Below are 72,089 nucleotides of genomic sequence, written 5' to 3'. Positions count from 1 at the left end.
AGGACAACATTATTTGGGATGCCCAAGCCATACATAAGCCATTCTATCCTACAGTACTTACCATTGATCCAGATGATGAGAACCTTCTTCTATATGATATTGAGGAGCCTCAAGAAGTAGAATCCCCAGCCTCTAGACTACTGACCCAGAAGCAGCCTTCTGAGAGTAGCCAAATCATGCCAAAATGTGGCATCAGGAGCCTGGATGAGGCTGAGCAAACTCCAGTCCAGCTGAAAGCCAAGGACCCTTGGAACCTGTCCAATGATGAGTTTTACTTCCCCTGCCAGCATGGCCTCCAGGTGTCCTTCAGGGATCCCATTATCCAGCACTCAGCTCCAGCAATGGATCTGCACTGCAGCCTCTTTCCTACCCACTTGGGACCTGAGCAGCTCCGGCTGTTTCATCGACCACCAGTCAGATGGCTGGGGAAAGGGCCCCAGCCTGTCCACAGCTTGACTTATCGCATCCAAAAGAAAGCCCAAGAATGGCAGAAAGAGCTGCAGGCTTCAGGGGGAGGTCACATGTTTTTTATGAAGACAATCCAAGACCTGAGTGGGCAAGATGGCGATCTCATTCTGGTGGAATGGAGTGAGGAGAATCCACCCTTGTTGAACCAGGTGGGAATGGCTTCAATAATCCAGAACTATTACAAAAGGGAAAATGGAAAGGACCCTGGCCCTTCTGCCTGCAAATATGGGAACCTTGTGTTCTGTTCATCCTCACCCTTCCTGGGGCAACTCCATGCTGGTCAGCTCCTCCAGGCTTTGGAGAACAAACTTTTTCGAGCTCCCATCTACCCACATCAGATGGCAGACACAGACTTCCTAGTTGTTGTGACAAAAGCAGGCTACTTTCTGAGGGAAGTGAAAGATATATTTACTGTTGGACAGCAGTGCCCACTATATGAAGTTCCTGCCCCCAACTCAAAAATGGCAGTGAATTACATCCATGAGTTCCTTCAGGTGTTTATATACAGGCAGTTTTGGAAGAGCCCTTATAGACCTCGCAGGATTCACATGGAAGATATTCACAGGGCCTTCCCCGGAATTTCTGAGAATAGTATTCGGAGGAGGCTCACTAGGTGTTCTGATTTCCATCGGACAGGGATGTATTTTAATTGGTGGGTGCTGAAGGATAATTTCTGCCTGCCAAGTGAAGAAGAATTGAGGGACATGTTGACCCCAGAGAAGTGTTGTGCTTTGTACAGCATGCTGGCCTCCCAGCAGCGCCTCAGGGATGCTGGTTATGAGGAGGTAGCCCTCCTGAACAAAGAAAAGACCAGTGATGAAATCATGGGTCTTGAAGATGAGATCCAGGCTGCTCCATGGAACACAACTCAGGCCTTCCTAGCAGCCACCAAAGGACAGTGTCTGCTGGAGGTGACAGGAGTGGCTGACCCCACAGGCTGTGGGGAGGGCATCTCCTATGTTAAAGTGGCTTGTAAATCCAAGCAAGAAAACAAAACCAGTTTGGAGGCAAGAAAAGTGATGGGTACTGATGCAGACCTTCGACGCCTCACCCTGAAGGAAGCACAGAAGTTGTTGAGGATGTTTGGTATGTCAGAAGAGGAGATCAAAAAACTGTCCCGCTGGGAGGTGATTGGAGTTATCAGAGACCTGTCTACAAAGGAGCTACACTCAGAGACCAAGACCAAAGCCCTCACCAAATTTGCAAGAGGGCCCCATCCCTCAGGAGCAGAGCAGCAGAGACACTACCAGCAAAATGTCCAGAGAATTTTTGACCTCCAGAACAAGGTGCTGGCTTCTAATGAAGTGCTATCCACAGATACAGAAAGTAGCAGTTCAGATGAAGAAAGTGATCATCTGACAGATTTGATGTGCCAAAAAATTGAGGACCTCCTGGAGGGTAAGACCAACCCTCAGAGGCTACAGAAAAAGAAGGAAAATTCCAAGTGCCAGGAAAAGCAACACCTGATGCTCAGAGATGAGGTTGCTCACCTCCTAGACAAAAGCCAGAAAGAGAAGCAGAATGAAGGCTCAACTTCCTCAGTTCCTGTATCTCTGGTTATCCACAGGACTTATATTGATGAGTCTGGCAGGGAATATGTGCAGAGTGAGAGAATCTGGGATCCAGCAGTAATCAAAGCCTACGTCCATGTGAGGAACACCAAAGATGAGCAGAAGCAGCAGGAATATGGGAAACAGAAGAAAAGATTCCAAAATAGATCTCACCAAAAGAAAAAGAAGAAAGACCCTTCTCATCAGAAGCTCCCTAAACCAGAGATCCCTGCATCGAATCTAATATGTGGTAATTGTGGCTCCCTTGGACACATTAAGATAAATAAGATGTGTCCTAACAGGTGCAAACCCAAGAATCTGAACTCCAAGCCCAACATCATGACCTGGGAGCAAGAGGAGAAGGATCCGGCTGAACAACTCCCTATGAAGTCCTTTATCAAATCCCAAGGAACCAAAATTTCCTTGAAGGAAAAGCAATTGGAAATGATAGCTGAGTTCCAAAAGGAGACTTCGAAGTTGAGATCTGAGAAACGGCCCCTGGACCAGAAGACTCAGTCTGGCCCTCCCCAGAAGAGACGATTTGTGCAAATGGACCCTGATGAAAGTTTGAGTTGTATCCAGCATCCATGGCAACCTGCTCCTCCTCATCCTCCATCCAGGAGACAGTCAAAATCTCATCTGGTACTGTCTCCTCATGTCCCTTTGGAAAAGTCTGGGAGCATTCCTCCTGGGAAGCATATAGACAAGCCCCTTCAAAATACTGGACTATCTCAACCTACATTGTCTCCCCAAGTCTCTTTGGAAAAGTCTGGGAGCTCTCCTTCTGTGAAGCATATAGACAAACCCCTTCAGAAGACTGAGAAGTGGACCCTAACCCAGAAGAGTCAATCTGGCCCTGCCCAGAAGAGACAATTTATGCAAGTGGAACCTGATAAAATTATAAGCTGTATCAGGCATCCATGCCGACCCGCTCCTCCTCGCCCTTCACCCAGGAGACATACAAAACCTCCCCATAAAGTACTATCTTCCCATGTTCCCTTGGAAAGTCCTACAAGGAGTCTGATGAAGAATCAGGACAATCCCATTCATAAGACTCAGTCACCTCACCCTGTACTATCCCCCCAGGACATTTGGAAAAGGCCTGAGACCACTCCTTCTGTGAATCATATGGAAAAGCCCCTTAAGAACATTGGAAAATGGCCCTCAACACAGAAGAGCCATTCTGCCCCTCCTCAGAAGAGACGATTTGTGCCAATGGACCCTGATGAAAGTGTGGGTTGCATCCGGCACCCATGCCAACCTGCTCCTCCTCGCCCTCCATCCAGGAGACATTCAAAATCTCATTTGATACTGTCTCCTCAGGTCCCTTTGGAAAAGCTTGGGGACTTTCCTTCACTGAAGCATACAGACAAGCCCCTTCAGAAGACTGGACTATCTCAACCTGTAATGTCTCCTCAGACCTCTTTGGAAAATTCTGGGAGCACTCCTGTGGAGCAAAAAGCTAAGCCCCTTCTGAAGATCGAGAAACAGCCGTTACACCAGAAGAGTCAATCTGATCCTCCCCAGAAGAGACGATTTGTGCAAATGGACCCTGATGATAGTATGAGCTGCATTCGACATCCTTGTCATCCTGCTCCTCTTTGCCCTCCATCCAGGAGACATACAAAATCTCCTCCTCCAGTACTGTGTCCCCATGTTCCTTTGGAAAAACCTGCAAGCATTTTTTCTAGGAAACATAAGAAGTCCCTTTATAAGACTCAGCCACCTCTCACAGTATTGTCTCTGCAGCACCCTTTGAAAAGACCCAAGAGGACTGTGGTAAAGCATAAGGACAAGCCTCTTCACAGGTCTCAGCCTCCTCATCCAGCGCTGTGTTCCCAGGACTTTTTGGAAAGCCCTAAGAGTCTGAAGAAGCATAAGGACAAGCCCCTTGGCAAGACTTGGCCACCTCATCTATTAATGTCCTCTCAGGACCATTTGGAAAAGTCTGAGAGGAATTCCATGAAGTGTAAGGACAAGCCCCTTCACAAGACTTGGCCTCCCCATTCAATAATATCCCCTAAGGATGTTTTGGAAAGACCGGAGAGGACTCTGATGAAACACAAGGACCAGCCTCTGCTTAAGACTCAGCCACCTCATCCAATATTGTCTTCCCAGGAAGCTGTGGAAAAGCCTGGGAACATTTCTTCTGTGAAATATATAGACAAATCCCTTCAGAAGACTGAAGCACCTCATCCAATACTGTCTCCCAAGGAACCTTCAGAAAGGCCTCAGAGCATTCCTGTTTTGAAGCATATAGACAAATCCCTTCAGAACACATTACTACCACCAATCCAGTCAGCTCAAAGTGAACCTGAACCTCCTTCACAACCCCTGCGCAAAGATTGGAGTCTTCAAAATTGGCTTCAAAATAAATATAAAAGTTTAACACAGCCTCGTGAAGAACTACACTACATGGACCATACTCAGAATCCAGAACTTCCTCTACCTAAGTCTAAGAATCCCTTAACCTGTTCAAAACAGTGGATGCATGATTCATCTGGGCAGCCATGCAAAAACCCCAGAATTTCTCAATGCCAACCTGATCAGAAATTGGAACAAGAATCTAGGATTGTTTCAAAACAAGTTCTTCAAGATATACTGGGCAAATCTCTTGAAAGACCACTATTGAACAAGGACACACAGTACTCCTAGAGAAGTCAGGTATAGGAGTACCCCAGATTTCTTCTCAGGACAAAATTCAGAAAGGGCTGGCCTTGAAACATCTGGACTAGCAAGTTTTATATAAGGTCCTACAGCTTTCTGACACAGATGAAAAAGAATACAATAATGAGAAGAAGGAGGAAATTTAGGATAAATGATGAATCACCAATTATCATAAGATTTTTCCCTCTTAGAACATGGTGTTGGGGGGGCTTTTGCAGGTGTAAAGGAAACAAAATAAAGTTTAGAGAACCCTAGTGAAAAAATCATTTTATTTGGAATCACAGTACCTGAATTTACATTCTGAACCTTTCACATATTTGGCTTTAGATCATTCATTAATTCTGATCTTCAGCTTCTTTGTCCATCTCTAAGAGCAGAACATTGGGCAAGATAATCTCTAAATTTCCAGTTTTACCTTGATGATCTTTGAATCAGATGAGTGGGGAAAGATAGGGAGACAAAAAAAGAGTCCATTTATGCCCTTCCTATAGGAAGGAGAGTTTAGGTTCATTTTTATGTCTTATTGCATCTTCTCACAGACTGCATAGAGTTTAGTATTCTCTGGCTACATCCCTCCCTTTGCCATAGACCAGCATCAGCAATACTAGGAATGGAGCCACCAAGAAGAAGATCATCAAAGTCAAGACTATTTCCCGGGAAGTCCATGGAGAGAACCACAGAGGAGAATACATTCTTGACTACCTCCTTTACATTGCCTGACCTCTAAACCCCATTCTCAGAATTATTGTTGGTTTTATAGATGTGAGGGAATGGTAGTGAGACGTCTCTTATGCATCCTGGATTGAATCTGCTCTATTTAGCTGAATATCTTCTTCCAGTGGGGGAAAAAAACTGGTACTGTCTGAATACAGACTGAAACTTAATATTTTTTCACTTTCTTTAATTTTTAAAAAATTTGAGTCTTCAAGATGAAACTACAGCAATAGCAGTCTCAATATTGGATGGTCTTCTAGAATATTCCAGGGAATAGGGAGGTTATACCATTAAAAAGTTACTTGATATTTCATGGCTCTGAGTGTATGGTCCCTTCATTGCTGTCATATGTTTTAAAGTGTGAATAAAACTTTACTATTTTGAACAAAAATAAAGAAGTTTTCAAATATTGATTATTAGTATGGACCAGTACCAAAATAAGCATAACAGAAGTTTGATTATTGTTCTATGACTGTCATTGCTTTTAATTTCTCTTTCTTGTTACATTATTTAAAAAAATCACTATATTGTCATTATCATGTCTGTTTTAAGCTGTAACCTCTTGGAAGACAGAGAATTTGAGTTGTCAGTTTGGATAGCCAAGAGTCTTGACCAGCACAATGTGATGAAGAGGATTTCAAAACAGCACATTATATTGTAAATTATGTTTTCTATGTTCTCAACTAGATTTCCCTAATACACAATCATCCCATGGGCACAGAGGAACAGAGACAAATAGACCCATTCAGTCCTCTCTTCACCTCTAAGAGGAGTGGTCAGCTTAACATATGAGTACTGATGCTGCAAAGAAACAAATCCAATTCCAAGGAACCAAATAACAATTATGAATCCATCAAGGAAATAGAGAAATAAGACACAGAATTAGCATCATTAAAATCCTCTTTCCTTTTGTCCCTTTTTTATACTCATATAACTGACTCAGTCTCTTCAGTTGGAAGGTAAAATAGTGCTGTGGTGAAATTTATGGAATGTTAGTTTTTTTTTTTTGAGGGACTGGTAAAGATATTTAATGTGTTTAAGGTTCTATAGTTATGTAAATTTAAGATAGAGAATTTTATACCAATTTATGTTCATTTAGAGTTGTCTGCTTATAACCATATGAATTTAAGCCCAGATTTCAGTCAATGAGTTTTATATTAAGTTAAATTTGAGATTTTCTTAATAAATTATAGAGGGTCTCCCATAGAGGGCCTTACCAAAAGTGCTATTAACAAGAATTGTTATCCTTTGGCCAGGGAGGTAAGTATGGGGACAGGCAGGGGATTCTCTTAGACAAGTCTGTAGGGAGTCAGAACCTATTTGGGGGACCTTGAAAACAAACAGGATCTATAACAACCAATAAAGTTGCATCAGACACCCTGGACCCTTGTGCTTCACAGTCCTTAGTATGCCTTTTAAAGATGCCCTCAAGGGCCTTAATGGTCCATTGTGCTAAGCTGCAAAGACTGAAGTGGTTGGACAGAGGTGCTAACTCATAAAGTGAAGGTGAGCAAAGAAACTCAGTTAAACAAGTTGAAAACCAGTAGTGTCTATTACCCCTATCAAAATGTGCATCAGGGACAAAACCTGTCTCTGCCACAAAGTTCAAGTTTGGGAACTAAGGCTTTAGTGAGTTTTAGTAAACTAAAGAAACTTACTACTATAAAGAATTCCTGTAAATACAGAGATATCAAAACATCCAACCTAGAAGAAAGTAACTATAAACTATTAAACAAGAGTCTGGGGGGTAGTAGATTTCCCACAAAAACTAATTGAATACCCAGAATAAATGAAGCAAAAGATAAGAAATGAAATAAAAGATCTGACTAAAAAGAGAATAAATTACTCTGAACAAAATTTGGTAAAGGAGTCCACTAACACTGTGGATTAACTGAAAACTGGCATAGATAAAACAAAAATCATTTACATAAGAAATATATAAAAAACTTAAGAAATAGAAGAAAACATAAGCTATCTGATATTTGAAACTACTGATGTGGGAAAACTGGACAAGGTGATACAATTCAAGAATTGTCTTCCTTGGGGCAGCTAGGTGGTGGACCAACCCTAGAGTCAGGAGGACCTGAGTTCAAATGCGACTAAAGACACTTGATAATTGCCTAGCTGTGTGACCTTGGGTAAATCACTTAACCCCATTGCCTTAAATATATTAAAAAATATAAAAACAAGACTGGTCTTTCTCTGAAATTATGATTAAAATACATGGACACTGTATTTCAAAGAATCATAAAAGGAAACTGCCTACATCTATTAAAACAAGAGGACAAAGTAGAATGAGTATGCTAAAAATCCTCTTGAAAAAAATCTCAAAAAGGCAAAATCCAAGTCTTCCAAGGCAAAGGAGTAATGCTTCGCACATCCAGAAAGAAACAGTTTAAATACAAGAGAATCACAGTCAGGCTCCAGCAGGATCTGGCGGCTTTTAATAAACTAAGGAAGAAATATTAGCTCACATTAGATTACATAATGACAATATCTATTGTCTTAAAAACAAAAATAATTTACTCTGAAGAGGTCACAATAAAGGGTGTTTTATTATGTTTAATTTCTTTTTAAAATATTTTTTATTTTCAAAAATATTTTTATTCATTAATATATTAAATATTATACATGCCTCTTTTTTAAAAAGGTTTTTTAATTGTTCTTTTCATTGAACAGAAATTTTGTTTATTTCTTCCCTTGTCACTTAACTGAAAACAGAGAGAAATTGAGAGTGGGGGGAAGGAGAAGATAGAATAAAGACAAATTTCTTATGTTAAATACTATGTGCTTGGTCAAACAAAATAAATTCCTTCTTTAACTGTATGCATAAGTGTTTCAATCAGTATCCTACATCTATCTACTCTTTCATAAGAGATGATAAATCCAAAAATCTCAGCACAATGGGTGAGAGAATTCTACTTAAAAATAACTACAAAATGTTGGTTGGTTGTTGACCTTTTTTGGAGAGGACCAAAATAGCATTGCTATGTTGTCTCCAGGTACAATGTACCTGAGTATGGGCTAGGAAGGCTCCACCACAGGTGGGGCACAAATAGGCCCATGAACATTTGGGGTGGGTTTCTCTAAATGTGCACATCTTGCATTTCATTTCAGCTACTTTCAAGTTCTGCTTTGTAGATAGTACCTTCTTTGCTGGGGGTATATGATATGGAGTGGTCTTTTGCCAAGGTCTCCCATTTCATTCAATTGATAACAAATTTCTTCAGAAAGACCTTGAGAATGTTTTTGTATCACTTCTTATGCCTACCATGTGAGTTCCTTCCTTGCATGTAATTTCCATAAAATAATCTTTTAAGCAAGCTTTGGCAGTCCACATACCTTTAGCATTCAAACAATGTGGCCATCTCATTGGAGTTGTGTTCTCTACATTAGAGTTTGAGTGTTTGGCAACACTTAACATACCAAGAAAGGGCCTTAGTTACTAGTATTCTATTCTGCCGGTTGATCTTCTGAATCTTCCCAAGACAATTAAACTGGAAGTGATTCTGTTTCCTAGCATGGTGCTGGTAGACTGTCCAGGTCCCACTAGGCTACAGCAGTGAAGACACCAAGGTCGTCTACGACATCTCTAGGTATCTTTACTCATCTTGATTTTGTCTGTGGACAATGATGATTCTGGAACAGAGAAATTGACAACATGTAACTCAGTCTCACTACATACTATTCTACCTCCCACAAAACAAGATTATATAAGTACAATTCTAATCCCGTTATAGAAATAAAGACAGACAAAATAATGGAAAACATATTATCTCCCCATGATATAGGTAGCTCAAAGTCAGCATAAGAAAAACGACAATACCATCTTCTGTATTTATTCAATATCATACCAATCAAACTGTAAAAAATTACTTTGTGGGAAAACAGTAAAAATAATGTAGAGATAGAAAAGGTCAAAATTTCATGGGAAATCATGAAAAAAGGTAAATAAAGCTGATCTAGACATGTTAAAACTCAGCTGTACTAAAAAGTAGTAATTCTTTAAAAAAATTTGGAATTGTTTTAAAAATTAAAAGATGAATCAATGGGATAAATTAGAGTCAAAACATACAAAATCAACCAAACTCAATAGCCTAGTATTCAGCAAACATAAACATCCCAGCTAGTAGGAAAAGGATTTACTATCTGACAAAAACTACTGAGAAAATTGAACAGTAGGTCAAAAGAAATTAGAATTAGAGTAACACTTCACATATTATATACCAAGGTGAGATTCAAAAAGATATCTCATCTAGGGGGCCAGAGCCAAGATGGCAACAAGAAGGGATCCAGTCTTAGGTGCTCTCTAATAAAACTTGAAACTAAGGACTCTAACTAAACTTTCAAGAGACAGAATCCACAAAGGGACCCAGTGAGACAGTTCTACTCAAGGTAACGGGGAAAAGAGCAGAAAGACTCTGCTCCCCAAGGCTGGAGGGGGCGGCCCGCCAGAGGGGTGGCCTGCCAGAGCGAAAGAACATCAGCCTCCCGGAGGCAGCCCCAGGGCGCTGGGAGCCACAGCTCACAGCAGCTGGGGAGTCTCCTGAGCTGCACCTTGGGGAGCACTGGGCACAAAGTGGGCTAACAGTGGGGGACCTCGGCCAGAGCAAGCATGTGGGGCTCAGCCCTCAGGGCACACAGCCAGCAGCTTGGTCTTTCCACAGCCCAGATCCTGAAACAGAAGCAGGGGGAGCCCATAAGCAGGAGCCCCCAGGGCATGAGCCCATTGAGCTGAGGGAGGGGAGTGAAGAGAGAGAGTCTGCAAAGCTCTCCCCTCTGCCCTTGGAACAGTACTCTGGGGTTTCTGACCACATTCAGATCCTGATCACAGTCTAGGCCCCCCCCCCCATAGAACAGCAGCCCCCCCAACCTCAGCCCCGTGGCAGAGGTGTGCGCTTATGGTCATTCACAGACCAGGAGGGAGGACAGAGCCTCACACACTGAGACCCTTGTGGGCTGTCCCAAAAGCTCAGGAAGCACCCCAAAACCAGGCCCAGGCTGGGAAAATGAGCAAGCAGAAAAATAAGAGGAAGACCATTGAGAAATATTTTGCATATGAGCCCAAGAAGGATCAAAATACTCAGTCTGAAGATGAGGAAGCACAAGCTCCTGCATCTAAAGACTCCAAGAAAAAACAGAAATTGGGCTCCGGCTATGACAGAGCTCAAAAAAGACTTTGAAAATCAAATGAGGGAGTTGGAAGAAAAACTGGGAAAAGAAAGGAGAGAGATGCAGGAAAACCATGAAAATGAAGTCAGCAGCTTAGTCAAAGAAATCCAAAAAAAAAAAATGCTGAAGAAAACAGCATGCTAAAAACCAGCTTAGGTCAAATGGATAAAACAGTTCAAAAAGTTATTGAGGAGAAGAATGCCTTAAAAAGCAAAATTGGCCAGATGGAAAAAGAGATAAGAAAACTCTCTGAGGAGAAGAAATCCTTCAGACAAAGAATAGAATTCAGGGAGATTGATGAATTTACCAGAAATCAGGAATCAATACTTCAAAACCAAAAAAATGAAAAATTAGAAGAAAATGTGAAATATCTCATTGAAAAAACAACTAATATGGAAAACAGACTTAGGAAAGATAATTTAAAAATTATTGGAATACCTGAAAGTCATGATCAGGAAAAGAGCCTTAGCATCATTTTCAAAGAACTACTACAGGAAAATTGCCCTGAAATTCTAGAAGTACAGGGCAAAATAGAAATGGAGAGAATTCACCAATCCCCCTGAGAAAGAGATCCCAAAAAACCAACCCCCTAGGAATATTATAGCCAAGTTCAAGAACTCCCAAGTCAAAGAGAAAATATTACAAGCAGCCAGAAGGACACAGTTCAAATATCATGGAGCTGCAGTCAGGATCACACAGGACTTAGCAGCAACTACATTGGAAGCTCGTAGGGCTTGGAATATAATATACTGGAAGGCAAAAGCGCTTAGAATGCAGCCAAGAATGAACTACCCAGCAAGGCTGAATGTCCTCTTCCAGGGAAAAAGATGGACTTTCAATGAACCAGGGGAATTTCAAATGTTCCTTTTGGAATGGCCAGAGGTGAACAGAAGGTTTGATCTTCAGATACAGGACTCAGGTGAAGCATGGAGATTGGAGGAGAGGGGGGAAATGTGAGGGACTTAATGAGAATGAACTGCATGTATTCCCACATAGAAAAATGACACTGATAATACTCATATGAACCTTCTCAGTTAATAGAGCAGGTAGCAGGAGCTTTTATAGTTGAAGCACAGGAGAAAGCTGAATTCAAAGATAAAATATGGTGTAAAAATGGAGTCAATAAAAAAAGTGGAAATGTAATGGGAGAAAGAAAAAGGAGAGGGGCAATAGGCCAATATATTTCATATAATAAGATTTTTTTTATTACAATGAGCTATTGCAATGATATGGAAGGGGGAAGGCAAGGGGGAATGAGGGAACCTTTGCTCTCATCAGAAGTGACTAGGAGAGGATACAGTTTATATATTCAATGGGGTATAGGCATCTGGAGTAAGAAGGAGGGGGGAGCAGGGGGAAGGGGTGGGGATGTGAATAAAGGAGAAGAGGATGGACCATGGTTGGAGAGTGGTCAGATATAACAACACATTTTCTTTTTTACTTCTTGAAAGGGGCTGGGATTGGAAGGCCTGTCCAGGACCATAGGGCCAGGTGGATTCTGGGCCTAAGGGGTGGTATGGGGGCTCAGGGCTTCTTGGGCCTAGATCTGTCTGCTGTGCCACTCAGCAACCCTACAGCAGAGTCAGAGTGAAAGGAGAGAGAAAATATAGTACATAATATTGGAGAAATAAGAAAGGAGGGAGTTGCGATCAGCAATGGCAATGTTGGAAAAATATTGAAGTAACTTTTGCGATGGACTTACCATAAAGAATGCAAATCCACTCATGACAGAGTTGTTGGTGTTGGAATAAAGACTGAAGCACATTTTTTTTATTATTATTATTTGGGGGAGGGTGCAGGGCAAATGGGACTGGGTAGCCTGCCTAGGGCCACATAGCAGGGTGATCTTTGGGTGTCTGAGGCCAGATTTAGACCTGGTGCTCCTGGCTCAAGGGCCAATGCTCTGTCTGCCACCCAGCCACCCCTACTATGATTACTATTTTATTTTATTTTGGGTCTTTTTTTTCTTCTTTTTGTTTTTTGCAGGGCAGTGGGGATAGGGTGGCTTGCATGTCACATGGCTGGGTGATTGTTGGGTCTACAGGGCTGGATTTGATCTCAGGTGCTCGTGGCTCCAGGGCTGGTGCTTCATCCATTGTTCTACCTGGCCATACCTACAATTATTACTATTATTTTTATTTTATTTTATTTTTTTCTCTCCCCTTTACTTTATTGCCCAAGCAAGTCTATATTCATGGGGGGAGGGGTATTTTGTTTACTCTTAAACAAGAATATTTTATTAGTGTAAAAAAAAATTTGTACAGAATGAGAATTAAAAAAATAAAACAAAATAAAATAAAAAAATAAAGATGATGAACTGAAATGACAATTCAAAAAATAGATATCTCATCTGTAAATAAAAGACCATATCATAAATCAAAGCAAAATAGTAAAAGTAAAATATCACATCTATGACTGCAAGAAAAGTTTATGACCAAAGGGTGGAGATCACAGAAAATAAAATGGATAATTTTAATTACATGAAATATAAAATGTTTTGCACAAACAAATTCAGCAAATTCAATATGAAATGGGAAATTATTATGTAGGGGAATTATTTTCAGCAAGTTTCTCTGATGTATGTCCTATTTGCAAGAACTCTGAGGAATGAATTCAGATTTATGGGTAGAGTCATTTCTTAGTTGATAAATAGACTAAGGATATGAAACGACAGTTCTCAAGAAAAGAAACTCAAATTAGTTATAGACAAATAAAAATACAGAGAAGTTATAATTTACACACTTCTGAGATGACATTGTAAGCCCAACAGATTAGCACATATGACAGAAAAGGAAAATGGTAATGAGAGACATGGTAGAAAAATAGTCAAATTGATGCAGTATTGGTGAAACTGACTACAACCATTCTATATTTTTATTCATCTTAGAAATAGGTAAGTTTCTCCAAATTGCTAGTATCATAAACAATAAAGGTAAACTCACCACCAATGAGGAGGAAATTAAAGTAATAATTCAAAATTATTTTGCCCAATTCTTTGCCAATAAATTTGACAATCTAAGTGAAATGGATGAATATTTACATAAATATAAATTGCCCAGGTTAAATGAAGAGGAGATTAAGTACCTAAACAACACTATCTCAGAAGAATAAATTCAACAAACCATCATTGAACTCCCTAAGAAAAAAATCTCCAGGGCCTGATGGATTCACCAAAGTGAATTCTACCAAACATTTAAAGAACAATTGGTTCCAATTCTATATAAACTCTTTGGAAAAATAGGGAAAGATGGAACTCTGCCTAACTCTTTCTATGACACCAATATGGTGCTGATACTTAAATCAGGAAGAGTTAAAACAGAGAAAGAAAATTATAGACCTATCTCCCTGATGAATATAGATGCAAAAATCTTAAATAAAGTCTTAGCAAAATGATTACAACAAATTATCACTGGGATAATATATTATGATCAAGTAGGATTTATTCCAGGAATGCAGGGTTGGTTCAATATTAGGAAAACTGTTAGTATAATTAATTATATCAATAACAAACCTATCACAAATCATATGATCCTATCAATAGATGCTGAAAAAGCTTTTGACAAAATACAGCACCCATTCCTACTAAAAACACTAGAGAGTGTAGGAATGAATGGACTGTTACTTAGAATAATTAGCAGTATCTATCTGAAACCATAAACAAGCATTATATTCAATGGGGAGAGGTTAGAGACATTCCCAGTAAGATCAGGGGTGAAACAAGGATGCCCATTATCAACACTACCATTCAATATTGTATTAGAAATTTTAGCTTCAGTAACTAGAGAAGAAAAATAAATTGAAGGAATTAGAATTGGGAAGGAAGAGACAAAACTCTCATTCTTTGCAGATGACATGATGGTATACTTAGAGAATCCCAAGAATTCAATACAAAAAACTACTGGAAACAATTAGCAATTTTAGCAAAGTTGCAGGATATAAAATTAAAACCTCATAAAACCTCAACTTTTCTATATATGATTGTCAAGATACAGCAGGAAGAGCTAGAAAGAAAAATACCATTCAAAGTAACCTCAGACAATATAAAATACCTAGGAGTCTATTTGCCAAGGCAAACTCAGACACTTTTTGAAAACAATTATAAAACACTTCTCACACAAATTAAATCAGATTTAAATAACTGGGCAAATATCAACTGCTCATGGATAGATAGAGCTAATATAATAAAAATGACAATTCTACCAAAATTAAACTACTTGTTTAGTCCCCTACCAATCAAAATTCCAAAAAATTACTTTAATGATTTAGAAAAAGTTGTAAGTAAATTCATATGGAGAAATAAAAAGTCAAGAATTTCCAGGGATTTAATGAAAAAAAAGTGCAAAAGAAGGGGGCTTAGCCCTACCCAATCTAAAATTATATTATAAAGCATCAGTCATCAAAACTATCTGGTATTGCCTAAGAGACAGAGTGGTAAACTAGCAGAATAGACTAGGTGCAATAGCAGGAGATGATTATAGTAATCTGCTGTTTAATAAACCCAAAGAATCCAGCGATTGGGATAAAAACTCTCTCTTTGATAAAAACTGCTGGAAAAATTGTAAGTTAGTATGGAAGAATCATAGTTTAGACTAATATCTCACACCCTTTACCAAGATAAGATCCAAATGGATTCAGGATTGAGACATAAAAAACAATACTATAAGCAAATTAGAAGATCAAGGACTAGTTTACCTGTCATATCTATGGAAAGGGGAGCAGTTTATGACTAAGAAAGAAATGGAGAACATCACTAAAAACAAACTATATGATTTCAATTACATAAATTTAAAAAGCTTTTGCACAGATAAATCCATAGTAACCAAGATCAAAAGAAATGCAGTAAACTGGGAAACAATCTTTATAACTAATGTTTCAGACAAAGGACTCATTTCTAAAAATATACAGAGAACTGAGTCGTATTTTTTTTAAAAAGCCATTCCCCAGTTGATGTATGTTCAAAGGATATGCAAAGGCAATTTACAGATGAGATCACAGCAATCCATAGTCATATGAAAAATTGATCTAAATCATTACTTATTAGAGAAGCAAATTAAAGCTTCTCTGAGGTACCACCTCACACCTCTAAGACTAGTCAATGTGACCAGAAAGAATAATAATAATTGTTGGAAGGGTTGTGGGAAATCTAAGACACTATTACATTGTTGGTGGAGCTGTGAACTCATCCAACCTTTCTGGAGAGAAATTTGGATCTATGCCCAACAGGCAACAAAAATGTGCATACACTTTGATCCAGCAATACTACTACTGGGTCTATACCCTGAAGAAATAATGAAAAAAAGTAAAAGCATCACTTGGACAAAAATATTCATAGCAGCTCTATTTGTGGTGGCAAAGAATTGGAAATCAACTAAATGTCCTTCAATGGGGAATGGCTTAGCAAACTGTGGTATATGTATGTCATGGAACACTATTGTTATATTATAAACCAGGAGGGACAGGAATTCAGGGAAGCCTAGAGGGATTTGTATGAACTGATGCTGAGAGAGATGAGCAGAAACAGAAAAACACTGTATACCCTAACGCCAACATGGGGGCTGTGATCAACCTTGATGGACTTGTTCATTCCATCAGTGCAACAATCAGGGAGAACTTTGGGCTGTCTACAATGGAGAATACAATCTGTATCCAGTATCAAACTGTGGAGTTTGAACAAAGTTCAAGGACTATTCCCTTTAATTTAGAAAAAAAACTGATATTTTATTGTCTGATCTTGTTATCTCTTATACTTTATGTTTCTTCCTTAAGGATATGATTTATCTCTCATCACACTTAATCTGGAGCAATGTACAACATGGAAACAATACAAAGACTGACAAATTGCTTTCTATGGGGGGTGGAGGAGGGAAGTAAGATGGGGGGATATTGTAAAACTCAGAATAAATAAAATCTTTAATTGAAAAAAGAAATAGGTAGGTTTTTTAAGAATCACCTAGCCTGTTATTCAGGTTCACCATTATAATTCAGTTTTATCATTCCCCAAATTTAATAATTATTTGAAATTCCAAATGAAATTCCATTAATTCATATATTTGTTACTGGATTTTTTTCTCCTGCTTTTCTGGAGACTGATATATTTCCAGGAACCTAGTGATTTAATAAATGCTAACTATTATATAGAATGATAATACTATCATTTATATAGAGATTCAAAGTTTGTAAATCACTTTGCATGATTTGTTTCATTTTATCCTTTTGAAGGAGACACAGGAACCAGACTCAGACAAGATAAGGGACTTTCCCTTGGTAACACAACTAGCAAATGACCAGGGCAGGTTTTTAAATAAGAGGTTCTCCTAACCCCAAGAACAGGGCATTCTTCCTACCATGCTACACCATCCCTACCAATGGGCACAGGTTCATGAAAAAGTTCTTAGAACTCTCACTGATTAGATGCCTTTATTCTCTCTTATAGAAAACCACTGGAGGAGAGCAAAAAATGCCAGGTTGATGGCATGAAGAATGTAGGTGTGTAGAGCACTGTCTGTAGTTGTAAGAAGGGATGCTAAAGGTTCACTGATTGAAGAGCCTTAAGTGTGGATGTGGGTGTGAGTACCCTAAAGCCATTGACATTCTTTCTACCTTCTCCTTCCACTCCTTTTCAAATGAAGCACAAAATGCAATTGAAGCCAAGGTAAAACCCTTCTAGAAGCTTTCTATATATGGAAGGATAGCCAATAAATAAATAAACATATAATCAAAAAAATAAGTAACCAGCATCATCAACCAGTATACAAAATGGAGCAGTTATGACTTTTTTATATTTAATATTTTGTATTTTTAAAAAAGTTAATCTTTACATGTGCTTTCTCAGCACCCCTGCCCCAGTAGATCTTACAACTGTACTGTGAACTTCTGTTGCAGTTAAAACAACAAACCCTTTTTTTCTAAAATTGAGAAATCTTTGACTTTATTTTCTGACTGACATACCTTCCAAGATTTTTTCCGACATTTTAAGAAACACCCCACCATATAAGCTATAGTTTATTCAACAGCATTTACAGCAAGAATGATCTCCACTCTGTTATTCTCAATCTGAACAGTCTTGTTTCTCTTTCCCATTTGAGTTCTTGGAACCATGTGGACCCTGTTGTGATACAGGGACAAACAACAATCATTATTTCTTTTCCATTTAAAAAAAAAAAGGTTACAAACCAGAAGCCCTTGGGGAGCTTTAGCCTTTAAGGTCCCTGGGTCTTTGAAGGAGACAAAAAGATAACAAATGATGGAAATCACCAGAAAAGTTCTGGAAATTCAGTTGTCACCATTGGAAAGCATCTGAGAATTTCACTTGATTTCCCAGATTCCCAAGAAGCTTTTTCTTGGTGCTTGATTTTGTAGTGGCCATGCCATGAGAAGGAACAACCTGCTTCTCTCCATGTTGTTGCAGCTCCATCAAGAACTGGTCCACATAATCCTTAATGCTTTCTTTCAGGGATGTGATCCAAACCAGCAACTCTGATCTGTTTACTATTATTGATTTTTTTGTGAGACTTGAAAGCTTAAAGGGTCACTATCTCTTTCAAAAAAAAGAAAAGGAAAATTCAAAAACTATTTTCAGAAAAGGTATATAAATCCAGATTTTGTTGTTGATGAAGCTTATGGAAAGTGACTGTTCTAGGGGTGTTGTGAAGTATGAGTTTTATGAAAGGTAGACAATGGTATGGTATGAACTCTTTAAAATTCAGCCATTTCCTGAAGTGTCTAGGTCCAACAAAATTGAATCCAATGCAAAGCTGGTGAAAATCCATCAGACAAACATACTGTCATACAGTCAAACAAGTCCCTGATCTGAAGAAACTGGCCACATTATATTGCAAAAGAAGACATTGGTATCCCTAGCATTCCTTCAAATATCTGGCAGAAAAGAGAACAAGAGGAAAAGCACTTGGAAGAGGAGGATGAGGAATAAGAGACAGAGATAGAAGACAGACATACAGAGACAGAGAGACAAAAAGAGACAGAGGAACAGATATTCAATCTGTCTCTCTCTGTCTCTATCTCTGTCTCTCTCTCTCTCTGTCTCTCTGTCTCTCTCTCTCTGTCTCTCTGTCTCTCTGTCTCTCTGTCTCTTTCTGTCTCTCTCTCTCTCTCTCTCTCTCTCTCTCTCTCTCTCTCTCTCTCTCTCTCTCTTTCTCTTTTCCTTTTTCTCTGCCTGATCCCATGGGAAATGTTAAAAGTTAAATTGCAATTGGCTTGATTGGAAGGTTTTATTTGGTATTAAAGATGATAAAAGTTAAAATTAAGTACTGATAAATTTAAATGTACTGTTTGAACTGGAATGTACAATATGAAAATTTGAAATTTTACATATATTATATTAGGTTCCTATTCATTTTATCATAGATTTCTATATTTGAATTTCTTTGTGGGGGTGGGGCTAGGCATTGATTTTTATTTATTTATTTTTCCATTCATTTGTAGAGATACTTTTCCACATTCATTTTTTGGCTGATAATCTCTTTTTTACTGAAATATTATTTAATTTTATTTTTCCAGTTTCATGGAAAGGTATTTTTCAACATTTGTCTATTTGCAAGTTGATGAGTTCTACATTTTTCTACCACCTTCCCTATGGTTGCAAACTATCTAGCAAAAATTGTACATGTACAATCATGTTTTACATATTTCTGAATTAGTCATGCTATGAAAGAAGAAGTAGAACTAAGGGAAAAGGAAGAAACTATGAGAAAGAAAGGAAAAACATAAAAGAAGTTTTTAAAATGTGAATATAGTAGGCTTTGCTCTGCATTCATATTCCATTGTTTTTTCCTCTGAATTTGTGTGGTATTGTCCATAGCAGGTCTTTCAGGATTGTTCTTGATATCTGAACTGCTGAGCAGAGCTGCATCTATCAGAATTGATTGTCCTACAATGTTGTTGTTAATGTATGCAGTGATCTGGTGGTTCTACTCACTTGATTCAAAATCAGCTCAGCTAAGTCTTTTCTTGATTTCTCTAAAGTTCAATACCTAATTATATTTTTTTAGGATTTTGCAAGGCAAATGGGGTTAAGTGGCTTGCCCAAGGCCACACAGCTAGGTAATTATTAAGTGTCTGAGACCGGATTTGAACCCAGGTACTCCTGACTCCAGCGCCAGTGCTTTATCCACTGCACCACCTAGCCACCCCATACGTAATTATTTCTTACAGAACAAAAGCACTCTTTAACATTCATAACTTGTTCAGCCATTCCCTCAATTGATGGCCATTTGCTCAATTTCCTTCTTTGCCACTACAAAAAGTGGTTCTATAAATATTTTTAAGTATGTGTGACTTTTTCCATTTTTTATGATGGCTTTGGCATATAGATCTAGAAGTGGTATTGCTGCATCAAAGAGGATGCACAGTTTTATTAGCCTTTGGGCATAATTCCATATTGCTCTCCAGAATGGTTGGATTAGCTCAATCTACATTAGTGTCTGTTTTCCCACATCCTCCCCAATATACATCATTTTCCTTTCATGTCATCTTAAACAATCTGATTGATGTGAGGTGGAACCTCATAGTTTTGTTTTGTTTTTAATTTGTAATAATGATTTGTAGCATTCTTCCATTTGGCTTTAGATAACTTTTATTTCTTCACTTGAAAACTGCCTATTCACATTCTCAACTGGAGAATGACTTGTAATGTTATAAATTTTACTCAGTTCTCTATATTTTTTAGAATTGAGTCCTTTCTCAGAAACTCAAGATGTGAAAATTGTTTCCTAACTTTCTGCAGTTCAAGTACTTGATTGTATTTTTTTTATATGTGCAAAACCTTTTTAATTTAATATACTCAAATCATTCATTTTGCAATTTCAAATATTCTCTTTTTCTTGTTTGGTCATAAACTTCTCCCCCTCCATAGACCTGACATATATAAATATTTCTTATTCTCTTTATTGGTTTATGGTATCACCCTTTGTGTCTAAATTCTGTAGGCATTTTTACCTTATTTGGGTATGGGGTGTGAGATTTGAGTCTAAGCCTAGTTTTTGCCATACGATTTTTCTGTTTTCCCAGCATTTTTCTCAAATAACAGAAACTACTGTCATTGACTTTATCAAACAAAAGATTACTAAAATCATTTACTATTAGTTCTTTTGTACATAATCTAATCCACTGATCCATTACTCTATTTCTAAACTAGTACCAGACAATTTTGATGACTGCTGCTTTGTAGTATAGTTTTAGATATATACAATTAGGACAACTTGCTTTGAATTTTTCATCTATTTTCTTGATATTATTGACTTTTTTTTTGCTCCAGATGAATTTCGTTACTTTTTTCCCTAGTCAAATATTATAGTTCTTTAGGTATGGTACTGAATAAGTAATTTAATTTGGTTCAAATTGTCATTTTTATTATATTAGTTTAGCCTAGCCATGAGCAATTGACATTTTCCCACTTGTTTAGGTCTGACTTTATCTGTAAAAAAATTTTATGGAATTATGTAAATAGCTTCTGGGATTATTTTGGGAAATAGATACTCAGGTATTTTAGTTGTTTACAATTACTTTAAATAGAATTTCTCTTTCTATTTCTTGCTCTTAGGTTTTATTAGTTATAATTAGAAATGCTATTGATTTATGTGGGTTTTTAAGATCCTACTACTTTGTTGAAGTTAATTAATTATTTTAGTTGATTTTCTAGGGCTTTCTAAATATATTAGTATATCATCTGCAAAGTGTGAAATTTTGGGGTTTTTTTTTTGATTACTCATTCTATTCCTTCTATTTGTTTTTCTCTTGTATTGCTAATCAACATTCATTTTTACAGAGTTTATTCCTTCCTACACTTCCCTATGCTCACTCTAGGAGAGGAAGTAGTCTAATACAGGTTATACATAGACAATCTCATGGCACATATTTCTATCTTGGTCACATTGTAAAAGAAAAATAAAAATATAAAGGGAAAGTCTATGAGAAGGAAAAAAGCAGAAACAAAATCAAAATATGAAGAATAGTATGCTTTGCTGTATTCATATCATTTTCCATAACAAGTCTTTTAGAAATGTCTTTGCTCTATTGCTGAGAAGAGCTAAATCTGTCATAGTTGATCATTGCATAATAACAAAATTTTAAGAAATCATATAATTATCTCAATAGATACTGGAAAAGCTTTTGACAAAATACAGCATCCATTCCTCTTACAAATACTAGAGAGGAGTTCAAACTTTCAAGGTGGAGCCTAGATGATGGTGTGAACCTAGCATGCTTTCAGAGTTTTTCCCTTGCAATGTTAATTGAAGTCTCTATACAGACATTAGAGCTACAGATCCCACCAGAATGTTAATTGAAGTCTCTATACAGACATTAGAGCTACAGCTCCCACCAGACTAGCTTTCAGTTATAGACATAAGAGAGGCTCTTCAGTGAGAGTCTGTCTTCTTGCAGGAAAAGGGGAAGTAAAGCCCAGGTAGATGAGAGAAATGGAAACCCAGTGGGAGTCTTCCACCACAGTGCAGCCCAAGTCCCAGCATCTAGACAGCAGCCCAGGTCCCAGAATCTAGATAGAAGGTCAGCAAGGTCCCATCCCCAGACAAAATATGAACCTTGGGAACACTGGGGCAACAGATAGAACTGTGATGGTGAACAAACCACTACATAGACAGAGCCTAGACATGAAGGAAGAAACAAACCACTTCATAGGCAATGCCCTGGCTACAAAGGCAACATCTTGGCAAGTGATACTCCAGAGACCAGACCCCATCACCAACACAAAAAGCTCTGGACTATACTCCCTATAACCCAGGAACAGAGTTCAACAATCAAAATGAGCAAAAAACCAAAAAGAAAGCTACTGTTCAGATAGAGTTAATAATAGAGATAATAAAAATGCCATTTCAGAAGAAAAAAGCAGTGACAAATTACCAACATGGGAAGTCATAAAGGAGTTCATGAAATGGACTCAAATCTAAAACCTCAATGAAGGTCTTAAAAATATCTTAAAAACTGAAGATGAGAGAAGAAAGAAAAATGGAAAAAAGAAATGAGAGTCATGAAGGTAAATTATGAAAAATTGACCAAAGAAATCAATTCCTTTAAAAGTAAAAATAACCAACTGGAAAAAGAATCTATCTCATCTAAAATTCAAATCAATCAACTGGAAAAGAAATGCAACTTATCTAAAAGTCAAATGGAAAGGGAATGGAAGTCAGCAAAAAATGAAATTGAGCAAATGGAAAAGGAATACAATTCACGGAAAAGTAAAATCAATCATCTGGAAAAGGGAATAGAAAAGCTGTCTGAAGAAAAGAAAAACCTAAAAATTTGAATTATACAAAAAGATATTAATGAATTTATGATTCCACCAAGCAAAATCAAATGGATGAAGAGATTGGAGAATATGTAAAGCACTTTTTATGAAAAAGAAGCCACCTGGATAATAGATCCAAGATAGATAATTCAGAAATTATTGATCAGAAAACTTAGATCAAAATAAGATCCTGGAAAATAGCTTTCAGGAATTTATTATGGAGAACTGTCCTAATATACTAGATCAAGAAGAAAAAAATAGTCCTTGAAAAAATAGAAAGAACACCTCTAGAAGGAGACCCCAAGAAAAAATTCCAAGGGCTGTCATAGTCAAATTCCAGAATTTTCAAATAAAGGTGAAAATACTGCTAGCAACTCAAAAGAAACAATTTAAATATAAAGGAAGCACAATCAGAAGTACACAGGATGGCTTCAACATTAAAGGATCAGAGGGCCTGTGTTATGATAGTTTGGTCCTTGGATTACAATCAAGTATTTACTAACTGGCAAAATTCAGCATGTTCTGCCAGGAGGAAGATGCATTTCCAATGAAATAGAGAACTTAAAACATTTTCTGAAAAAGAAAAAGACCAGAAGTGAGCAGAAAATTCTATCTTCAAATACTAAATTCGAGAATTGAAAGAAAAGATAAATGGAAGGGGTGGCTAGGTGGTGCAATGGATAAAGCATTGGCCCTGGAGTCAGTAGTACCTGAGTTCAAATGTGACCTCAGACACTTAATAATTACCTAGATGTGTGACCTTGAGCAAGCCACTGAACCCCATTGCCTTGCAAAAAAAAAAAGATAAATGGAAGGGGGGAAAAATAAATGCTAGCTAAGATCATTAAATTACATATATCCCTATGAGGGAAGATAACTCTTGTAACTCTTTAGAATTTTATTTCTCTTAGGATGGAAAAAGGGTTGAATATAGTGCCAAGGAATGTATTTAGAGAATATGGATTTAATTGATTCTTTTTCCTCCTATCATGCCCTTCACATCTCTTCACCTTCTTTCATTGGTCACCAAGTTGCCACTTTGACCAGGAGGAAAGAGTGATGAAGTATAAATTTTTGTCTGCTTCTCACTCTCTAATAACAAATATATAAATCTCCACATCATATTGTCAGAAACAGGATGGCACTAACATCCTAAAAGGAGAGGAAGATGTTCATGTTTTATGGAAGTCTATAATATAACTAATAAGCTATAATTGTCCTAGCCAAAAGGCTGCACTTCTCAACCCCAATGGAACTGTTGACAGAACTTTGCCTCCCTTAATGAGAACATGAAATGAATCAGAAATCCTGAGGTGAGGAGCACCTTCCTAATGGATTTGTGATGGTTACCAAGACTGTTTTAAAAATGGGGGGGTGGCAGTTTTCACTGGATCTTGCTAATTAATTTATGTTTCTTTGTCAAAATCCTATAAATATATGTTGACAAAATCTGACATTGCAGCCCAGTTCCCATCCAGACTCTTCCCCACCTTCATGTATGAACCACAGATTTAAGAGAACAAAAGACATATATGTTATTCTAATTCAATTTGTTCTTTTTAAGAACAAACTCTGGAGGCTAACACACATTGACCTAATTATATTTTATTCCCTATTAGGTCAAATTCTGAGGATTAGCATATGTAGTTTCATTCTTTATTAGGATTAAATTTATGGGGTTGCAATCTCCAGAGAATTAACCCTTTATGTTGGGCTAACTCAGAACTGCTATCATATTAATTGCTCACTCTAAAACATTCCTTTTATGGTATTTTAAATTCACATGTCTCTTTCAATTGATTTTGATAATTGGTCCTTCTAATTTGTTCTGTTCTTGGCTTGATTTCTTTTTAAAATTTGGTATTAGATTACTGAGAGTAAATACTTCAAGTTAGATTTGGTATGTTGCCAAAAAAAACAACAATTTAACAAAAGCTAGTTACAGAGCAAAATAGAAATCCTAAAAATTAAAGAAAAAAATTTTAAAATAGAAAGTAAAAAAAAAATCTTTCTGTATTTCTTGTAGAATTGTTTTTTTTTCCCTTAATGGAATTGCTAAATTTAGCCATAGGTGTCTTAGACTTTGCAACCTTTTTTTTTGGATTTGTTTTTAATTTTTTTTCTGGAGACAATCTATGAATTCTTTCCATTGACACTTTTTTGTGTGTTCAGGAATTCTAGACTGTTTATTATTTCTTGTATAATGTTATTCTGGTTTTTGATGGATCATATATTTCTTAGAGACATAATTTTAAAATTGTCTACTCGTCCTGTCTTTGAGATCAACATGGTTTCTTCTTGAAAAGAAACCTTGTTTTCTTCTATTGTTATTTCTTTCTCTTCTTCCAGATTATTTTTTTATTTCTGAGTTTTTGCATTTCCAGTTATCTTTTTATATTTCTCCAATAAGACTTGCCACCACAGATTTAAGGATTTTTTCCCTGACAGTTGTTTCTGTTCTTGCAATTTTTATCTTTATTTTAAATCACTCAGAAATGGCATATTATAGTTTGATATCCTCAATTATCCCTCAGTTTCTTCAATGTTGGATAATTTTCATTTTATTGTATTTATTCATAGACATCTGAAATTACTTACTACCTATTTGGAGATCATATTTATTTCTGCTGTTAATGATTTTTTTCTGTTGATCTTATATGATTATGTCCAAAGTCTTTATGATTTTTTCTTTTGGAGATATTTGTTGATTATAGTCTTTCACTTCCATTTAGTATTTCACTTTCCATTCACTTCTTCCTAGTGTTCACTTTCTGATGGTGGTTTCCCTGGGAGGACAAATCTCATAATGTCTCAGTTTCTCCCACACTTGGTAATTCATGGTACACTAACTTTAGTCTCTTTGCCAAGAGAGCTTTGATAGAATAAAATTAACCCTTCTAAATTCTGAAATTTTTCCCTGAGGCTTAGTAGAATGCCCCATAGTGTTCCCATATACATATCCCATCCCCAATATATATGCTAAATCTATTTTAATATGCATTTATCTTCTTCATTTAAATGTAAAATATTTGTGAATAAACATTTACTCTTTCCTTAACTTCTGCTTCATTGTCACCTTCCTTAAAGATCAGTCACTATCTTCTGCATGAACCCTTTCCTGATCCACTCAAACACTAGTATCTTGCCTCTTCAAACCACTTTATATTTAATCCTCTCTAGAAACATACGCAATACATATATGTTATATAAGTAACGTATGCCTATATATACAGATATATATATATTATATATATATATATATATATATATATATATATATATATATAGAGAGAGAGAGAGAGAGAGAGAGAGAGAGAGAGAGAGAGATACATTTTTGGTTGATATTGAGTCATGTTCAATTCTGTGTGACCTATTTAGAGTTTTCTTGGTGAAGGTAATGGAGTTGTTTGTCATTTCTTTATCCAGGCCATTTAGTGTCTAAGGCCAGACTGCATTTCAGAAAGGCAAGTCTTCCTGATTCCCAGCTTACTGCACCAACTAACTGTCTGATTTCATGGCATATATATTTGAAATTTAAGTACATTTCATTAAGCACTAGCTGCCAAACACTGTGCTAAGTTCTGGGAGTACAGATATAAGCAAAACATAAGCAAAAAAATCCCCAAACAAAATAAAATAAATACCCAAATAGTCCTTCCCTCAAGAACTTCCACTCTAATAGGGGAAGACAACCCATAAAGGAAGAGCTGGAAGGATGAGGGAAAGAACAAGGTGGAAAAGTCTGAAGAATTGTATTTACAATGCTGTTGCATTTAACATATTTGTATTTGTTTATATATATATATATATATATATATACATATATATATATATATATACTCACCTGCCCCAATTGAATATAATTCAATTTTATGATTAGAAATGACTTCATTCTTTGTACTTTTACTTGTGGCCTGGCACTCAAATGCATGTTTCCCTTGATAAAATCCAGAACAAGTGGTCAATTAGATGCTGTTTGTTTGTTTTAACCAGGAGTCACTGACAATCATTAGCCTAATGCCTTTCCACAGCAAGGACCAAATACTTGGCATTCTCATGTTCACTAAGATAGATATGTGCCTGACCCATCCAGTGCTTCAGGGAAACCACTCAGATAAAAATCAACCTCTTAATGATTCTGAAAAAGTAGTTTTTCTGTTCTCTAGCTCTGTCCTCTTCAGGGTGGCAATATTCTACATATCCATCTAAAGCTGTGGATTAAATAGATTTTCCTAGCTTTAGAAACTTATTAATTCCTAGATATCCTCCCTATCCTTCAGGGAAAATTTCTACTCTCTTCCCTTTTTTGTACTATATTTCAATGAAACTCAATTATGTGAGCCTTAAACGGTGACTTGATTACAGTTTTTACTTAGAGTTAAATAATAATTTTGCAGTCTATGTACTCATAACTTTTCTAAGACTCAGTCATTTCACAATGGTCAATAGTCAATAAATATTTATTAAGTGCCCTCTATGTGCCAGACATTGTGCTAAGTAGTGGAGATACAAAGAAAGGCAAATACTTCCTTCTTTTAAAAAGCTCACACTCTATTGAGGGAGATAACAGGCAAACCACTATGTATAAAGAAAAAAGAATGAAACAACTGAGAAAAGACACTAGAATTAAGGTTACTGGGAAAGGTATTTTTTTTTATATAAGTTGGGATTTCATCTTGAAAAGAAAGAAGTCCTGGTTGAAGAATACCTTTAGATGAACAGAAAATACTCCATTTTTCTGATTTGTTGCCACTTCACTCACTGGCTATCTCAATTGTTGTCCTTCTCAGGGTTTAATCATCTTCCCCATTTGTTTTTTTTTTCATTCATTATCCCATACAGGGACAATGTCTAGATCTGTGGAACAGGTCATAAATTCATAGTCTCATAGAATCATAGACTAGTCGTTGGAAGATTCTTTAGAGATTATCTATTTCTTCGCCTCATGCTATTAATTTGATTTTATAGGCAGCTAAGGTGACATAGTGCTTAGAAACCTGGGACTGAAATCAAGAAGAGCTAATTTCAAATCCAACCTCAGACATTCACTAATTGTCCTTTGGGCAAATCATCTAACCTTTTTTTTCTGCCTCAGTTTCTTCATCTCTAAAATAGAAATAACAATAACACCTGCCTCTCAGGTTTGGGGTGAGAATCAAATGATTTTATGTACATAAAGCACTCTGTAAACCTTAAATTGCTGGGGTAGCAAGGCCACACAGTGGATGGACCACTGATTGTGAAGTCAGAAGGACCTGAGTTCAGATATGGGTGTGCACAATTGTTTCTTACTATTAGCTGTGTGATCTTAGACAAGTTACTTTACCCCATTGTCCTGCCAAAACCAGCAAAAAATCTTAAACTGCTATATAAATGCTAGCTATTATGATTCTGAGGAAGATGATAGTGAGATCAGAGAGATGATATATCTTACCTAAGTTCACCTAGACACTAAAACAGCTAAAATACTCTGTATTTTCTCCTCAAATGCCACTAGCTGTGTTTACAGTGCATATTATCAGTCTCCTTATCAGCCTACACTCACTTCATTGACCAGGTTGATCCTAAAAAAGAGCCCACAGTCTATTAGATGGGGCAAAGTTATTTGATCATTATATTTTTATAATTCCAGTGATGGACAAAATCAAAAATTAGTTCATTCTATCCTCAAATCACTATTTATTAGAAAGTTCTTACTTAAATTGAGACAAAATTTTCCTCGCTAGTAGTTATTCTAGTTCAGTCCTCTGTAGTAACCCAAGGTTTCAAGCTTCTCTTCCATGGAATAGTGTTACATTTATTGCATTGAATCTACAATCCTTTGTTGAAAGCATATGGTGGTAAAGAACTGGAAATTACAGGGATGCTCATCAGATGGGGAATGACTAAGTTGTGATATATATTTGAGATGGAATGCTTCTATGCTATAAGAAATGATGAGCTCACTGATTTTAGAAAAAAACATGGAAAGATTTGCACAAAATAATGAAGCACGAAGTGATCACTAAGAGAACTTTGTATGCAGTAATGGCAATATTGTGTTAAAACTGCTTTGAGGGGCAGCTAGGTGGTGCAGTGGATAAAGCACTGGCCCTGGAGTCAGGAGTACCTGGGTTCAAATCTGATCTCAGACAGTTAATAATTACCTAGCTGTGTGGCCTTGGGCAAGCCACTTAACTCCATTTGCCTTGCAAAAAAAAAAAATAAAACTGCTTTGAGTGAAAAAAAAATATTTTATCTATTATAAATACACAAATGAACTAAAAATACATATTAAGAAAGATATGATTATTATCTAGAGAAAGCACTGATAATGATAAATAGAAGCATGTCAGAATAATTTCATATATGTAAATATATAAAAAACATTATATATGTACCTCTGTGAATAATGCTAGCCACCTTTTGGGTAAGAAAGGGAGAGTGGAAAAAAAATTTTTTTAATGGCAAATTATACTATTTTGAATTTTTATAATTGTTTTTGGTGCTCTCCCCCATGAGCTTCTCCCCCTTTTGTTCTTATTCTTCTTTCACAGATCTCATTAAGATGAAATTGCCTATTGAAGGACTATCCTGCTATCAGAAAGTAACTTGTCTGTTTTGTGAAAACTTTCCAAGTTTTGGGAAATGTAAGAAATGTACTGAATCCAATAAAAAATGAATTTGCAGAACCTAAAACCATAGCACATTTGGAAATTTAACATGACAAGAAAAGCTTCTTTCTTGATTAAGGAATCTGATAATTCATTTCTATGGAATCTGTTACCTGCCTCTTGGGGAAATTCTGTTCTTTCCCTGAACACACTGATTTTCAAATGAATGGAGATCTCATTCAACCCCTATAAGGAGACCTAGGCTCCAGTTTACTCTGACTTTGTCAGCACCTTGTTCTGTGACCATGTATGCTTAATTTCTCTGCACCTTAGTTTTACTCATTGAATAGCTTCATGATCTCCAAAAGACCTAGATCTTCTTGCTTTATGATTCTTTATGTTAGATAGAAGTAACAGCATTTAAATATCTCTGTACACACACACACACACATAAACACACACACACATACACACACACACACACACACACACACACATACAGAGCCTTATTATAGTGCAGTGGATAGATCACTGAACTGGAAATCAGGAAGACTGTGAGTTCAAATCCATCCTCAGAAACTTACTAGCTATGTGATCCTGGACAAGTAACTTAAACCTATTTATCTCAGGTCCTCATCTATAAAATGACAAACAACCCAAGTATCTTTGCCAAGAAAACCCAAAATGGCTCACAAACCATTGAACATATACATATGTGTGTGTTTATTAATGTATATGTGTATCACTCCATATTCTGATCATTCCAGTCCCTGACCATCTTTCTACCATGCTGCCTTCTAGCTGCTATTGTCTCTCTCTCAACACATCGCCTGGACAGCTAAACATCATCCTGACATGCTGCTGCAAGTATGCCACTTTTTCATTTCTATCTCAAGCTTCAGGAACAGTAAACAAAACAATACTATTACTTCTAAAAAGAGAGCATATCAATTGATGATTCTATGGCTCCATTAACCATCCCTATAATTTCTTCCATCAAAATTCTAACCATCGCTCGCTTAAATAGGTTAGCTCCCCATTGGAATGTAGACTTCTGAGGACAGGGACCTTTCTTTTCCACTTAATCCAGAGTTTAGCATATAATAAACTCTTTTTATAGAAAGATTTTATTTATTTTGAGTTTTACAATTTTTCCCCCATTCTGGCTTCCCTCCCCCTCACCCCCCCCACAGAAGGCATTCCCTTAGTTTTTACATTGTTCCCATGGTATACATTGGTCTCAGTTGAATGTGATGAGAGAGAAATCATATCCTTAAGGAAGGAAAGGTATCAAAATTGCATAATAAGATAACAGTTTTTTTCCCCCCTAATTTGAAGGTAATAGTCTTCGGCCTTTGTTTAAACCCCACAATTCTTTCTATAGATACAGATGGTATTCTCCATTGCAGATAGCCCAAAATTGTCCCTGGTTGTTGCAGTGATGGAATGAGCAAGTCCATCAAGGTTGATCATCCCCCCATGTTGCCGTTAGGGTGTATAATGTCTTCCTTGTTCTGCTCGTCTCACTCAACATCAGGTCATGCAAATCCTTCTAGGCTTCCCTGAATTCCCATCCCTCCTGGTTTCTAATAAAACAATAGTGTTCCATGACATACATATACCACAATTTGTTAATCCATTCCCAAATTGAAGGACATTCACTTAATTTCCAATTCTTTGCCACCACAAACAGGGATGCCATGAATATTTTTGTACAAGTGATGGTATTGCCCCTTTTCAGGGTAAAATCTCTTCAGGGTATAGACCCACTAGTGGTATTGCCGGATCAAAGGATATGCACATTTTTAGTGCTCTTTGCACATAATTCCAAATTGCTCTCCAGAAAGGTTGGATGAGTTCACAGCTCCACCAACAATGTGTTAGTGTCCCAGATTTCCCACATCCCATCCAACATTGATCATTGTCCTTTCTGGTAATATTGGCCAGTCTGAGACATGTGAGGTGGTATCTCAGAGGTACTTTAATTTTATTTTCTCTAATAAGTAATGATTTGGAGCAATTTTTCATGTGACTATGGATTGCTTAGATTTCCTCAGCTGTAAATTGCCTTTGCATATCTTTGACAATTTGTCAATTGAGGAATGGCTTGACTTTTTGAAAATTTGACTCAGTTCTCTATATTTTAGAAATGAGACCTTTGTCAGAAATACTAGTTGCAAAAAATTGTTTCCCAATTTATTACATTTCTTTTGATCTTGGTTACAATAGTTATGTCTATGCAAAAGCTTTTTAATTTAATGTAATCAAAATTATCTAGTTTGTTTTTAATGATGTTCTCCAACTATTCCTTGGTCATAAACTGCTTCCCTTTCTGTAGATCTGACAGGTATACAACTCCTTGATCTTCTAGTTTGCTTATAATATTGTTTTTTATTGTCTAAATGCTATATCCATTTTGATCATATTTTGGTATAAGATGTGACATGTTGATCTAATATAAGAATCTTCCTTACTAACTTTCAATTTTCCTTACAGTTTTTATCAAAGAGAGAGTTTTTATCCCAATAACTGGACTCTGGGTTTATCAAAGAGTAGATTACTATAATTATTTCCTGCCTTTGCACATAGTCTATTCTACTGATCCACTACTCTATTTCTTATCCAATACCAGACAGTTCAGATGGCTGATGCTTTATAATGTAATTTTTGATCTGGTAAGGGTAAGCAACCTTCTTTTGCACTTTTTTTCATTGAATCCCTGGAAATTCTTGACTTTTTATTTCTCCATATAAATTTACTTACAACTTTTCCTAACTCATAAAAGTATTGTTTTTGGAATTTTGATTGGTAGGGCAATAAACAAGTAGTTTAGTTTTGGTAGAATTGTCATATTTATTATATTAGCTTGATCTATCAATGAGCAGTGGATGTTTGCCCAGTTATTTATGTCTGATTTTATTTATGTGAGAAGTATTTTGTAATTGTTTTCAAAAAGTTTTTGATTGTGCCTTGACAGGCAGACTCCTAGGTATTTTATATTGTCTGAAGTTACTTTGAATGGGATTTCTCTTTCTGCTGTATCTTGCTAGTCATATGTAGAAATGTTGAGGATTTATGAGGGTTTATTTTATATCCTGCTACTTTGATGAAGTTGCTAATTGTTTCTTGTAGTTTTTAGAATTTTTTTTTTTTGGATTTTCTAGGTAATCCATCATGTCATCTGCAGAGAAAGAGTTTTGTCTCTTCTTTCCCAGTCCTAATTCCTTCAATTTCTTTCTCTTCTCTAATTGCTGAAGCTAATATTTCTCATATTATATTGAATAGTAGTGGTGATAATGGGCATCCTTGTTTCACCCCTGATCTTATTGGGAATGCCTCTAGCCTCTCCCCATTGAATATAATGCTTGTTTATGGTTTCAGATAGATACTGCTAATTATTCTAAGGAACAGTCCATTCATTCCTACACTCTCTAGTGTTTTTAGTAGGAATGGGTGCTGTATGTTGTCAAAAGCTTTTTCAGCATCTATTGATAGACTCATATGATTTGTGATAGGTTTGTTATTGATATAATTAATTATAGTAACAGTTTTACTAATATTGAACCAACCCCACATTCCTGGAATAAATCCTACTTGATCATAATATATTATCCTAGTGATAACTAATTGTAATCATTTTGCTAAGATTTTATTTAAGATTTTTGCATCTATATTCATCAGGAAGATAGGTCTATAATTTTCTTTCTCTGTTTCAACTCTTCCTGGTTTAGGTATCAGCACCATATTGATGTCATAGAAAGAGTTAGGCAGAATTCCATCTTCACCTATTTTTCCAAAGAGTTTATATAAAATTGGAACCAATTGTTCCTTAAATGTTTAATAGAATTCACTTGTGACTCTATCTGGCCCTGGAGATTTTTTCCTTAGGAGTTCAATAATGGCATATTGAATTTCTTTTTCTGAAATAGGTTTATTTAGGGTTTTAATTTCCTCTTCATTTAATCTGGGCAATTTATATTTTTGTAAATATTTGTCCATTTTACTTAGATTGTTAAATTTATTGGCATAGAGTTGGGCAAAATAATTTTGAATTATTACTTTAATTTCCTCCTCATTGGTGGTGAGGTCACCTTTTTCATTTATGATACATGCAATTTGGTTTTCTTTTTTTTTAAATCAAATTGACCAGAGGTTTATCAATTTTATTGATTTTTTTCATAAAATCAGCTCTTGGATTTATTTATTAGCTCAATAGTTTTCTTGTTTTTCATTTACTAATTTCTCCATTAATTTTTAGAATTACTCATTTTGTATTTAATTGGGGGGGTTAATTTGTTTTTTCTCTAATCTTTTCAGTTGCATATTTAGTTCATTGATTTTATCTTTTCTATAATTTATTCACTTAAGCATTTAAAGATATAATATATCCCCTGACAGCCACCTTGAATGTGTCCCATCAGTTTTGGCATGTTGTTTCATTATTGTCATTATTTAGGATGAAATAATTAATTCTTTCTATAATTTGTTGCTTGATCCACTCATTCTTTTTTTTTTTTGGCAAGGCAAGTGGGGTTAAGTGGCTTGTCCAAGGCCACACAGCTAGGCAATTATTAAGTGTCTGAGACCAGATTTGAACCAGGTACTTCTGACTCCAAGGCCAGTGCTTTATCCACTATGCCACCTAGCCGCCCCCGTGAGACCACTCATTCTTTAAAATGAGGTTATTCAGTTTTCAGTTAGTTCTGGGTCTACATCTCCCTGACCCAGTATTGCATTTGATTTTTATTGCATTATGATCTGAGAAAGAACTATTCACTATTTCTGCCTTTCTGCAAATGAAAGTATATTCTCTTCTATCCCCATTCAATTTCCTCCATAGGTCTATCATTTCTAGGTTTTCTAACAATCTATTTACCTCTTTAACTTTTTTCTTGTTTATTTTATAAGATTTATCTAAACCTGAGAGTGTGAAGTTGAGGTCTCCTAGTAGAGTTCAGTTGTCTATGTCTTCCTGTAGCTCTTTCAACTTCTCCTCTAAGAATTTGGATGCTATACCATTTGGTGTATACATATTTAGTATTGAAATTACTTTATTGTCTAGGATACCTTTTAGGAGGATATAGTTTCCTTCCTTATCTCTTTTAACACTATCTATTTTTGCAGCTGCTTTATCTGAGATAAGGATTTCTACCCCTGCTTTTTTCACTTCTGCTGAAGCAAAATATATTTTGCTCTAACCTTTTACCTTTACTCCATATTTATCTTTGTGCTTCAAATGAGTTTCTTGTATGCAAAATATTGTAGGATTCTGTTTGTTTTATCAAGTCTGCGATTTGCTTACATTTTAAGGGAGAGTTCATCCCATTCACATTCAAAGTTATAATTACTAACTCTTTATTGCCCTCCATGCTATCTTCCTTGTTTGTATTTCCCCCTTTTCCCCCTTTATTTATATTCCCCAGTGTTTTGTTTTTGAATACTGCCACTCTCGGTGTATTTGCCCTCTTATATTAAACCCCTCCCCTTTCTTTCCCCTTTCCCTTTTCCCTTTCTTCCCTTCCTTCTGTTAGCTCCCCTTTTTCTCCCCTTCCCTGTCCCCCCTCCCCTTTTCCCCTTTTAATGTTTGAAAGGTAAGTTTTATAACTTAACTAAGTATAAGTTAACTTTAAGCCAAGTCTGATGAGATGAAGATTTAGATGGTTCTCATCTCCTCCCTTCTTCCCCTCAATTACAAGAGGTCTTTTTGACCTCACTGATGTAATGGGAGTTATCCCATTCAGTCTCCTCCATCCTTCCATCTCCTTACTATCTTCCTTTTAAATGAGTTATTGTTTTTAAATCATTTAGTCTGAGTCACAGAGAAGTTATGAGTGTCCATCACTTCTGGCTAAGTACATTCTCTCTAATAGAGTTACAGTTCTCAAGAGTTATGAGACTCTTTCTTCCAAGTGGGTATATAGCTAGTTTCATCTTATTGGATAGCAGATAGATGTTCTTCATCCTTTCTTGATTTTTACATTTTCATGTGTCTCTTGAACCTCCTGTTTGAAGTTCAAATTTTCTATTTAGCTCTGGTTTTTTCATCATGAAATACTGGAAGTCTCCCATTCCATTAAATTTCCATCTTTGCCTCTGGAAGAGAAGACTCATCTAGATTCTTGGCTGCATTTCAAGCTCCCTTGCTCTTCAAAATATCTCATTCCAGGCCCTTCATTCCCTTAATGTTACTGTGGCTAGGTTCTGTGTAATGCTCATTGTGGCTCCTTGGTATTTAAATTGTTTCTTTCTGGCTGCTTGCAGGATTTTCTCTTTTATCGGATAGTTCTGAAATTTGACCACAACATTCCTTGGTGTTTCCATTTTAGTATATCTTTCTGGAGGGGATCAATAACTATTTTCCCCCTGGTTTCATGATTTCAGGGCAGTTTTCCATCACTAAATCCTGTAATATTAAGTCCGGCTTTTTTTTTCTCTTCAATGTTTTCAGGAAGGCCTATAATTCTCAGGCTGTCCCTTCTTGATCTGTTCTCAAGGTCAATGGTTTTGCTGATGAGGTAGTTTACATTTTCTTCTATTTTTTTGATCTTTTGGTTTTGTTTAACCCAATATTGTTTTCTCATGAAGTCATTAGTTTCCACTGATTCCATTCTTTTTTTTTTAGAGAAAAATATTTTTCTTATTTATCATTTGCAACTTCTTTTCCCGTTGGTCAATCCTATCTTTGAAGGAGTTTTCCATTTTCCCAAGTGCAGTTTTGAGAGAGTCATTTTCTTTTTGCATTTGCCCAATTGAAGATCTGAGAGAATTATTCTCATTTTGTATTTGTCCAATTGTATTTTCCAAGGATTTGTTTTCTTGTTGTGAGATGTTAATTTTCTCTTGCAATGTGTTAATTTTCTCTTGAGTTTCTTTTCCCAATTTTTTCCAATTGATTTTTAAACTCCTTCCTGATTTTTTCAAGGAAGTCTTTCTGGGTTGGAGACCAAGGCATATTCTCCTCAGCAGTGCTAGATCTCTCTGGGTTAGAATGTGTCCCTTCTTAAGTATTTCTCCATGGGCCCCTCTTTTCTCTGACTTTTTTTTCATCTTGTGTTGGGGGGGGTGGAGCTGGCTCTCAGAGGTTTGCTTTTGAGGATCCTAGAGGCTTTATTCACTTGGTTTAGTAATTTCAAGGGCCAGCCAATAGGGGTGCTGGTTGCTCTCTCTGGAGTGAGGTCCTCAGCAGCAGGGTCTGAGTTGACCTTGAAACTGGGCTGGGCCCTGGGGGAGGGCGTTAATCTCTTTTTGTTGAGTAAGCTCTGTTGACCAAGCCTTAGCCTGAGGGTGTTTGTGTTTGTTGTGTGTCTGTGTATATATGTGTGTGTGTGTGTGTGTGTGTGTGTGTGTGTGTGTCTGTGTGTCTGTGTGTGTTGTGGGGGGGGCTGTCTGTTGTTTGTTCTGGGCAAAGGGCTCCAATGAAAGTATGGAACTCAGGTCCCCGGGCCCAGCTGGTTGCCAGGCATGCTCAGAAACTCTGTGCTGGAACTCACGCTCCTGTTGCTTCTCTTTCCACTTCCACTCCCTGACCAAAGACTCCACAGCTAAAGTTGTAAAGTTGGATCTTGCACCAGCTGCACAGCAAAGTTTCTATGGCTGAGGCTAGCCCTCTGGCTTCCCCCAGCTGCTGTCCCCATGCTGACCCTCTGCTCTTGTCTCCTGGTTCACCCACAGTCCCCTGAGACAAACCTTCTTGGGAAGTGTTCTTTTTCTAGTTTCTCTTTTTGTGTTTTGTGGATCGAATCTCTGTTAAGAGGTTTCTTTCATGTTGTTTCTGAGGGGGGAAGAGGAGCACTTAACACAGTGCCTGTGTGCTCTCTGCCATCTTTGCCAGAAGTCCATAATAAACTCTTAAGAAATATTTTTCCTTCGATAATTCATTCTCTTCTATAAAATGGTGATAATAATGCCTACACTAAGTGCCTCTCAGGTTGTTTTTGCCATTCAAATAAAATAATGTATGTAAAGAACTATGCAAACTGAGCACCATCTTTAAATATCAGTTATTGTTGTGTAATCAAGAGAGATATACTGATGTTTTATTTGGAAACTGTCAGATTCCATTTGAAAAAGAAAAGGGGAAAAAAAAGAGTGCCTCCCTTTAGCATATTCTTTCGACCTTCACAATCTACTTGATATTCTACTGATTTATTTTGTCCTTTATTTTTTAAGCAGACAATAACATCAAGGGAAGTTGTGTCATGAGAAGAACATGAGTTGGATTTGAGTGAGGGAGTACTGTGCTAAGTCACCAGCCTCACTTTCTCCTCCAGAGTCATCTGGGTCCAGGGATCCAGAAATGAATCAGGACAACTGGAGATGGTTCTGGATGCAAAGCATTCAGGATTAAATGACTTGTCCATGATCATCCAGCTAGTAAGTGACAAGTGACTGAGGCTATATTTGAACTTCTGTCTGCCTAACTCCAAGGCCAGTGTTCTATCCACCATGATACTCAGTTGCCCTTTCTCTATCCTTTCCATATTTTACTGACTGATCACATGTTTCCATCCCTTTCCAACCTTCTTTCCTCAAATTCCTTAAGGTAAGGACTGAGTTTGTAGTTTTGCTTTGTTTTGTTTTGTTTTTTTCTTTGTAGCACAAATACCAAGCATAATGCCATAGATATAACAGTCACCCATTAAACACTTATTGAATTTAAATCTAAAGTAAATCATTCTCTAATTCCAATAGCTAAGAGTGTATTTTAGGCAATAATCTAACCACCAGATTGATTTCAACAAAACATTCACAGTTTGGGGACAAATGAAAATACAGAAATAGATATGTGTGAAATCTTATGACTTTAATCAGCAAATGAACTCAAAATGTGTTTTTGAATGGTAATCTGTTTGATATAGTAAATAAGCCATGTTTTTAAAATTCATATATAAAAATTTGGTGTTCTTAATGCAATTTGCATTTCTAGGATTTTTTATGGAGAAGAAAATCTGTCAAGAATAACTTGTGAGATTATGACAAATGAGGAACAAGAAATGGTTGATCAACAAAAAACCCTTCTTCTGATATATACATGACAAATGTTGAAGTGCTGCCTCAGGGCCCTTTTCATTCAGTTTCACAAAAGACTTATGGACAATCTTGGAAATAAAGAGAATTCTTTTTTCATGACATTCCAGGCAGATCAGCCTTGCCCCTGATAAAGAGATCATCCAAAGCTATTTATGCTAAATCTGAGTTGAACTTATAGGTATTTTCCAGCTTGAATTTGGGCATATATACATGAACATCAATAGTTTTGATATTTTTATGATCGATCCATTCTGCCAACTTTTCCCTACTGAGTTGCTTTTCAACTTGAAATAAAAAGATGGAGAGAAGATAGAATCTCACCAACTGGAATTGTTGAGATAGATGAATTGACAAAACAATTATAATTATTATTTTTGTACAAGTTGGAGAAGTTGCATTGTTTTTTCCCTTCCAGTCCCATCAGAAAACTGATTTATTTAATTGGACTGCAATCTAAGAGGTTCACTAGTGATAAGAGAACACAAATTAATTTCTATTACTGACAGTCCACATGAGAGGAAACTGAGTATGTGATTCCTTTACTTGTAGTTAAAAAATATATATGTTTACAGAATCACAGCATTTTAAGTTAGAAAGGTTTTTAGGAATCATCTGGTCCAAAATCTCATTTTTAAAATAAGAAAATGGATTAATTGAGCTATAACTGACCTTGTTTCTTTATCAATTGTCTACCTGTTAAACAAATGTGTATTCAAGAATAGAAACCATTTAGTTTTTTCTAGATTCTCCTCTGTATTCTTGTACTGAGCATAGTCCCTAGCACAAACTAATGCCTAATAAATGATTTCTGATTGATTCATGGAAACATAATAGCAAGGAGCAAAACTATGAGTGAACCTAGGTTCTCTGAGGTTAATTCTATTAATCTATGAGGCCTCATGCCTATCTATGAAGGAATAGATTTAAAGTAGTGCAAGAATCTTCTTCTGCTCTTGCCATTGAGTTTGATATCATAACTCTCAGGTTAAAAAAATGTGATGACCTGCATTTTGCCAGAGGGGGGAAAAAAACTATCATCTCTCACTGGCATCAATATACTTTCAAACATTTTCTTTTTGTTGTTTTTGTTTGTATGTTTAACTAGTATTCTCTGTCTCCTTCATCCATGGAAAAATAAGCTTTCAAATACGTTAACCCTTTCTTTGGAGAGGTTGATTTTTCAAAATTTGACCTCATAATTAATTTACATACATAATCTTATTTAACTTTTAACAATTCATTGAAAAGTGAAAACTAGTATTAGTTTAGACAAGTAGAGTACTCTCCTTTCAAATTAATGGGAAAGATTTTTTTCCTGATCATTGATATCTGTGCTAATTTTGGTCTAACAATTAACAGCAAGAAAACACAGGTCCTTCATCAGCCAGTACAATGCCATCCATATGTGGAACCATCAATTACAACAAAAGTACTGTGTACAAGTTCATTTACCTTGGCAGTGTCCTTTCCAAGGAGGTACACTTTGACAATGAGGTTGACACTAGCATTGCCAAAGCTAGCTCAGTATTTGGGAGGCTCTGAAAGAAAGTAGGGGAGAGAAGAGATATTAGCCTGACTGTCAAACTGAAAGTCCATTGAGCTGTTGTGTTGACTTCATTGCTATATACCTGTGAAACCTGGACAGTCTATCAGTGCCATGTCAGGAAACAGAATTGCATCTATTTACATTGTTTTAGGAAGATTCTGAAGATCATCTGGTAGAAGATATTAGATACTGAGGTCCTATCTTGAGCTAAACTTCCTAGCTTCCAACATTACTACAGAGAGTGCAACTATGATGGACTGGCTATATTGTTAGAATGCCAGACATACACTTGCCAAAAAAACTATTTTATGGAGAACTCACACAGGGCAAGCAATCACAAAGGGGACAGAAGAAGTGATACCAAGTCACCCCAAAGCTCTCATTGAAGAACTTTAGAATTGACAGTACATCTTGGATGACATTGGCACAGGACCATCCAACATGGTGTGCCCTCTTTGGTGAGGTTGCTGTGCTCTATGAGAAGGACAGAACTAAAGGAATTCAAAGGAAATGTGACATTCATAAGTTTAGAGTACCCACTCCAGGTGTTCATATGCACTATTTGTGCCTGACTGGTGGTAGAGTATTCTGAGCTCCTATTGATCTGATCAGCCACACTGTAAGTCCAATCTGATCGGACACACTGTAATTTGTCTCAAATATAGTGATGTCATTTTGGTCTTCTTTGATAAGGAAAGACAAGAAACAACATAGAAATCTTTCCTGAATTGTTGAAGAAGACTCAGAAATGGAATTCTGCTGTTTCCTGAACTGAGTGGTCTTCTCTCCTTTGCACCTGCCAAGCTAAAGGGTTCCATTAGTGAAGAGTGGTCCAAAAGGTGAAGTATACACACACACACACACACACACACACACACACACACGCAAACACACACATAAGTGCAAACGCATACTCTTCCTTTAGTTATTGATGTAGACCCAGGAGGGATACTCTTACCTATTCAGGTTCAAGATGGAAAAAACACTTGAGGAAAGGAGAACATTTCTCAGACTAAGTCAGCCCAACTGCTAAAAGTTCTATAGTCTGGAAGGCTTGACAAGAAGACAAGGGTCCAAGAATGCTTGCACCTGGAGGTGGAAATCACCCTGGATAGAGAAATCAACTGTGTGCTTCCTAAGGTGAGTTTGGTAAAAGTTAGAAGGTAGAGTGACTCTTTGAATAGTGGGGTGCAGAACAATGCATTTATTTGGGTTTTTTTAGGCTGCTCTTATTAAATGATTCAGTCTTGACTAATCCCTAACACAGGTGCTTTCTCATCATCTCTGACCTTCTGGGTCTTACATGGAACAGATGAATATTCTTTCTCTGGGAAGAGTCACATTTTATTTCTTTATTTTATATCTATTAGCTCCAAAAATTTCCATTATTTTTCTGTATGTGTGTGGAAGACATCATTTTGTGTAATAAAACATCTTTTAAGTTATATGTCAAGAATTGGTGATAGCCTATACATGCATACATATACACACATGTGTATATATGCACATGTATATATATGTATTATATGTATCATTGAAACAATGAACTCACAAGTATTCTTTAAGCTCTTTGTGACAAACATTATACTAAGTGCTGGAGATACAAAAGTAAAAATAAAGTAGTCCCTATCCTTCAAGTGCATATGATCTAGTCACTTAAAAAATAAGTGTTTTGCTTAATTAAATAGTGAGTAGAAATTTCTATAAAGAATGGCTTATAATTGTAGCCATATTAATTCTCACATATGTCATGAGTAGAATGCCAGATATTTTATAAATTCTGTGTCAATTTTGAATTGACTTTTTCCATGTTTTCCTTATTCATTTATTGTTAGTATTCAGAAAAAGAGATATAATTTATATGGGTTTTAATTCCTCCAATTTTATTGATGCCATAAATTCAATTAATTTTCAATTTTTCAGTTTTAATAATCAACATATACCATGTATTATCCACAAAATTTAAATAAATTTAAATAAAAATAATTTTATTCTTTTGTCTGATGTTTTCTCCTTGCTTATGTTTTTCCCTCATTTTTTCCTTGTTTTGTAACTATAGATGACATATCTAATATAATAACAAATAATAGTTGTCCCAATGGACAATCTTTACACTTTTTCTTATTGAAGTTACCTCATTTATTTTTCAATGACATTTAATACTGGCTCTTGTATTTAGAAAGATATTAATCAGATAGATACTATACTAAACTCATTATTTTTCCTTACAAACCTTCCCCCATCCTGATTTGCCTATTATTGCTGTAGATATCACTATCTTAGTAGACACCCAGTTTCACAAATTAGTTGTCACTCTCAATTTCTCCCTTTTCCCCAACCTTAATATCTAATCTGTTGCCATGGCCTGTCTCATATGTCCAGTTCTCTTCTCTCAACTATTACAAAAGCTTTGTGGTTAGTATTCTTGCCATGCCAGCAAAGAGTTTTTTCTAAGGCACAGATTTTATCCCCCCCCACCCACCTGCCAAACTCTTTTTTCCTTTCCTTATTTCCCCTAGGATCAAAGATAAAATCCTGTTTGGCATTGAACACCTGCCCTCAGTCACCTTTCCAGTTTTTTTACACCTTATGCTTCCCTCCATATTCAGGGATCCAGTTACTATGGTCTCCTTGACAGTCCTCTATCTCTCAATATCTAGTTTTTCAGAAGTGCTCTCAATCATCCTCTCTAACTCCTTGTTTCCCTGGCCCTCCCAACTTTCTTCAAGTCAAAGCTAAAATGTTACCTTATATAGGAATCCTTGACTGATCCTCATTAATTCTATCACCCTCTCTTTGTTAATTATTTTCAATTTTTCCTGTATATAGCATGGTTACATTTTCTCTCCCCCATAAGAGGGTGAGCTCCATCAGGGTCAAAACTGTCTTTGTACCTTTCTTTGTATCCTATCACTTAGTACAGTGATTAATTGTAATTGTTGTTCATCCTTCATTTTCCAAGAGGACAAATGACATCATAGGTGACAACTTGTGAGTACAGTTCATTTGAGTGAGGCAGTTGCATTAAGTCACCAACTTTATTCTTATCTTGAGTCCTGGAAGTTCAGTGACAGGACAAAATCTGAGATAAGTGGAACTGATTAGGAATGCAGTGGATGACCCTGACATTTTCCCTGTCTAACCAAGCTTTAGGTACTCCACTGTTGCATTTGCCATGAAGGTGGCTGAAGCAGGCATTAATTCTTCTAATGAATGTTTATTGATTGACACACTGACACAATTCACCATGTTGAAGGTAGGTGCATATTTTTCTATGTTTTTTTTAGATTTTTTTAATTAAAGTGGTAGTTGTATTAGATCAAAAGCCTTTCCTGCATGTATTAATATTACTAGTTGACTTTTATTCTTTGTATTACTAAAATAATGCGATACAATTCAATCAATATTGAACTACCCTTTTTGTCCCTGGTTTAAAAACAATCTAATGTTGCCCCCCCCAAATTTTTTCATCTATTGTGACAGCCACTTTTAAAATATTTTAATAATCTTTGTTATCTATAAATGAAAGAAATCTGCTGGAGTGGGAGAAAAACCGAACACTTTATTTATGAATCCTGCAGGATACTGGTACCTCACCTAGCATGAGGCACAAGGTGGGGTAATCATATCAGGTATTATATCATCTTTAGAAACTCTTTCCCCTCCTCCCTGAATTTTCATAGGCTCTCAGAATTTGAGTTACAGTCTAAGTGATCTTCCCATCCAATGATATGTCCCTAATATGATTCCTCCCTGCATCATACAATGCATGTTATGTTGATGAACCCCAATTGTCACAGGGGGTGTGTGGGATATAATATTCAGTTACCTAATTATGAAAAATCAGTTGCATTAGGTTAAGATCTCTAGGTCATTCTTGACCAGTTAAGGACTAGATTCTTCTAATCTTGGGTTTGCCATTTTGGGAATGGGATTAGGAGAACTCTCCCAGTTTGGGGATTGGCTGGGACCATTACCCCTTTGTAATGGATTTCAAAGGGAGTCTCCACCCTGTGAAAACCAACAACACCCTATGTTTCTCACAATCTTCATTAAGGATTTTAGTCTATAGTATTTTTCCCAGTCTTTATCTTTCTCTACTTTAGGGATAAAGACATCCCTTTTGTAGAAGGAATTTGATCAGATCCCTTATTTTCATATTTTTGGATACTATATAGTGTTTAAATCAATTTTTTGAATGATCAAATTTACTCATAAGTTCAACATGACAAGTTTTCATTGTGAAATTTTAAAACATCTTTTGCTGATATTAGGTTATTTAAATTCTCTATTTTTTATTCTCTATAAGTAAATGAATTGCATATATACATCCATTTTATCATATCACTTGTTATTAGTTTTAGTAGTGTATATAATTGAGCAAAATACATTCAAAAAATTCCCTTCCCTTCCTTATTTATTGTGCATTTTCATTTTTTCCTTACTGGAACTTTCATCTTCCTCTTTCTCTTCTGTCATTCATGCACACACACACTTCAGTTCTACTCCATAACATTCATATACCATAGCTTGTTCAACTATTCTCCAATTGATGGACATTATAAGGAGTATTTCACAAAACTTCACAAATGTGTCTATTAGTTTCCCTAAATCTCACAGTGTCTTCCTTATCCCTTTAAATTTGATATTTTTTTGCTTTGCTTTGTCTGAGATAAGCTTTGCACCCTTGTTTTTTTTTAACTCCTACTGAAGTGAAATATATTCTGTTCCAGTATTTTATCTGTACCCTGTATGTATTTCTTTGCTTCAAATGTGTTTCTTGTAAACAACAGATTGTTGGCTTCTGGTTTTTAATACACTCTGCCATCTGCTTCCATTTTATAAGAAGCTTCATTCTATTCACATTCACAATTAAGATTACTTATTTTACAATTCCCTTCAAGCTATCTTCCCCTCTTCCTGCTTTTCTCTCTCCAAGCATTCAATTTGCTTTTATTTAAAATGAGGCTTTGAACTGGTTGAACTCTAAGGAGTCTTCTAATTTGAAATACTGTAATCCTGTTAACATAGGGGTTTTTTTAAAAGACAAACACAGAAATAGGGACATGATAAGCGCTAGGTAAATATTTGTTGAGTGTGTAGATCACATGCCCAAATTTCCCTCATTTTGACTTTTAGCAAAATAAATTCATTTGTTTTCTCTCCTCAGCAGTCAGCCTGCTGGATAAGAATGCAATCCCATTAGAGAAATCAGTTTTGTGGTGAGAAAGAAATGAGAATCTTGTAGGAGAATTATGAAAAAAATGACTGAAGAAAACAATACCTTTAAAAATACAATTGACCAAATGGGGGGGGGGGGAGGAGAAATAAATTCTTTTAAAAGTAAAAATGACCAACTTGGAAAAGGAATGAAATTCATCAAAAAGGAAAAATGAACAGTTGAAAAAGGAATAAAACTCATCAAAAAAGTAAAATTGACCACCTGGAAAAGGAAACACAAAAACCATCTGAAGAAAATAAAATCCTAAAAATTACAATTAAACAAATGGAAACTAATGACTCTATGAGACACCAAGACTCCATAAAACAAAACCAAAGAACTGAAAAATAGAAGAAATTGTAGAATTCCTCATGACTAACCTAAAAAATAGATTCAGGAGAGATAATTTAAAAATTATTGGTCCAGGAGGCTACAATCAGAAAAAGGACCAGGACAAAATCCTGTAGGAATTTATCAGATGCCATTTGTAAATAGAGGATAATAACAAAGAGTGCACCTCTTTAGTATAGTATTTCTTTCTACCTTCACACTCTACTTGACATTCTCCTGACTGGTCTCATGTTTGAAAAAGTCCTCCCTTCCCCTATCCAAGGTCCTTAACTTAGGGTTGAGTAGTATTTTTTTTGTCTTTGAAACCCAAATAATAAATGTCTAATATATATATTAGACATTTATTGAATTTAAATCTACACCACCCAATCTGGGATAAATAATTCTTTAGTGCTAATAGATGGGAGTTCATCCTAATCAATAAGCAAATCACTGGTTGATTTCAACAAAACATTTACAGATTTGGGATAAATATAAATATCAAATAGATACACATAAAATTTTATGACTTAAATCAGCAAATAAATTTAAAATGTAGTGCTGAACAGTAATTCTATTGGGAAAATTTGATTTAGCAAAGAAGCTTTATCGAATTTTTAACATTCAAATGTAAAAACTTGGTGTTTTTTATATGCAATTTATATTTCCAGAGATTTTATGGAGAAGCATATCTGCCAAAGAATAAAATCATTCCTGTGAGATGGTCACGAATGACAGCTAGGAATGGATGATCAGCAACAAACTTTTCTTCTGGCATCAACATGGAAAATGTTGAATTGCCTTCAGTAGCAGTTGCTGCCTCAATACCCTCTTCATTCATTCCCACCAAGGATTCATGGACAATCTTAGCGATAAAGAGATCTGTTTCCTGACATTCCAGATAGGTCAGCCTAACCCTTGGTAAAGAGATCATCCAAACTCATTTGTGCCAAAGCTGAGTTGAGGTTATAAGTATTTTCCATCTTGAACTACTTTTGCAAATGCTTTATGAAATCTATGGTAAGCATGCTGTATTTGAGTGGATGTAAATAATAAATGGTTCATAATTATAAATATTTAGTCCAGAGTACTTAAAAATAGCTTTCATTAGTAAACTTCTGTATAGAAGAGGGCCTCTCTCCTAGTGAGAAAAGCTCCCAAATTATGACAATTTGTAGTATGTAGTTTGAAAGGCTTGTTCCTCCCTTTAGTGCCAATTATTGGTCAGGATCACAATCTAATCAATACATTCCCCTTATATAGTTTCCCCATCCTGATCATTATACTAATGAGTACAGGGGAGTGAACAGTAATATGTCTGAAACTCCTTAAGCAAGCACCTGAGTCAACCCCTAACTAGCTGAAGTTAGTTTTTGACCTCCCCTTGGGTAAGGAGGCTTAATGTTGTTAGGTGAGGAGAGGTTATTCAGTTCAGTGATTGCTCAGTATCATTTCTTTTATCTTACACTCACATACCTACAGGGAAGCACCAATAATCCCAGGTAGACCCTAGTCTTTATAATATAAACTAGCAATATCCCTTTACAATCTGTGGAAGACAAACACCCTACATTTCTCAGTGTGCAGAAGCTAACTACAGCATTATTCCTTCTTAAACAATCATTAAATTCAATGTTCATGTAAGAGAAAAATTTTTATATAAGCATGTTGTCCAGATGAAAATTAATGCTGAAAAATGTATAAGAACTGCCAAAGTCAAGTTATTATTCGAAGGAGATGGGAGCACATTTTATAGTTTGACCATACAAAACATGTAGTAAGCAAAGTTATTTAGGTGGAGTAGATGATTAAATACTATTTGAAAAAGAGGTTAAAGTGTTAATTCATCAGAAAGTCTATACCTTTAATACCATTCAGTGTTTTTTAAAGGTTCCATTTTACCTCTTTTCTCTTTATTTTGGGATTATTTTGCCATTTTAAAATTGTGCATAGAATCTATCATTCTAATAAAACAAATCTTGATGTATGCTTTTCAAAGATATAAACATTTCTCTGAGGACACTGTAAGCTGAATCCCAGAAATTTTGCTATACTATCTTAATATTTTTTTTACCTAGTTAATTATTATTTTTTTATTTGGTTGTTATTTCCTTGTTCACTCAAGATGTCATGAAATCTGCCTGTGAGTCTGAATCTTTTGACTTGATACCATCTGTTAGTAAATTATTTTGCTGCATCTAGATTTGTGAAGAATATTTTTAGTACTAGCTTTTTGTTTTCTGTGTGTGTGTGTGTGTGTGTGTGTGTGTGTGTGTGTGTGTGTGTGTAAGACAAGGGGTTAAATAATTTGCCAAGGTCACACAGCTAAGAAGTGTGAGATCAGATTTGAAGTCAGGAGGACTCCAGAGCCTTTGTGCTCTATCCACTACACCAACTAAGCTACCTCTTTGGTACTGGCTTTTTTCTTAGGTTTTTGCAAGGCAATGTGGGTTAAGTGGCTTGCCCAAGGCCACACAGCTAGGTAATTATTAAGTGTCTAAGACTGGATTTGAACTCAGGTACTCCTGACACCAGGGCTGGTGCTCTATACACTGTACCATCTAGCTACCCCTAGTACTGGATGTTTAGTTTAAAAGTATTTTTTCAATTACAAGGCATATTTTTATTCTTCCTCCCTAGCTCTCTGTCCACTGAACCAGTTCCTTGCTCCTGGTAAAGTAGTTTGCTCAGATCACACAACCAGGAAATATCTAAGTCTAGATTTCTGAGCCCAATACTTTTTCTACTGCTCCACTTAGTTTTTGTTTTTGTTTTTACAAGGCAATGGGGTCAAGTGGCTTGCCCAAGGCCACACAGCTAGGTAATTATTAAGTGTCTGAGGTTGGATTAAAAGTCAGGTACTCCTAACTCCAGGGCTGGCACTCTATCCACTGTGCCACCTAGCAGCCCCTTCACTTAGTTTTCTACAGAGATATATCTCTTTAGATACATATTTCAATAAAATTGAATTTTTACTTAAATTTTCATTCAAAATCAATTACAAAAGTTTAATTTTCTTTTGAATTAAATTTAATTAAAATTGAATCTTTTAATTCTCTGTATTTTATTTTATTCACTTAAGAATGCAATTTTGAGAAGGGGTCCATGGCCATTCCATTTGTCTATCAATGGGGTCCATATCTCAAATAAGAATAAGAATCCATTTTACTATAGTGAATAAGAAAATGAAGTTTTCTTATAAGTAAGTTCTCTAGAGCCCATATGAGGATGTGCCTTCCTCATGAATTTACCTCCCCCCCCATAGGTGATTCCATAGGTGATTTGGCCGCATTCCAAAGACTCCAGGAGCCAGCCACTCCTTGGAATACACAGGTAGTACTGGGGAGAACTGGCTATTCTCACAGTATTGACCTTATTCAAAGTAAAATCTTCCGGCCCCCTATGGCATTTCCTTGAAGTTTTCAAACTGCTAGACTTGTAGGCTTTTCCCATATTACTGTTAAAGGAACTCCCTCCCAACTAAATTAACATCTAACCTTCTCTGTTCTCCACTGATAAATACTCTGAGGCTCCAAGCATTGGCGGGAATCTCACCCATGGACAATTGATTCTGCCTGGGACTTTTCTTTCTCTCTTTCTTTCTTTCTCTCTCTCCCTCCCTCCCTCTCTTTCTCTCTTTCCTTCTTTATTCCTTTCTTTCCCAAACCGGGACTTAACAGAAAGGCTGGACAAGAACTTGGGGTCCCCCCAGCCACGGACTGTTCAGAGTTGGTGCTCCCCCGAATTGGTGATGTTATCTTTACCTTTTTCTTCTACTTTGATTATAGTATTACTAACCCATTGTCTTTAATGTATTAGTTGCTGTATTGGATGTTATTGTAATCAATCTACTCTTTGTGTTGTATAATTAAAATACTTTCATTTTTTATGAGTTTCAGCGAGAGTGTCATTTGCAGGAACGAATCCGAACCTCATTTAAAATCACAATACATATAGTCTCAGTCTAACCAGGTTTTTTTTTCACTATCCCATGATTTAACTCCCTTCTAGTAAACATGGTATTATGGTACTAAATAATATTAATTCTCTCAATTTATTTTCTTCCATTGTCAAGATAAGCAACTAATCTATGTCAATATTTTCAAATTTGGTATTTTCAAATGTTTTTATTTTAAATTTTCAGTTAACAAAGTTTTTTTTCTCTCCCCCTTATTTCCTTTACACAAGGCCCTTGTAACAACAGCAAGGTTAAACAAAACAAGTTCCTGCATTTGCCATGCCCAAATGTCTGTATCTACACATCTCTCTATGTATATGTAATTCTATCACCTCTCTTGGAGGATACTTCATCATAAGTCATCTGGCCCTTGCAGTTCTTAACCTTTCAATGTTAATTTATTTTAAATGTTATTATATAAATTCGTCTGGTTCTGTTGACTTCTTTGTGCAACTATTCATGAGACTTCCAGGTTTTTCTGAAATTGGCTTTTTCATTTCATATAGCACAATTCATATTTTTGAAATACAAAGTAGAGTGTTCTGCCCCTCAATCTGGAGACAAGGCAACATAGAAAGAGTGCTAAATTTGACTAAATTGGACATGAGTTTAAATCCAAGATACTACTTGTATGGCCTTGAGCAACCAACTTCTCTTTGCTCCAGTTTCCTCATCTACAAAGTGAGAGGAATTTAAACAGTGAGAGGAGTTTCAACAATGGGCTTTCAAGCTTCCTTTGTGTGCTATACCTGTTATCTTTTAATCATAATCTTCACAGGGCTGGGATAACTGAGTCTTCCGGGTATCACTGACCCTGGGAAAGACTGACCTGGGGAAGGAGTCAGCTCTGGAGACAGTTAGCACCTTATGATTTTCAACCCTTTTCTTCTAGGTAGAAGAATTGACTTAGCGGGAAATTTGTAGCCTGGAAAGGACTACATATGATGAAGAGAACAGAAATGGGTGTGTTTCTCACCAGATTTAAAATAGAGGAGCATTTTGACATGCGATCTCTTCTTCAGAGTTGTTGAATACTGGATGCTTTTGAAAAAGGCAAGGCTGACTTTACTGCATTGTCAGCTGAAGCAGGCCAAACTAGGCTTGCTCCTGCACAAGCCTTATGTGGAAGTTGATGAAGAAGATGCTGAGGAAGATGAGACAGCAATATTCTGAGTGGCCCTTTGTGGAAAAGTTCTGCCAACCTTCATCCTTGATCAGCCCTTCCTCTTCTTTATCCAACACAACAAAACTAACAGTATTCTCTTCTGTGGCAATTTTTCTTCTCTGTGAAGATATGCAATTACTTTGTTCATAGTCCATTTGCTTTTGCTGCCTCTTTGTGTTTTCTACTAAAGTAGAATAATCATATATATTATCCAAAGTAATGTGCTTAATGTAGCATGCAAGGCAGAACCAGCAATTTTGCTTTCTTTTACATTTCCTCCATTACCTAGGACAGGTTTGAGTATATTGGATGCATTCATAATCTTTTGCTTGATTGATAATAAAATTCAATTAGTGGAACAGAATGTTAGTGTTTTTTCTACTTTTTCACTGAATACTGTGATTTTAAGCAGTGTGTTATAATAGGAAGAGAGCTGAATAAGGTGTTTGAAGGTAGAGGTTTAAATCATGGCTCTGCTACTTATTTTTTTTTTACCCTGGGCAAGTCACTTTGATACAGAAAACCATGGGCATAGGGAATATTGAAATTAATTGGAGACAAAATTTTGTAACTCTTCATTCTTCCTCTATCATTCTGTTAAAACACTCTTTCTTGACCTCCAGTCTGACCTTGGCCATGTTCTCATTGGTAATACAAGCTAGGTTACACAGTTACTGAAATAATGTGAGACCAGGCTGGAATCTGAGACCCTCAATCCCTTCCCAAAAGGCAAACTCTCCAATGTCAGACTTGGGCACCTCCCAAGTAATTTTACATATCTTTTACATATCCTTAAATTAAAATCTGCCTCTCTGTATACTTTCTCCTTGTTCCTAATTCCATTCAGGGGTCAGGTTGAAACACTTTAGTCCCTCTTCTTTTAAATGCTAGATAAATACTTATGATTAGATCTTATGTCTTCTCTAGACTCCACAATTCATAATATCTTTTGCCTGGATACTCCAATTTCCCCTCTAAAATGTGTCACAAAAATCTGAATGTGTTTCCAAAACGTGACCTTATTTCAAAGTGTTGATGTAAGAAAACAGGGAGTAAACTACTCTCCTCATTGGACACTTTGACACTCTTGAAGAAATCTAAGAATGCTGTGGGTAGGGTGTCATGCTATTGAGTTCACTATCCATCACAGTCCTGGATTATTTTTAGATGAGCTTTTCTGGAGTCATATAATACTTGTAATGTGATTTTGGGGAACCAAATTGTAACAGCTTCATTCTAGATAGCATTTATAGGCATAATGGATCAGGGGCTGGTATGATTCAAACCCTTAATAGAGCAGTCACTAATTGTGATCATGGTCAAATAGTTGGTCAATTAACATTTATTATATACCTACTATGTGCTAGATACTATGCTAAAGCACCGAGAATACAAAAAGAAGGAAAATATTTTTTTATTTATTTTTTATTTTTTTAATTTTACAAATTTCCCCCTAATCTCACTTCCCTCCCCCCACAGAAGGCAGTCTGATAGTCTTTACATTGTTTCCATGCTATACATTGATCAAAATTGAATGTGCTGGGAGAGAAATCATATCCATAAAGAAAAAACAAAATATAAGAAACAGCAAAATTATAATAACTTTTTTTTAAATTAAAGTGTCTTTAGTCTTTACTGTTTGTTTAAACCCCACAATTCTTTCTTTCAATACAGATGATATTCTCCATTGCTGATATCCTAAAATTGGCCTTGACTGTTACACTGAGGAAATGAGCAAGTCTATTTAGATTGATCATCACCCCCATGTTGCTGTTAGGGTATACAGTGTTCTTCTTGATTCTGCTCATCTCGCTTAGCACCAGTTCATGCAAATCCTTCCAGGCTTCTCTAAATTCCCATCTTTGTTGGTTTCTAATAGAACAATAGTGTTTCATAACATACATATACCATAATTTATTCAGCCATTCCCCAATTGATGGACATTCATAAAATTTCTGATTCTTTGCCACCAAAAATAGAGCTTCTATAAATATTCTTGTACAAGTGATGTTTTTACCCTGAAAAGGGCAGTTTTTGACCAAAAGGAGTTCACAATCTACTAGAGGAGACAATAAGATAATTAAACTGTATGCCAAAGAGTAAGAGAGGAAAAGCATTATAATTAAGACATATTGGAAAATAATTTCTGTAGTAGATGGGATTTTAGTTGGGACTTAAAGAAAGATAGATAAATAATTTAATATGGATGAGAAATTTAACTTCAGTGTATCTCAGTTTACTCATCTTTGAATGAAATTAATGATACTTGTAAAATATTTATCTCACAGAGTGGTTTGTGAGGATCAAATGATCTTTTATTTGCCAATTGCTCTATGAAATTGATTTTGATGATTTTGTTAAAATTTACTGATCTCTCTTTGGAGGTGAGAAGTATATTTGCAAACTTTTTCTTCTAAAAATATGAAAGAAAAGAAAATGGCCAGAGACAGACAGACAAATAGATAGAGACACAGAGGCACATGCAAAATGAGCTTGAGAGAGAGAAAAATAAGAAATGAAGACAGACAAAGGAATAGAGAGATAGAGAGGAAAAAGAGCAATCAAAAGACAAGGAGAACATGAAAGAGAGAGAGAGAGAGAGAGAGAGAGAGAGTTGAAGAGAAAGCATGAGAAAGCTATAGTATGAAAGAGTTAGAGAACTAGAAAAGGAAAGGGGGGGTGAATAAAGAGTGAGAAAAGGAGAAGAGGGGAGAGAATGTCTCTGAGCTTGTTTGTCCACATCTGCCTGTCTGATGGTGTGAAGGTCAGGCAGATTGGGTTTGGGTTAAAAAGTATAGTAACTGATCAGTACAAAATATTAAGCTTATATTTATTCAAAAAGTTTACAACATGCAATTTGAAAAATATGCAATAACCTTATGTTTGATAAATTTAAAAATGCTTCCACAATTTGAAAAAAAAATTGTGAGGAAAATTAGACAATGACCTTGTATAAATTGGCTTTAAACCAACACCTTATACCATATACAAAGATAAGCTCCCAAAAGATATATGATTTAGATATAAAAGATCACATCATAAGCAAATTAAAGGAACAAGAAAGAAATTACCCATAATGTCTATAGATAAGAGATGTATTCTTGATTAAACAATGGATAGAGAAAGATGCCAAAGATTAAATAGATAACTTTGCATAAAATTATAAAAATTTTGTGCAACTCCCATGCAGCTAAAATCAAAAGGAAATCATTCACTTGAGAAAAATTTTTTGCAGCAAGTTTTGGGAAAAAATTCATTCCTATGATATATAAAGGACTAATTCAAATAGATAAGAATTGAGACCATTCCCAAATAATAAATAGCCAAATGAAATGAACAGACAGTTCTCAAGAAAAGATATTAAAACTATTTCCAATAAAAAAGAAAGTCTAAAATCACTAATAATTAGCAAAGGCAAATTAAAAGAATTTTGAGATTTCATCACATCTATCAGACGGACAAAAACAACAGAAGAGAAAAAGACATGATAGAATTGCTGCAGGGAAACAGGTGCATTGAAGCACTGTTGATGGATCTAGGAATTGGTATGCCATTCTGGGAAGTAATTTAGAACTATGTCCCAAAAAGTATTTAAATGTGCAAATGTGATCAAAGAAATACAGGAAAATCCCTATGTACAAATGTATTAATAGAAATTCTTTACCCAGTGGGAACTGGGACCTAAGGGAATAGCTACCTATTGGGGAATGGCTGAACAAATTATGAATGTAATGATATCTAACGGTGCTATAAAATTGTAAGAATTATAGTTTCAGAAAAACTTGGAAATACATGAATGAATAAGAGTGAAATAAATAGAACTAGGAAACACATTATAGTATAATTACAGTATTATATATCTATCCATTCTGAAATAATTTAGAATTCTGATCAAAGTAGAAATGTCATGACTTCGGAGGCTTACTGATGAAGAATATACTGTTCACCTAAGTAGAGAGATGATAGATAAATAGCTATCTCTTTCTATGATTTTTACAAATATATAATATTTGGATGTAATTGATGTGAGGCTTTGTTTTGCTTGACTATGCTTCTTTCCTTAAAAAGAAATAAACTCATCTTCTTGAGTTCAAATCTGTCTTCAGACATTTATCCTGGGTAAGTCACTTAATCCTGGTTGCCTCATTTCCTCATTTATAAAATGAACTGAAGAAGGCAATGGCAATCCCTCTGCTATCTTTGCCAAGACAACCTCAAATAGGGTCATAAACAGTTGGGCATGACTGAAAATGTCTGAATAAAATAAGGCTAATAATAAAATGTACTTCCCAGGATTATTGTCCAAATTAAATAAAATAATATTTGTAAAGTGTTTAACTCAATGCTTGGCACAAGGGCATATTAAGCCATTTAATAAATTCTTATTTTTAATTTATATATTTATCTTTCTATCTAAAGTTAAGTTCTTGGTAAATAGATCTCTGGCAAATAATCCCTAATATGATGCTTTACTTGCTGATTAGAAGCAAGGTGCCATAGTGCTTACAATTCTGGTCTTGATGACCTAAGTTTAAACCTTCCTCAGACTTCTTCAGTCTGTGGTTCTTTAAAGTCATCTAACATTTCTCAGTCTCAGTTTCCTCATCTGCAAAATGGGAATAGAACCATCATTTACCTTACAGGATTGTTTTGAGGATCAAAGTACTTTGCAAACTTTTAAAGACTCTAGAAATGTTAGTAGCAATTTCTTTTAGTTCTTTGTATCTCATATCAATCATTGCATCTGGCATGAGGTAGGTACTTAACACTTTCTTGTTATTGATTGATCCCTTATTATAGACAGAAGAAAGCAAAGTTGAATATTATCATGAAGATTAAAATAAAGAGCAGCTAATTCCAGGATCAGCATTTTGATCATGTATTTTTTTTCAAAGAAATCCCATAAAACTCAGTAAATTTTCTGTTGACTTTTACATGCCTAAACTCTTATTCCCCAAATACGTTAATAGACTATCAGTATTATGCATTCTCTCTTCCAGTGGCAATGACTGTGTTTTCTTAATTTGGTTGATTCTGATGGTCATAAAATTATGATTTAGAATATCTAGTCTACCTTCTTCATTTCAAAAGTGAGGAAATGAAAGCCTAGAGACCATGGTCACACTAGAAATTGTTAAAACCAGAATTTAAGCACAGATTCTTTGAATCCAAATGAGTAACCAAAGTTTAAAGATATAAAATGTCTTCACTGAAAAAAGATTAAATTAGAATTCAGGTTTTCTGATTCCTAGTCAAACCTTTCTCCATCTACTATGTGAAACTACTTCTCTATAAAAATTTTCAAATGAAACAGATGAGCCTCAAAGATGCTATAATATAATAATGATGATGATGATGATGATGATGATGATAATAATAATGGTTTTGAAATTTGTTTGTGGGGGATCATTAGTTTACCTTTTTTTAGATCAATGTTTTCATCTGGAAGCATGATGATCATGCTTGGTTCCTCACTCAAATAGGGGAGCTCCAGGATTTTGGTAGACAATTCCTTTCTGTAGGTCATTTTTTTTTTGCCAGCAATATAGATTTATTGTTGTTCATGACTAGTCAAAAAGCTTACAAGGTTCATTATCAGACTAAAACAATGTTTAAAGTACAGCCACAGATTTAAAACATCATTTAGAGACATGGAGTGAAAAAAGACAGTTACAAAAACACACAAAGGAACCCATTCATATGGGTGCTTACTGTATTTTGCTACAAATGTAGGAAGCATCGAGCTATAGGTTTCAAGATACATAACATTCTGAAAATATATCTTAAGCATAAAAACTGCACTCAAGTTGCAAAAATAAGGTTTTACTTTTTTTTAAACATTTGATCTGAGCTCAAAGTAATGAAATAATGAACGCCAATGATTTTCACATCAGTTTAACTCACATTAGAATGATAACTGTAAAAATGATTTTTTTCCTTTTTTTTTTTTTTTGGTGATGAGGAACTGATTAAAGTCAGCTGCAGAAACTCAGCAGTTGCAGAGGTCAACAGCATAGACAATGCATTGCATCCAAAAGAAAGTCTGCATCAGACCTGCTTTATCCTGGCCATAAAATATTTCAAGTATCATAAGTTCTCCAACAAGAAGTTAAGCCAGAAGAAACAAAAATGATAAAAGGGAAGATTATTTCAATCAGGGCTCTTTTGCCACTTAACTCCTTTAGGAAACCGTTTCACTAGTGCAAGAGCAATATCATTTACCTGAAAGATTGTTAAGTGTCACAATTGAAGAACACTCATACAAAACTATTTCCTTTTTTTCTTTAAAAAGTGCCACATACTGTACTTTTTGTACTAAAAAAATATAAACTAATGAAAGACCATTTGTGTCCATCTCTTGTCTATGAGAAAAGGCCAAAGTGATTCTTTGATCCCAACTCAAAATGGTGTTCGCTGGCCAATGCCCAGAGTCTCTAATTTGTAGCAGTCAAGTTGAGTACTTCTCAGATGGGGAGCTCCTAAGACTGGGCTGTCAGTGATAGGTCTTAAGTGACTAGGAAGGTTAAAGGCATCTGCAATGGCACATGCCATTTCATATTTGGTCATTTGTTCATTGCCAGACCAGTGGAAAGTGCCTTTGATTGTAGGATCCAACATCCTCTTCTCTGCCAGCTGCCGGCAAACACTGGCAACATCCTTAACGTTTGTGGGAAACCTTTGCTGCCAATGGTCCATATTAGCAGATTTGTTGCTGAATTGAACTTTATCAAACATGACAGTGACAGCACTTTCTTCCAGTTTTTCAACTTCACCATACAAAAAAGGGATTCGCAGGACTGCTGGCTGCACCAACATTGTTTTCCAAGACAGCTCTTTCTCCTTCCAGTTTTGTTTTACCGTACAAATTTAGTGGATTTGGAGTGTCCTCTTCAGTATAAGGTGGATTTGTTCCATCAAATACATAATCTGAGCTAATGTAGATCAGAAATGCTCCAATTCCCGCTGCTTCCTTTGCTAAATTTCCTGAAGCATCCACGTTAAGTTGAGCAGCAGCATCTGGTTGATTCTCTACAACATCTGGCCGTCTTTCTGCTGCACAATGCACTATGACATGGGGCTGAAAATGCTGAATGATATCATGAACTGCATGAGTATCCAAAAGATTGACTTGTTCAAATCTAGGTTGAGTTCTACTGTATCCACAGCCAACTGCATGCCAGTTGTTCTGCTCAAACTCTTTGTACACAGCTCTGCCAAGTAGGCCAGTGGCACCAGTAATCAAAGCACGTCTACTAGGGACATTAACATCCTCCTCCATCAGCTGGCAGCTCCCGGGGACGAATGGATGGTCAGCTCCTTCTCCCGCCCCACCATCCCCTCCAGCCTCAGCTCCGGCCCCGCTCCAGCCCCGCGACCCTCTGTAGGTCATTTTAAATGTTGCTTCCTTAAATATCATCTGCACTGGCTTTTTCTCATCCTGGTGGGGAAAAGCTGAATCAGACATGAATATCAGATTAGTTAAGATGCTAACAAACCTAACTGAAAAGAGAAACAACTCAAAGAAATAGTTATGAGGTACACAAAGAAATCACTATTTCTGTGTTTTTCTCAGTGAATACAAAAATGTCATCAACTAATACCTGCTGAAAAGATTTTCAGTTAAAAAGAAAAAAAATTAGACAACCACTACTTCAACTTTCATAAAATTAAACTATTGCTACATCAAGATTTCTTTATACAGTAAAACTACAAGGAACCCTTTTTGCTATCCATAACAAGCAATGAGCACTTTTCACCTTTGACAAAATAAAAGAGGCACAACATTATTCCCCATTTACCATAACACCTACTTGAGTAAATATGAAAACACTTTAAAAAATCTCACTCTCACTCTCTCTTGCACTAATTCTGTATTTCTCACTCTGTCTCTGTTTCTGTCTCTCTGTCTCTCTGTCTCTCTGTCTCTCTCTGTCTCTCTCTCTCTCTCTCTCTCTCATCTTTCTGCCTCTCTCATTGTCTCACTCATGCTCTTTGTCTCTTTCTTTCTCTGATATTCTCTGTCACTACCTCTTTCTGTTCTCCCCCTCTTCATTTCCACTTTTCTCTATAATTTCCTTTTTTTTACCCTCATTCTCAAAAACATCCATTCAGGCTTTATTGTTGATGAAACTTCACAGAAAGATGACTTTGTGGAATTGTTGGAAGTTGAATCTTTAGGAATAGAAGAAAGATATATATTTACAAATCTAGGCTGCAAGGGGAGACTGGGCTGCTTGGAGAAAGTAATGCAGGAAAAGGAGCTGCTGGATATTTGTTGGACTGGGCATGTCTTCGGAGAACTTCACTGAGAGTGTGCAGAACAAGGAAGAAGTGGAACTGGTCAAGGCTGGAGATCAGATTGGGGTGGTAGCCTCCTGAGAGGAGCATGTCTTAGATCATCTGCAACTGTCTCAGGGTGTGTGCAGGTGGCAAGAGTTGCAATTTTGTCTGAGCTTGAACCAGAGTATAGAAAAGGGAAGCTACGTTGGAGTCTTCCTGTAGATTGCCCAAACACTCCTGTAGCTCATCCAAGCAACTGAAGAGCTGTCTGGGGAGCAGTCTTCTGAGAGCCACCCTTAACAAAGCCCTGAGGAATTCATCCTGATCAGGTCTGGCAGCCCTTCCTGGCCAGAATGGTGACCTTGCAGCAGGAGATGAATGTAGCTGGGAAAGAAACCAGCCCCTTCCTGCAGACTCTCCAGGTCATTCATAAAGGCACCTTCTTCCGGGTAACACAAGATCTCTGTGATGGTTTCCAGACACTGTCTCAAAGCCATCACAAAGTTGTTGGCTAGAGTAGTTTTCAGATGTAAGCTTCTACAGGTCCCTGGTGGGAGCCTGTCTCACTTGGAGCAGCCAAACTCTCATTATTGCAGGAGACTGTCCCAGGCTTCTGTTTATATAGGCAGACCATTGAGACAGGCCAATCAGAAGCAGGATTGGATGCCTATGAGTCCTGCTGCCCTTCTGACTCTTCATCTGACAGACATCCAGTAGAAGAAAGAAGACTAACCTTAAAGGACCAAGCAAGATCCCAACATGTTCTAAGCTTGATACCCTGCTAAAAACACAAGGAGATGATGATGCCCATAATCAAAACACCATGACTTTAGGATTCTGTTTCCTAACAGACCCAGCATCCATCTAGAAGTCATAATTTCAAAGGACACTTAAGGTGGGGCATTTGAGGAAGGGTGCCTCTAACCTAAAATCTTATTGTCTTATCTTTATTATGTTTAGTCAGGAAGCAACTCTGTCTCTATCTCTGTCTCTGTCTCTCTTTCCCCTCTCCCTCGCCAGCCCCCTCCCCCTGGCTCATGAGAAATGTTAAAAGTTAAATGGTAATTGGTTTGATTTGATGATTTAATTTTAATTTAAAATCAAGGAAGAGATGAATAAAATAAATAAAACTATGAAATTATTTTATGAAAAACATAATAAATTAGACAAACCTTCAGCTAATCTGATTAAAAAAAAAGAAAGAAGATAAGCAAATTACCAACATCAAAAACAAAAAGGGTGAACTGACCACCAGTGAGGAGGAAATTAAATAGATAATTAAGAACTACTTTACCTGTGTGCCAATAAATTTGATGGGTGAAATGGATGAATATTTACAAAAATACAAACTGCCCAGATTAACAGAAGAAATAAAATACTTAAATAACCCCATTTCAGAAAAAGAAATAGAAGAAAGCAACATTTAATTCCCTAAAAAAAGTCTCCAGGCCCAGAGATTTACAAGTGAATTCTACCAAACATTTAAGGGACAATCAATTCCTATTCTACACAAATTATTTTTAAAAATAGGAGAAGTAGTTCTGCCAAATTCCTTTTATGATAACAACATGATACTGATACCTAAATCAGGAAAAATCAAAATAGACAAAGTAAATTATATAACAATCTCTCAAATGTATATTGATGGGAAAATTTAAAAATTTTAGCAATGAGATTGCAGCATATTATTACTAAGATAATACACCATGATCAGGTAGCCGAGTAGGCAGGGATGGTTCAATATTAGAAAAACATTCAACATAATTGAACATATCAATAGTAAAACTAACAGAAATCACATGATAATCTCAATAGATGCTGAAAAAGCATATGATAAAATATAACATCCATTCCTATTAAAAGCACTAGAAAATTTAGGGATAAATGGAGTTTTCCTTAAAAATAATAATTAATATCTATCTAATCAACAGATATTATTTGTCATGGGAACAAAGTCGGAGCATTTCCAGCAAAATTGGGTTGAAACAAGGAGGACCATTATCACCATTATTATTTAACATAGTATTAGAAATGCTAACTTTGCCAGCAAGATAAAAAAAAGAAATTGAAGGAATCAAAATTAGCAATGAGGAAGAAAAATTTTCACTCTTTGCAGATGATATGTTGGTATACCTAGAGAACCTGAAAAATATCATCTAAAAAACAGGATATAAAATAAACCCACCTAAATCATCAACATTTCCATATATGAAAAACAAGCCTAAGAGTAAAAGTTAGAAAGAGAAATTCCATTTAAAGTATCATAGACAACATTAAATAATTGGGAAAGTAAGTCCCAAGACAATCCCAAAAACTGTATGAACACAGTTATCAAACACTTCTCACCCAAATAACATCAGGTCTAAATAATTGGAAAAAAATGTCAATTGCTCATGGTTTGTTCAAACATATAATAAAAATGACAATTCTATCCAAATTAAATTACTTATTCTGTGCCATACCACTCAAACTACCAAATAACTTCTTTTACCAAGCTAGGGAAAAAATAGTAACAAAATTCATCTGAAGCAAAAAAAGGGCAAGAATAGCAAGGGAATACATGAAAAAAAAACATAAAGGAAGATGGCCTAGCTCTACTAGATCTCAAACTATACTATAAAGCAGCAGTCATCAAAACTTCCTGATACAGGTTAAGAAATAGAGTAATGAATCAGTGGATTAGGATAGGTTAAAGAAACTGCAGTAATTTACTACAGCAATCTACTCTTTGATAAACCCAAAGACATCAGCCTCTGGAATAAGAACTTACTATTTGACAAAAAGTCTTGGGAAAACTGGAAAATAGTATGGCAAAAACTAGGCATAGACCCACATCTCACACCACATACCAAAATAAGGTCAAAATTGGTACAGGATTTAAACATAAAGGAAAACAACATAGATAAATTTATAGACCAAGAAATTATCTATCAGATCTCTGGAAAGGGGGCAAATTTGTAATCAAACAATAATTAGAGCACATTATACACTGCAAAATAAAAGATTTTTTTTAGGTTGTTTTTTTTTTTTTTTGCAAGGCAAATGGGGTTAAGTGGCTTGCCCAAGGCCACACAGCTAGGTAATTATTAAGTGTCTGAGACCGGATTTGAACCCAGGTACTCCTGACTTCAAGGCCAGTGCTTTATCCACTGCGCCACCTAGCTGCCCCAAAATGAACGATTTTGACTAAATTTAGTTAGAAAGTTTTTGTACTAATAAAATAAACGCTGCCAAAATTAGAAGGAAAGCAAAAAGCTGGAAAATAAGTCTTCACAATTAGGATTTCTGATGTCTCATTTCTAAAATATATAGAGAATTACATCACATGTATAAGGTTACAAGTCATTCCCCAATTAATAAATGGTCAAAGTGTATGGATAAACAGTTGTCAAATGAAGAAATTAAAGGTATATATACTAATATAAAAATGATCTAATTCATTTTTTTTAGGTTTTTGCAAGGCAATGGGGTTAAGTGGCTTGCCCAAGGCCACACATCTAGGTAATTATTGTGTCTGAGGCCAAATTTGAACTCAGGTACTCCTGACTCCAGGGGCAGTGCTCTATCTACTGTACCACCTAGCCAGTCCTCTAACTCATTACTGATTAGAGAAATGCATATTAAAACAATTATGAGATCTCACCTTACACCTATCAAATTTTTCTAAGTTGACAAAAAAGGGAAAATGATCAATGTTGGAGAGGTTGTGGGAGGATTGGAACATTGACACATTGGGAATGTAGAAATGAACCACCCATTCTGTAGAGCAATATAGAACTACGCCCAAAAAGCAATAAAAATATTCATTCCCTTTGACCCAGCAATCCCAATTCTAGGCCTATATCCAGAAGAAGTCATAAAAATGGGGAAAGTTCCACATGTTCCAAGATATTCTCAGCAGCTCTTTTTTTTTTCACTGGCAAAGAATGGGAAATTGAGGGTTATACCCATCAATTGGGGAATGGCTAATCAAGTTATAGTTCATAAATACTATGTAATATTATTATTTTATAAGAAGCATAAATGGTCAGAGTCTAGAGAAGCATGGAACAACTTATATCTGAGGAAAGGGAGCAGAACCAAGAGAATAAGGTGCACATTAACAACAAACATTGTAAGATGGATGACCTTGATGGAAGCAGCTCCTCTCAGCAGTTCAGAGAGCTAGGACAACTTTATTAGACTGGCTATGGACAATGCTATTCCCACCCAGAAGAAGAAAAACAAAGCAAAACAAAACAAAAAACCTTCAGAATCTGATGAACACTTCATAAAAATTATCTCAGACATATCTTTCCCTTAATCCTAATTCCTCATACCAAAAATAATTAATCTGTAAACATGTTTATCAAAAATATGTAAATACAGTGTTAATCTGACTGTTAGCCACTGGGTGGGAGGGGGAAGGGAAGATGGAAGGAAATTTTGAAACTTAAAAATATACATATGCATATGGATGAATGTTAAAAAAACTTTCATAACATGTAGTTGGAAAAATAAAATCTCAAAGAAGATTTAATTTGGTATTTAAAGATCATAAATATTAAAATTAAGCACTGATATACTTTTTTGAATTTGAAATTTTCCTATATATTATATTAGGTTCCTATTCTTTTATCATAGAGTTCTGTATTGAATTTTTTTGTTGAGGTTGTAGGCATTCATTTTTTAAATTTATTTTTCCAATTGTTTGTAGAGACAATTTTCAACATTCATTTTTTGACAGATAATCTCTTTTTATTTTATTTTATTTTGTTTTGTTTTGTTTTATTTTTCCAATTACATGCAAAGGTAGTTTTCAACATTCAACCCTATTTGCAAGTTTATCATTTCCAAATTTTTCTACCACCCTCCCCATGGTGGCATATTATCTGGCAAAAATTGTGCATGTACAATCATGTTTTATATGTTTTCAAATTAATCATGCTATGAAAGAGGATTTAGAACTAAGGGAAAAAGGAAGGAAACATGAGAAAGAAAGGAAAAACTTAAAAGAAGTTTTTTTAAAAAAGTGAATATAGGGGGCGGAGCCAATAAGGCGACAAGAACGGATGGTTCTTAGGCACTCTCTCTCATAAATCTTCCAAACTAAGGACTCTAACTAAATTTTCGAAAGACAGAACCCACAGAGGGACCCACTGAGGCAGTTCTCCTACTCAAGGTAACCTGAAAGAGAACAGAAAAGGCTCTGCTCCCCGGAGTTGGAGGGACGGCCTGCCAGAGGGGTGGCCTGCCAGAGCAAAAGAACTTCAGCCTCCCGGAGGCAGCCCCAGGGTGCTGGAAGACTGGGCTCACAGCAGTGGGGGAGTTTCCTGAGCTACACCCCAGGGAGCACCAAGCACGAAATGGGGGAACAGCGGGGGACATCTTCCAGAGCTAGCAGGTGAAGCCCAGCCCTCAGGGCACACAGCCAGCAGCTTGGCCACTGCATTCCAGATCCAGGAAACATAAGCAGGTGGAGCTGGTAAGCAGGAGCCCCCAGGGCATGAGCCCACTGTACCTAGGGAAGGGAGTGAAGAGAGACTGCAGAGCTCTGTCCTCTGCCCCTGGAACAGGACTCTGGGATTCTGACCACATTCAGATCCTGATCACAGTCTAGGCCCCCCATAGAACAGCAGGGCCCTCCCCACCTCAGCCCCGTGGCAGAGGGGGGCACTTATGGGTCATTCACAGACCAGGAGGTAGGACAGAGCCTCACACACTGAGACCTTTGTGGGAGTGTCCCAAAAGCTCAGGAAGCACCCCAAAACCAGGACCAGGCTGGGAAAATGAGCAAGCAGAGAAATAAGAGGAAGACCATTGAGAAATATTTTGCATATGAGCCCAAGAAGAATCAAAATACTCAGTCTGAAGATGAGGAAGCACAACCTCCTGCATCTAAAGACTCCAAGAAAAACAGAAATTGGGCTCTGGCTATGACAGAGTTCAAAAAAGACTTTGAAAATCAAATGAGGGAGTTGGAAGAAAAACTGGGAAAAGAAAGGAGACAGATGCAGGAAAAACATGAAAATGAAGTCAAGCAGCTTAGTCAAAGAAATCCAAAAAAAATGCTGAAGAAAATAGCATGCTAAAAACCAGCTTAGGTCAAATGGATAAAACAATTCAAAAAGTTATTGAGGAGAAGAATGCTTTAAAAAAAGCAAAATTGGCCAGATGGAAAAAGAGATAAGAAAACTCTCTGAGGAAAATAAATCCTTCAAACAAAGAATAAAAATCAGGGAGATTGATGAAGTTATGAGAAATCAGGACTCAATACTTCAAAACCAAAAAAATGAAAAATTCGAAGAAAATGTGAAACATCTCACTGAAAAAACAACTGATATGGAAAAGAGATTTAGGAAAGATAATTTAAAAATTACTGGAATACCTGAAAGTCATGATCAGGAAAAGAGCCTTGACATCATTTTCAAAGAATTACTACAGGAAAATTGCCCTGATATTCTAAAAGCAGAGGGAAAACTAGAAATGGAGAGAATACACCAATCCCCCCGAGAAAGAGATCCCTAAAAACCAACCCCTAAGAATATTATAACCAAGTTCGAGAACTCCCAAGTCAAAGAGAAAATATTACAAGCAGCCAGAAGGACACAGTTCAAATATCGTGGAGCTGCAGTCAGGATCACACAGGACTTAGCAGCAACTACATTAAAAGCTCATAGGGCTTGGATTATAATATACCAGAAGGCAAAAGAGCTTGGAATGCAACCGAGAATCAACTACCCAGCAAAAATGAATGTCCTCTTCCAGGGAAAAAGAAGGACTTTCAAATGTTTCTGTTGGAATGACCAGAGCTGAACAGAAGGTTTGATCTTCAAATACAGGACTCAGGTGAAGCAGAGAGATTGGAGGAGAAGGGGAAAATATTAGGGAATTAATGATGATGAACTGCATGTATTCCTGCATAGAATAATGACACTAATAATACTCATATGAACCTTCTCAGTTAATAGAGCGTGTAGAAGGAGCTTTTATAGTTGAAGCACAGGAGAAAGTTGAATTTGAAGATAAAATATAGTGTAAAAATAGAGTCAATAGAAAAAAGCGAAATGTAATGGGAGAAAGAAAAAAGGAGAAGGGGAATAGGCCAAGATATTTCATATAATAAGATTTTTCTTTATTACAATGAACTATTGCAATGATATGGAAGGGGGGGAAGACAAGGGGCAATGAGGGAATCTTTACTCTCATCAGAGGTGGCTAGGAGAGCAAACAGCATATATATATACTCAATGGGGTGCAGGCATCTGGAGTAAGAAGGAGAGGGGGGGGACAGGAGAAAGGGGGGATGTGAGTGATGGAGGGGATGGACCATGGGGGGAGAGTGGTCAGATATAACACATTTTCTTTTTTACTTCTTGCAAGGGGCTGGGATTGGATGGCCTGTGCAGGACCATAGGGCTAGGTGGATGCTGGGCCTAAGGGGTGGTATGGGCTTGGGGCCTCTTGGCCCCAGGACCACGGATCTGTCTGCTGTACCACTCAGATACCCTAAAGCAGAGTCAGGGTGAAAGAGAGAGAAAACATAGTACATGGTAGTGAGGAAATACGAAAGGAGTGAGTTGCGATCAGCAATGGCAACGGTAGAAAAATATGGAAGTAACTTTTGTGATGGATTTATCACAAAGAATGTGCTCCACCTGCGACAGAGTTGTTGGTGTTGGAACAAAAACTGAAGCACATTTTTCATTATTATTATTATTATTATTGTTATTATTATTGTTATTATTATTATTATTATTATTATTATTATTATTTTCGGGGGAGTGCATGGCCAATGGGGCTGGTTGGCCTGCCTGGGGCCACATAGCAGAGTGATTGTTGGGTGTCTGAGGCCGGATTTGGACCCAGGTGCTCCTGGCTCAAGGGCCAATGCTCTGTCCACCATCCAGCCACCCCCTATTATTATTACTGTTTTATTTTGGGTCTTTTTTTCTCTTTTTTTTTTTTGGTTTTTGCAGGGCAGTGGGGTTAGGGTGGCTTGCATGTCACACGGCTATGTGATTGTTGGGTGTATGGGGCCAGGTATGGGCTCAGGTGCTCCTGGCTCCAGGGCTGGTGCTCCATCCCTTGTGCCAACTGGCCATACCCACAATTATTACTATTTTTTTATTTTAATTTCTTTCTCTCCCCTTTACTTTATCGCTCAAGCAAGTCTATATTTTGGGGGGAAAGGGGGTATTTTGTTTACTCTTAAACCAGAATATTTTATTAATGTATAATAAAACATTATTTGTAAAAAAATATATGCATACCCTTTGATCCAGCATACCACTCCTTGGTTTATACCCTGAAGAAATGATGAAAAAGGGTAAAAACATCATTTGTACAAAAATATTCATAGTAACCCTGTTTGTGGTGGCAAAGAATTGGAAATCAAGTAAATGTCCTTCAATTGGGGAATGGCTTAGCAAACTGTGGCATATGTATGGAACACTATCGATCTATTAGAAACCAGGAGGGATGGGAATTCAGGAAAGCCTGGAGGGGTTTGCATAAACTGATGCTGAGTGAGATGAACAGAACCAGAAAAACACTGTAAACCCAAACAGCAACATGAGGGCAATGATCAACCTTGAAGGACTTGCTCATTTCATCAGTGCAACAATCAGGGACAACTTGGGGCTGTCTGCAATGGAGAATACCATCTGTATCCAGAGAAAGAACTGCGGAGTTTGAACAAAGACTGAGGACTACTACCTTAAATTTAGAAAAAAAAAAAAAAAAAAAAAAAAAAACTCCTGATATCTTATTGTCTGATCTTGCTATCTCTTATCCTTTATGTTTCTTCCTTAAGGATATCATTTCTCTCTCATCACACTGAATTTGGATCAATGTTTACCATGGAAACAATGTAAAGACTGATAAACTGCCTTCTGTGGGGGTGGGGGTGGGGGAGTAAGATTAAGGGAAAAATTGTAAAACTCAAAATAAATAAAATCTTTAATAAAAAAGTGAATATAGTATTCTTTGCCTTGAGTTCCTAGTCCATAATTTTTTCTCTGAATTTGCATAGTATTGTCCAAAGCAAGTCTTTCAGGATTGTTCTTGATATCTGAACTGCTGAGTAGAGCTGCATGTATCAGAGATAATCATCCTACAATGTTGTTGTTAATGTATACAATATTCTCTTGATTCTAAGTTTCCATGATTCTCTAAAGTTCAGTACATCATTATTTCTTGCAGAGCAATAGCACTCTTTAACATTCATATATCATAATTTGTTCAACCATCCCTCAATTAATGGGCATTCACTCAATTTCCTTCTTTGCCAGTACAAAAAGTGCTTCTATGAATATTTTTAATCATGTGTAACTTTTTCCATTTTTTTATGATCTGTTTGGGAAATAGATCAAGTAGCTGTATTGCTGGATCAAAGGGGATACACATTTTTATTAGCCTTTGGGCATAGTTATATATTGCTCACAACAATGGTTGGATTCACAATCCACCAACACTGCATTAGTGTCTTGGTTCTCCCACATCCTCTCCAACATAGATCATTTTCCTTTTTTGTCATCTTAAACAATCTGACTGATGTGAGGCGATAACTCAGAGTTGTTTTTAATTTGCATTTCACTAATCAATAATTTGGAGCATTTTTCTATTTGGCTATAGATAAGTGTAATTTCTGCACTTGAAAACCTCCTGTTCAAATCCTTTGACCATTGCTCAATGTTGTAATCTTATAAATTTGACTCAGTTCTCTATATTTTTTAGAAATGAGTCCTTTATCAGAAACTCAAGCTGTGATAATTGTTTCTCAACTTTCTGAATTCCTTCTAATTTTGACTGCATTGCTTTTATATGTGCATTTTTTTTTAATTTAATACATTCAAAATCATTCATTTTGCAATTTATTATATTCGCTTTTTTTTGTTTGGTCATAAACTTCCCCCCTCTTCATAGATCTGACAAATATAATTATTTCTTATTCTCTTTGTTGGTTTATGGTATCACCCTTTATGTCTAAATCCTGGGCCATTTTGACCTTATTTTGTTATGGGGTATGAGATGTAGCTCTATGTCTAATTTTTACCTTACTATTTTTCTGTTTTCCCAACAGTTTTTCTCAAAAAGTGAGTTCTTATTCCAGAAGATAGCCATTGGCTTTATCAAACAGAAGATTACTAAATTCATTTACTATTATTTCTTCTATATCTGATCTAATCCATCAATCCATTATTCTGTTTCTGAACTAGTACCAGTTATTATGACTGCTGCTTAGTAGTGTAGTTTTAGATCTGTAAGATTAGAATACCTTGCTCCATATTTTTCATGTATTATCTTGCTATTGTTGACTTTTTGTTGCTCCAGAATTCTTTTACTATTTTTTTCTAGCTGTAAAATAGATTTTTGGTACTTTGATAGATATGACAATAATCAATTCAGTGTGGTTTGAATTGTTATTTTTATTATATTAACTTAAAACCAAGCAATTGACATTTTCACACTTGTTTAGGTCTGACTTTATTGTGTGAAAAGTATTATGTAATTATGAATATAAGTTTTGGGGTTTATCTTGGGAGATATATTCTCAAGCATTTTATGTTTTTGACAGTTATTTTAAATGGAATTTATCCTTCTAGCTCTTGTTCTTGGACTTTACTAGTTATATATAGAAATACTGATGATTTATGTGTTTTTTATATCCTGCTACTTTGTCGAAGTTATTAATTGCTTCAACTAGTTTTTTTAGTTGTTTTCTAGGGTTTTCTATGTATATCATCAGATCATCTAAAAAGTGTGAAATTCTTGTTTCCTGATTATCCATTCTATTCCTTCAATTTCTTTTTCTTTTTTTATTGCTAATCAACATTCATTTTTGCAAAGTTTATTCCTGCCCACACTTCCCCATGCCCACTCTCAACGTGGAAGTAGTCTAATACAGATTATACATAGACAATCTCATGGCACATACATATACCACAGTTTGTTAAGCCATTCCCCAATTGAAAGACATTTACTTGATTTACAATTCTTTGCCACCACAAACAGGGCTGCTATGGTGTTTTTACCCCTTTTTTATCATCATCTCTTCAGGGTATAGACCCAGTAGTGGTATTGCTGAATCATAAGGCATGCACATTTTTGTTGCCTTTGTAGATGACATGATGGTATACTTAAAGAATCCTAAAGAATCAGCTAAAAATTATTAGAAACAATTAGCAAATTTAGCAAAGTCACAGGATATAAATCCTCAGTGTTTCTATATATTACTCTCAAAATACAGCAGCAAGAGCTAGAAAGAGAAATTCCATTTAAAGAATTTTCAGATAATATATTAATACTTGGGAATCTAACTGCCAAGGCAGACTCAGAAACTATGAAAATAACTATAAAACACTTCACATAAATAAAATCAGATTTAAATCATGGGGCAAATATCAACTGCTCATGGATAAGTCAAGCTAATAGAATAAAAAAGACAATTCTATCTAAATTAAACTACTTATTTAGTGTCTTACCAAACTTCCAAAAAATTACTTTAATGAGCTAGAAAAAATTGTAACTAAATTCATATGGAGAAACAAAAAGTCAAGAATTTCCAGGGATTTAATGAAAAAAGGGTAAAAGAGGATGGCTTAGCCTTACCAGATCTAAAATAATATTATAAAGCATCAATCATCAAAAACTGCCTGGTATTGGCTAAGAAATAGAGCAGTGGATCAGTGTAATAGATTAGATGCAAAGAAACAGCAAGAAATGATTATAGTAATCTGCTGTTTGATAAACCAAAAGGGTTTATAGGATAAGAACTTCAATAAAAACTGCTGGGAAAATTGGAAGTCAGTATGGCCCAAATTTGGATTAGACCAACATCTCACACCTTATACCAAGATCAAAATGGTTACAGGATTTAGACATAAAAGACAATATTATAAGCAAACTAGGAGATCAAGGAATAGTTTACCTGTCAGATCTATGGAAAGGGAAGTAGTTTATGACCAAGGAAAAGGTGGAGAACATTAAAAACAAATTAAATAATTTTGATTACATTAAATTAAAAAGCTTTTGCACAAACAAGACCATTGTATCCAAGATCAAAAGAAATGTAATAATTTGAGAAACAATTTTTACAACTAGTATTTCTGACAACAGACTTTTTTCTAAAATATATAGAGAACTGAGTCAAATTTATAAAAAAAACTCATTTCTCAATTGACAAATGGTCAAAGGATGTGCAAAGGCAATTTACAGTTGAGGAAATCAAGCTATCCACAGTCATGTGAAAAATTGATGTAAATAATTACTAATTAGAGAAATGCAAATTAAACAGCTCTGAGGTACCATCTCACACCTATCAGATTGGCCAATTATGACCAAAAAGGACAATGTTCAATTTTGGAAGGGATGTGGAAAATTTAGTTCATTAATACATTATTGCTGAAGCTCTGAACTCATCCAACCTTTCTGGAGAGCAATCTGGAATTATGCCCAACAGATAATACAATTTTGAATACCCTTTGCTCCAGCAATACCACTACTGGGTATATATACCCTGGAGAGATCATGCAGAAGGGTAAAAGCATTGCTTTTTCAAAAATATTCATAACATCTCTATTTGTGGTAGCAAAGAATTGGAAATCAAGTGAATGTCCATCATTTGAGCAATGACTGAAAAACTTGTGGTAAATGTATGTTATGGAACACTATTGTTCTATTAGAAACCAAGAGGGATGGGATTTCAGAGAAGCCTGGAAAGACCTGAATGAATTGATGCTCAGTGAGCTGAGCAGAACCAGAAGAACATTGAACACCCTAACAGCAACATGGGGTGATAATCAACATTAATGGACTTAATCATTCTATCAATGCAGTAATCAGGGACAATTTTAGAGTACTATGATGGAGAATACTATCTGTATCCAGAGAAAGAACTGTGGAGTTTAAACAAAGACCAAATTCTATTACCTTGAATTTTTTTAAAAAGCGTCTTATGAGCTACATAATTTTGCTATCTCTAATGATGATTTCTCTCTCAGCATCAATTTTGATCAATGTACAGCATAGAAACAATGTAAAGATTATCATACTGCCTTTGGTGGGGAAAGGGGGAGGAAAAATCATAAAATTTAAAACCTTACAAAAATGATAGCTAGAAACTAGTATTATATATAATTGGAAAACAAATA

General features: G+C 36.1%; 2 pseudogenes; both read right to left on the bottom strand.

The window, feature by feature from the left end:
- Positions 1-46,229: 46,229 nt before the first annotated feature.
- LOC141499169 (leukocyte elastase inhibitor-like) lies at positions 46,230-59,064 on the bottom strand (annotated as a pseudogene).
- On the bottom strand, positions 57,007-58,011 carry LOC141498278 (methionine adenosyltransferase 2 subunit beta pseudogene; annotated as a pseudogene).
- Positions 59,065-72,089: the final 13,025 nt, after the last annotated feature.

Source organism: Macrotis lagotis, chromosome X, assembly GCF_037893015.1.
Source record: "Macrotis lagotis isolate mMagLag1 chromosome X, bilby.v1.9.chrom.fasta, whole genome shotgun sequence".
NCBI classification, from domain to species: domain Eukaryota; kingdom Metazoa; phylum Chordata; class Mammalia; order Peramelemorphia; family Peramelidae; genus Macrotis; species Macrotis lagotis.
Note: the sequence above shows the minus strand (reverse complement) of the source record. Positions and strands in the feature narration are given on the sequence as shown.